Genomic DNA, 72,089 nt, shown 5'->3' with positions numbered 1-72,089 from the left:
AGAAGTTAGAAGTCAGATTTAACAGACTAAAAAGTGGAGGCTTAACCCAACTCTACCTTGGAATTAGAGAATGTTCTACAGTAATAATAACTTCAGATAAAGGATAACTTTCCACTTATTTATCTCAGTGACAAAGTTGAGTCTTAGGGATTTTTACTTGGTAATCAAGAGAAACACTAAAGTTCTTGGTGATGTAGTGAAACATAAAGACAACAAAGCAATGTAATGATAAAATAGAGCTAAATGTTAGCACCCATATTTTCCATTTTTTGAGGTTTTGATTTTTGTCTCTTAAAATTCTTAAACATAAAAGTAGGCAGGCCCAACAATGCAAAATGCATTGTATCTCAAAAAACAATGGCTATCAAATAGGCTTTTCGAAAGCATTTCTTCAGCTGAGAAAAACCATACAAAATTGGCAAGCCATGATGCTCTCCAAGTGATTCACCCATGAAAGTGTAAAGCCTATGGATTTGGGACACTATTTTGTCTTCATCAATCCCTTAAGGAGCACAGATAATCTCAATAACTTAAATTTCATCAATGGTATGATAAACCTCAAATCTGGAGGTTAAATAATTTAATTAATTTTTTTTTCTGTTTACCTTCCAAGCCTGGTTAACAATTTCACTGTTTGAAAGTGACAACGGTTTTAGTGACTGAAGCATTTAATTTTTTTTTTAGTCATGTGCATTTCCCCCCTGATTTGGAACTAACAACTCCAGAGAAAAAGATCCCCTTTTGTCTTGTGAATCTTTTTATTTCTGAGGTATCCATATAGTGTAGTCTCTCATTCATGGTGGATATGTTCCAAGACAGTCAGTGCATCCTGGCTAAATACAGATACATGCTTTCTATCCAGGTATACAACTTTACTATGTGCAGATAGGAGCTACATGGAACTATGTTTCTTTTACCAATGTACAAAAAGAAAACTTCTAAAAGAGGGAGGGAGAGAGAGAGATAGAGAAAGATAGCTACAGCAGGAGAGTAATAAGAATGCCTAATAATAATGATGTAGGAAATATAAACACATGCTGTGCAAAGAATTATTTGAAAATATATCATTCTCTCAAAGTATCTAAGAATACCAAAACACTTTAAATTACGGTTGTAAACTTGGATACTTAAATGATAAAATAGTTTCTGTGTTTTGATTCTACATATGTCACATGGGTATATGTCAGTAAATGTACCAATAAGGATAAGTCATCAACATACACATATTAGGTTATATTACAATCATAATCATATAATCACATTAAAATAAAATGCAAAAAAATCACGCCTTGTGTATAGTAAATTTAAAGTGTGGAATGTGTTTTTTGTCTTTACTGTTCTAGCTACTGTCTTGCTTCAGTTGAACGATTTGTTTTTCTCCTCTCTTTGTTCCAAAGCAGAGTCAATAAGGTGGAGTTCAGCCATTTATTGCTGGATTTTAGCCTCATACTCATTTTCTTAGGACTTGAGAGGACTGACACATAGCTGACTTCAAAGTCCTTTTATGCCACATAGTTTAGAAAGGAATAACAGCAATTCTTTTTTAAAATATCTTCCCCACCCAATCCCACAATTAAAAACAAAATTGAAAACACATGCCATAAAACCCATATTGATATATGTTTCAAATAATGTTTAATGAAAAAACAGGGGTTGAGTGCTATAGCTCAGAGGCTAAATCCTTCCCTTGCACACACTGGGATCCCATATGAATGCTGGTTTGTGTTCCAAGTGCTCTACTCCCCATCAAACTCCTTGCTTGTTGCTTGGGGAAGCAGTGGAGGATGCTCAAAAGCCTTGGGACTCTGCATCCATGTGGAAGAATGGAAGAACTCCTGGATCCTGCTTCATTTCTGGCCATCAGGCCACTTGAGGTGTGAACCTCAAGATCTTTCTGTCTCTCCTCTGTAAAATAAATCTTTAAAAAAGTAAAAAAATGGTAGACATATGTCTCGCATCTACACAGAGGCAAACAATTCTGAAAAATATTTGCATTCTGAATCTGACAACAAAGTAACAGCAGCAACTACAAAAATGTAATTCTTTTGCTCAACTGGAATTAGAGATGAAGAAATGATTCAGCAAATAAAAATGTACGCTGTATAGCGTAACAGAATTGATGATAAATCAACTAATCATATTAATAAACTAAAATAAATTAATAAAATATAGCACTGACTCATGAAATTAAAAAGTAATAAAAAATCATGGATAGAAGAATGTTAACTATACACAAAAAGTCTCATTATTACATGACAAGCACAGATTCATACCGTGTGATTGGGGAAAAAGCCATAAGCACTTTCAGTAAATATGGAACAAAACAAGGGTATCTACTCTTAGCAATCTTATTCAGTATAGTCTTAGATGTTTAAGACCAATATTACAAAAGAGGAAGAAATAAAATGTGTACAAACAGAAATGAGTGCGACAGATTATCTCTGGAGATGACAATTCCACATAGATTCAATCATTTTACTAAAAATTCCAACAAAATATGTTCAGAATTGGTAGGTGAATTCAGCCAAGTTGTAAGAAAAATAAAAAACAAACACCAAAAGTGTAGCATTTTTAAAGATTCATATATTTCGTATTAAAAAGGCAGATTTACAGAGAGAAGAAAAGACAGAGAAAAAGATCTTCAATCTGCTGATTCACTCCTCAAAAGCCCACAATAGCCAGAATTGAGCTGATCCCAGGTCAGGAGCCAGGAGCTACTTCTGTGTCTCCCACATGGGTACAGGGGCCAAAGACATTGAGCCATCCTCTGCTGCTTTCCCAGGTCATAAACAGGAAGCTTGATTGAAAGTGGAGAGGCTGGGACATGAACAGGCACCCATATGGAATCATGACACTTGAAGGAAGATTAGCTATTTGAGCCATTGTGCGAGCACCAGCAGTAGCATTTTTAAACATCTGGGTTTCAAGGGGAGCATCTTCTATTTATCCTCAGATTACTATTCAAGCAATTACAAATGTTACCATGGCAAGTGGTTCAAAACACATGTTTTCCATATGTACATATTCATCCTAATCCAGCAATGGTCACTTCAGAACATGGAGGTTCGCAAGCAACCTCCATTTGGTTGCCAAGGGTATCCTTGAGACAGTTACATATTGACTTCTGTACATTTGTCACACTGTTGCTTCCTGATCATTAAGCACTGGCTGGGTCTTAGCAATAATGTTTGTGCCACAACAAACCCTGTAATTTGACTCCCCAAGCAATTTCATAAAAGATTGAGGCACTGAGCCTTCTAAGTAGAAGGCTCTTTCTTCAGAAAGTGGAAGAGGTTCCCTCTGGTCATTCACTTCTATAGTTTCATTTTGTATTTCTTAGTTTCTCATTTGCATGTTGCTCCTTCTCCAAACATGTTTATGTTGCTCTGGTCGTGGCAAAGAATGCTTAATTTTTAAAAAGATTTATTTATTTTTATTGGAAAGTCAGATATACAGAGAAGAGGAGAGACAGAAAGAACTTCTGTCCGTTGATTCACTCCCCATGTGGCCAAGATGGTGGAAACAGAGCTGATGCGAAGCAAGGAGCTTCTTAAAAATTAGGGCTTCCAAAATTAGAATCGGTGCCCTTATGGGATCCTGGCACATAAACAGCAAGGATTTTAGCCACTAGGTTATTGCGCCTGGCCCAGAATGTTTAATTTTGAAAAGGCAGGAAGAAGCCTCATACCTGCTTGCCACACACCATGGTTACTTAATTCTTAGGCTTAACTGTGATCCAGCTTATGCTATCTACAGAGCATAGCCAACGTTGCACATTCACAGGAAAATCTCTAAGTTTAATGATTTGGTGTAAAGATTCACAGGAAAAGTCATAGTAATAACCATTTCTGTAGTTAACTTAGTAAAGATACAAAATAAAAGCAGGACAAAGAAAATGAATACAGATCCAAATATAGATGAAATCTGGCATATATTCAACACACTCGCCCTGCAATTAAATGTTATGAGAAAATGCTTTGAGAAGCAAATGTTTGGAGAAGCAAAGCTCCTGTACATTTCAGCAGAGGCACATGCTGCAGACAGCCTCTGGTAGCATACGGTGCTATGTGTACACAACGGCCACTGCATGTACAGCAGTCAGCATAGTCACAATCATTCTGATTCAGAAACTGAATATCAGAAATGTAAAGCAACCAGATTTTCAAGTTAAAGAACACTTAGAAACCACTGAGCTGCCTGAACAAAATAACTACCAGCATGACTTGTCTAAATACGAATCAAACTTTCATTCTCCATAGACAATGAACTAGACCAAGAATAGAAAATCAGCAACCTTTCAAAGAGTGATCACAATTCAGGAAGAAGTCCTCCCAAACTTCAATGAAAGTTTTAGAAACTTTTTGATAATACTTCTTTCCCATTTCTATCAGATATCTTTTTCTTTCTTGCCAATTATGGTTCCATATACAGCATAATTCCTCTACATTACTAACTTCATTTGCCTATAGATTGTAAGGCCAGGTGTCTTCCTCATGACACTGGTACATCTGAATAAAGTCCTAATTTAACTATCTAAGTCAAGTTTACATTAACCCACTTTCCCTTTCTTTGGCATGGTGTGCCCCTTGGTGGGAAATCTTTTATTACCAAAGGACAGATATCTCTCATAAAGCATATTACAGAATTTGGATTATTGTTTCACTGAGTGCATCATTTAATAAATAAAGTTATTGCTCCATTTTGATGTGTCTTTTTTATTTAGTCTTTCATTCTTCAATCTATATATTGATCACCTGTACATTCCTACATCAGCACATCTATTAATGCCTATCATCTGTGAAAAATTATATGCCCTTAATGACATGATTGTGACAATGGTACGATGATATCCTAGTATTATAAACACTCCCTAATGCCTACAACTCAAACACATTATCTTGGAAAAAATAATTCCAGACAATTAATATATTCTATTTTTAAATTTATCTTATGTATTTGAGAGAGAGAGTGAGAGAGAGAGAGAGAGATTTCGCATTTGTTGCTTCACTTCTCAAGTGGCTGCATGGCTAAAGATAGGCAAGACTTGTTGTGAGGATCTAGGCGCTCCTTCCAGCTCTTCCACATGAGTGCACAAAGCATCTTCCACTGCTTTCCTAAGAACAAGAACAAGGATTTGTATTAGAAAGGAACAGCAAGTTCTTAAGTCAGCATTCATATGGGATTCCAGTTTCTCAGGCAGCAGTTTACTGCCTATGCCGCAATGCCAGCCCCTAATTAAGACTGTTCTGATGAAGAGGTTACCAGCTTACATACAGAAGTTCCAAATCCAATGAACACATTTTTTTGTAAATGTTTATTTTTATTTGCAGTATTTATTGAGAGGGAAGAGGGAGACAGGGAAACAAGGGAAGAAAGAGACTCAGAAAATCTTCCTTATGCTGGTCAGCATCCAATTAAAGATTTTCAGGGCACTTTCCAAGGTTCATTGGATCAACTATTGTCAGTGGGAAGTGGAGCAGATGTGAAAGAATTAGAAAATTGAATCAGGGATAAGTATGTCATCCAATTTTGTTGGTTTTCTTCACCTGATGTGCATTTTAAAAAAATGTTAGAAACTGGTGAATCTAGGTGAAAAATATCAACTTCCATCTGAGTGTCTTTTGACCTGATTGGTGCTACACTATTACAAGATCTCCAATGAATGAGTGAACCCATGGATAGTACTGGATTCAGTCTAAGCTATATGTGCTCCCAAATATGCTGTGCTAGTCAGTTTGTCATTGCTATAAAATAACTCAAAGGAGCTAATTCAAGAGGTTTATTTTGCCTTTCGGTTCAATATTGGATAACTAACCCAATTTGTTAAGATATTATGGCAAAATACATTTTGGTGTGATCATAGTACAGCTGACAGTAGAGAGGGACCAAAATCTTTCTCAAGTACATCTGTATCTTTTAATTCATTGTGACTTGATTATTCCGGGGTATGTGTGGAAATTCCAGGAAACTAGGCAAATTTAATCAATTCCGAAATACCTCCCCTACAACTCCATTATTGGATTACAGCCTCAGTTTATCCCAACAGCCATGAGCATTAATTCAATATCCTTTACATAAGGCATCAGGATTTAAACATAGATGCAAAGTTAGATCAAGTAAGAATATTAATGACAATAGTAAAGTAGAATAATCATCATAATTCATCTTAGAGGCATTAGGAAATGAGCAAATATAAAAATCAGCATCCAATTAAAGATTTTCAGGGCACTTTTCAAGGTTCGTTGGATCACTATTATCCGTGGGAAACAAAACGCTCCAATGCAGGAATGTCTTTCTAGCCCAGCCAAAGAAGAGGACTGTGGAATTTTCCCACAGCCAAAGCTGCTACTAGTTATTGGGGTGAAGTATCTTCTTTTTCTTTTCTTTTAAAAGATTTTATTATTATAATTGGAAAGTCAGATATACAGAGAGGAAGAGACAGAGAGAAAGATCTTATGTTGGATTATTTACTCCCCAAGTGGCTGCCACTGCCAGAGCTGCACTGATCCGACATCAGGGTGTGGTTAGAAACTTGCATTTTCTAACATATTGGTCACTCAATACCATGCCAATTAGCTCCATAATGTTAGAAATTGTTGTGGATATTATGTTATGGTTTTTCACTGGACTGATGATATTCTGCCAGCTCTGTTTTCAGACCAGGAATGGTCTCCCCAAGAAACCATTGAATTTATCTGGACAATAAGATGCTGGACTCTATGCATGGTACATGCTTGTAATGAAGAAATTATGACTGGATTTGAACTGTAATACTGCAACAAGGTGGAGGAATCCACCATGGGGGGAGGGCATGCAGAAGGGTTGGGGGAATCCCAGAAACCATGAAACTGTGTCACAAAATGAAAAAAAAAAAAAAGAAGGAAAGACATAAAAATAACACACACAACATCGGGATAGAAATGATTAAATCATAACAAAAAATTAATCAGGAAGATAGGTGTCTGAAGATTTAAAATCTGACAAAAACAATAAGTATTTGTAAAAGGTCACATAAGTCTTTGTAATAATGTGTACAATGCTTTAGCAGAGAAAATCTTGTAAATGTTTCTCTCATCAGTAACAGGAATCCTTTTATATTTTAAATAGTAGTTGGTTTCCAGATTCCTCTCACATGTGGAATTTGAGAAATATTTCTTTAACTTCACCCCTTTCAGTATCATAGACTTTGGACAGGCAATTTGAATATTGAGTTCCTTTTACTCTTGTGAAAGCAGAAGGAGTAAATAGAGTGTGCCTGGCCTCAGCAATGAAAGCAATGTATCCCGACCTTCAGCGTGTGGCACTAAATGACGGTCAATTCATGCCAGCACTGGGCTTTGGAACCTATGCATCGGATGAGGTAATCTGTATTGTTTGTGCTTGAGGGGACAAAAGAAAGCAGATCTAGGGTAGGTGGAAAGAGGCGTGGATTTTGAAGTTATTCAGTTTCTGAGTAACACTGCATATTTTACTTGGTTTTCCAATTCACCAGGGGAGAACTTTTTCATGCCTAAGATTCTGCTTAGTCATAATTTATTTTACTTGACCAGATAACACTGTGTTATGTAACTGTTTGATCAAAGTTTAAACTTACTGTACCCTGTGCAAGACTTAGGTAAATCATTTATCAGGATGTGGGTCCTTTTGAGTGGAACAGCATGAAGGAGAAAAAAAGATACAAGAATGCCAGGTAAAAGTTAAGCTGTGATAAGTACCTAAGCAACATTAAACCTATGAAACATGTAAGGCTGATATTAAGAGAGGGTGTTAGGATCTAATATCTGACTTGATATGATTTCATTAAATAATATCAGCCTCTCAAATTCTTTAAATAAATTGAAAAAAAAAAGATTTGCTTAATTTTCTTTTTTGTTCTTTAACAAACATGGATCATTAAAGATTATTTTGTTGTTCCTCTAGATTCCTAAGAGTAAGGCATTGGAAGCAACCAAAATTGCTTTAGACGCTGGCTTCCGCCATATTGATTCTGCTTACATGTACAAAAATGAAGAGGAGGTAGGTCAGGCCATCCGTAGCAAGATTGCAGATGGTACTGTGAAGAGAGAAGACATATTCTATACTTCCAAGGTACAATAGATTTTAATTATGAAGTGTTTATTAGCAAAATGCCAAGTATATGAATGGAAATTATGTGAAATTGTAAGTAGCTTATGAGGAATGTTTCTTATGTATACACTGTTATTGCTTGCTTTACTTTCTTTTTTTTAGTATTTACTATTTGTTTTTAAATTAAGCAATTTCTGATCTTTTATCCTATTCATAGAGATAAAATAGGGATAAAATAAAAGATGAAGATAAAATAAAAGATCAGAAATTGCTTAATACACACACACACACACACACACACACACACATATGTACTGTTATATCCTGAAAACAGGGCTATGACATTTACACAAGGCAGGATTTTCACAATGGTCATGGAGTGGGGAAATTAAGATATTTTTACAAATATGATAAAACTGAATGAAGGCAGGTTTTTAACTAGTTGGATACATATTAACATGACATCAACACAATTTTAATGATGAACATAGTAACTACCCCGTGTAAGGGGAAAATGTAACGTTTGTCTGTGTGGCTTTTCACTCAGTGCAAAGATCTTCAGTTCCATCAGTTTTATCACAAATACTGACATTTCATTTTTACAGCTAAGAAATATATAGTACGTTAAAGTTGACTTATTTTTGCTATTGTGAGTTGGGCTGCTGTAAATATGGGAGCACAGCTATATTTGTCATGTGATGATTGCACTTTTATTGCATATCTCCCAAAAGTGAATAAGCTAGTCACACAGTGGACTCAGTTTTAGTTTTTCTGAGGAATCTCTATATTGTTTTACATAATATGTGCATAAATTTCACCCCAAGAGCGTATCAAATTTCATTGTCTACAATTCGTTCTGCTTTTCATTAGTGTTAATATTTGATACTAGCAATTTAAACTGGAGTGAAATATCTCACCATGATATTTATTCTCATGTTCCTGAGCACTTTTTGTCATATGATTTGGTCATTTGTTTTTGCAAAGTATCTAGTCATATCTTTTGTCAATTTCTTGTTTGTTCTTCAATTTCTGTTGGTTCTTTTGTTGGCATTATTAATCTTATTTACTTGGTGTATTATTTTTATTATCAGATGTGTGCTTTTAATAGCTAAAAAGCAATTAATGAGGTGAACAAACAACTTTCAGAATGGGAAAAATATTTGTAAAACATACATCTGATATATTATATCCAATAATGGGTGTCAAAGTTGCAGCTAGTGGTGCTTCAGTTTCACAAAGCCACCCCAACCATATGAATTCTAAGAATTATTTAAAGATATATTTATTTACTTGAAAGGAAAACTGATAGAAACAGAAAGAAGGGGGACACAGAAAGAGAGAGAGGAGGAGATAGGGGAGAGTATCCATCTCCTGGCTCATATCCCCAAAAGTGGTAAAAACCTGTGCTGATCAAAAACCAGAAGCCAGGAACTGCTTCAGGGTCTCCTACATAGATGCAAAGGACTTGGGTAATATTCTTCTGCATTTCCAGGTGCATTTTCAGGGAACTGGATTAGAAGTGGAACAGCCAAACCAGAAAGTGGTGCACATACGGGCTGAGGGTGCTGTAGGCAGCCCCTTTTCAAGAATGTGCTTAAATTTTGATGGAGATTGCTTTAAATATATGCCTTTCTTGGTATATTATGGACACGTTGACAACATTTATTCTTTAAGTATAAGAATCCTGGGGATTTCTCCAGTTGTTTCTTCTGTTTCTTTCATATGGTTTTGACATTTTCTTTGTAGTGAGCTTTCATAGACTTGGTTAAATGTACTCAAAAGTATTTAACTTTTTAAAACTCCTGTAAATAGGTTTGATGTTATATGTTCTTTCTCAGACAGATCATTTTTGGTATATTTAAGAATGCTACAGAGTTTTTATCCTGAAGCTTTCATGACATACTTATTAGTTACAATAGTCTCCTGTTAGACTCTCTCAGGTACATTTTGTATAGAACGATGAAATCTTCAAACAGGGACTATTTAACTTCTTCCTTTCCAATTTGGATCACCCAGTGTCTTTTTCATATATAATGATTTGGCTATCTTCCAGAATAATACTGAATAAAAATTGTGAGAGTAGACATTCTTGTCTTGTCTCAGATCTTAGTAGAAATGCTTTCAGATTTTAACCATTTAGTATGATACATGTGATAGTGTACAAGAAATCTCAGACCATTAGCATTCATTTTAATTTTTTGTCTTTATTTTGAGATATTTCAAATGAACTGACTTCTAGATCTTTTATTGTTTCTCCTGTTTCTTCTGTTCTCTTATTAATACTTTTCATTCCATTTTAATGTGATTTCTTTGAGTTCTTCATTTCTAATATTTCAGTCTGGTTCTCTTCTGACATCTTGGAATTTTCTCTGTATCCTCTATCAAATGTAATTCAAACAGTGATAATTATCATTACTTGATAAAATATTTATCTCAGACATAACATCACCCATGGTTCAATATATTTATGAATAGTATCCAAATAAGTGAAATAGATTATGGGAATATATCTGGACACATGAAGCACAAAAAGAATGTATTTTCCTTCAGTATTTGTCACTTTTTTTACTAGTTTAAAAGTCTCTATATTAATTTATAGAATCAAAAAGTTTAGCTATTTTATTCATCAGCGCAACTTCTACTGTTTAATCATTATAGCTTGCATCTATGTTTCATCGACCAGAACTGGTTCGACCAAGCCTGGAAGAATCACTGAAAAAACTTCAACTGGATTATGTTGACCTCTACATTATACATTTCCCAGCAGCTCTGAAGGTAGGCAGTGAGCATCTTTAGATTTATTTCATTCTAGCTGTCAGCATGATCACCATTTCCATGGAAGATCGGTACTGGTAAACATAGAAGCCTACTTTGTACAAGTTCTATAAACTACTCAAGCTTGTGTAAGTACTAGAATTTATTAGGTTGTATGGCTGGAGAGCTTAAGCTATGAGTAGTCTTACTGATCTGAAGTAACCTAAGATTTTTAAAAAATTTTTATCAGTAATTACCACTTATACTATTATATATTTACTTACTTTTTGACTGAGTTTTTTTTTATTAGAGCAATATATGCTTGTTGGGAATTATTAAATTATAGTGATTAACATTTGATAGCTTCTCTGTACCTTGCAACATTAAAATTATTAACCAACAGAATGTTGATACATTTGACCAAATGCTCACCACAGGATCCTGATGTTTTTAGGGAAAGGAGGTAAATTGAATGTTTAACCTAGGTCAAAATTGCAATCTATTATTGGTGCAGATAAAGGGAACTTAAGTATGGACACTCAAAGTGAATGAGAGGCATTTCTCTGAAGTAGAACACAATACAACATAATTCATGGTACCCAATTGAGACCTACAAAAGAGCATTTCGAAATTCACATCATATAAATGAGAAACAAAGGAAGTCTGTAGCATCATGGCTTTCTTTACTGCTTCATGTACAATATACATTGCAAATATAAGCATATTAATATTGCTGCATGTACTTTCTGGGAGTTTAATTCGCCAACACTGAATTCATGGGGATGTTTCACAATGAAGTGAGTTCTTGAATTTGGTGATATAATGAAAAATGATTGTTTCTATTCCAGCCTGGAGGAGATAGTTTTCCAATAGATGAACATGGAAAATTAATATTTGACATGGTGAATCTGTGTGACACATGGGAGGTAAGTATTGAAAATAATGGGGATACATGTATCAGGGAGAGGGTGGTGTATCATGTCACAATTCAGAACAGGATTTTCATTGTTTGATGTAGAAATTAATGCCTTTGGTGGTGTTGATATGCTGGAGTATTGATGGAGGAAGGTAATACTGGGATATAACAGAGAAAACAAATAAGATTTAGTAGCAATGAAAGCAAATCCGTTTTTTTGCGATTACATATGGTATTTTTTTCTGATTTCGTAAGCTGGACACAGGAATTACTGTTTTTTTTTTTCTTACTGTCACCATTTTCTCCATTTCTGTACTAGCTTTTCACTTTGGACCAATTACCTTTAGTTTCATTGAAACGTGACAGTGTTTGACCTTATATTATTTTAGCCAATTGTGGAAATATCTCTTTATTATCTTTCCTTTTAGGCCATGGAAAAGTGCAAAGATGCTGGATTGGCTAAGTCCATTGGGGTTTCCAATTTTAACCGCAGGCAATTGGAGATGATTCTTAATAAACCAGGCCTCAAGTACAAGCCTGTTTGCAACCAGGTAAACACTCTAATTCTCCAATCCTGCTTTTCGTTCTCTTCTTCCTATCCATTTGAACAAGAGGCTCTGCTTCTCAATCTACTGTGTAGACAGAAGAGTCTATAGGCAGACCCTTCAAATGAAGGGGTGATTGCATTCTCCATTGCGTTTGCAAGCGGTAATGTCTTGGTGAAAAACTGAGATTTTAATGCTAAAATATTGGCAAAAATATGAGCTAAAGCATGATAAATAATCAAACCTCACTTTGGCACTGGGTTTTTCCCATATTAATGAAGGATACATTGGACAATACCTGATTTACCAACTGTTGGAATAAAATAGAAGGCACGGAATATAAGAAACAATGTCACAAAAACATGGTATGGATAGTTAATAAAAACTTAGTCAAAAATGGGAGAAAACAGATGACAAAAGTTGGTGTGATTCTCAGATAACTGAATTATTTTAATTTTATTTATTTAAAAGGCAAAGTTACAGAGATAGGGAAACACGCATACACACACTCACTCACACACCACATACACATGAAGAGAGAGAGGTCTTTCATCGTTTCTGGTTCATTCCCAAATGGTGTCACTGAGCCAGGACAAAGCCAGGAGACACAAACTGCATCCAGGTCTCTCACATGGAAGCAAGGACTCTTGATCTTGACCCGTCATCCACTGCATTTCTATGCACTCATGAGCAGAGATCTGGGTCAGAAGTGAATCAGCAGGGACTCCAACCGAAATTCATGAGTTGATGACATTACAGATGGAGGCTTAGCCTACTCTACTACAGTGTCACCACCCAGATAACTAAAGGCCTGCTTCCATGTATCTTGAACAGCTGCCTAGCTGCAGGAAAAGTCAGCTGGAGACTATGATAATAATCTGGGGAAGCAGGAGGAAGTTACCCATAACTATTTTGTGCCTGGTGATATGATGTAACTTAATATCTGATAACTTCCTATCACCAACTTTCAAAAATTTAGAATATTTGAAAGACTAATGCAAATCCTCAATGCTTCTCCATCAGTACTCAAAATTGTTTACATCATTTCATGTGTTCAAACTTGGTGGACATATTCAACTGTATCTTCATACATATGTGCATTTTTTTTTCTGAAGTTCTTGTAAGTATATGATGAATATGACTATTTACCCTTTACAGTAATTGGCAAGGAATGTTTTAGGGCTGAATTTATTGTCCTGGAACTTTAAATTTAATTATTGTATCTAAAAGCATTAACAATTCTCTTCTATTGTTTAGCATTAGTCCTTTTTGTAATTTTCATAGATGCTCCCAAGTGTCTTGTATGTTAAATGTGAATAAGATATTAGTTAAAATATAGAATATTGTCCTGTTCCTCCTAATGTATTTTTTTTTCTAAAATCATCACTAATCATTTTTCCTATGCTATTTGAACAGATTTTGTCCGATGTTCTGGATTTGTCAGTCTGTTATCTCATTGATCACTGTTTTCTAATTCAACGTCATGCAAGATATCATTTATATTTGAATGCTAGACAGCATTAAAGTTAAAGGATTTTGCCAACAACATGTCCTTAGAATGCCGTGCTAACCAATTTGTTCCCTATTGTGCAGCACAGAGTGACAATGACAATGTGACTTGATCATTGCCACTAAATTATTAAAAGCAAGATCTCTTTTTGGTGCACATGTTTTTTTAATTCATTGCAATTATTCATAAATTGTTAAAATGCAATGTCCAATCAAGGATGCAATACTCCTTAACAAGCTATACTATTCTTGGATGATTTTTGTCTTTAATGGTTTTTGCTTTGTGATTTGTAAATAATTGTTTGCACTACAATCTTTTTACCTTATCTACATGATATTTTCATCTTAGTTCAACATAAATTATAATTATTACCATGAGACAGAAACAATATAGCACCACCTCTTAAAGCAGAAAGAAAGTGGTGATTGTGATAATCACTATCCACAGGACAAAAGGCTTTCTCTCTCTCTCTTTCTCTCCCCTCTTCTCCCTCCTCTCTCTCCTGCCCATTCTGCCTAACTATGTTCTCTTTATTCATAATTATGATCTCGAAGTTATTATACACACCATATGTTAAAATTGATTTTAATAGTTTTTTAAATGTTCAGTTCTGATTTCTATCTAAGTTTAATCAGGGATTTTTTTTTTTAAGTTTTCCCATTTTCCCCCAATGATTTTTGGAAAACTTTTTGCTTTCAGGCACATTTAAAATTCTAGGCCCAGAAGATGCCTTTCTTGTCTCCTTTGTGCTGTGTGTCCTCTACTTTAACAGAAAGCTATTTACCAACAAAGGTCTGGTCACAGAACTGATTTTTTGACAGAAATGCTACTTATTCACCCATCGGTGGGACAAAATATTAAATTCACTGCTTTAAACAGTCCTTATGTGGGTTGGTGTGATGATGTAGCATGTTATGTTGCTTAAGGGGACCACACCATATTGCAGAGCTAGTTCTAATATATCCCCTGGCTAAATGTGCCCCTGCCATTGCCTTTAAAATAATTAAAAGGACAGGTAAATAAAAATAAGCAATGAAGCAAACTATAAAATCTACTAGATGATGGTATTTTTGGTTTGAATTTCATATTTCCTTTAAAATTTAGCTGGTTTTACTGTTTAAAATTTCCCTTTATGTTACTATTTCAGATAAACTGATAATTTTCTATTTTATCTGTTCACAGGTAGAATGTCATCCTTATCTCAATCAGAGCAAACTGCTGGATTTCTGCAAGTCCAAGGACATTGTTGTGGTTGCTTATAGTGCCTTGGTAAATGAAAAATGTAAAGCTAACATAATATAATCTTGATGATGAAATATTTTTTATTATTGCATTCTGAATTTTACAGTTAACTGCCAATTACCCAGGGAAAGGGGCAGGACTTGAATTGTTAGCAAAACATTGGACGTTATTAGTTTTGCTCTCCTAGGGCAATGATTGAGGTACACTTGCTAGAGTCTATCTCCTATTCTTTTTTTGTGTGTTAATTAATTTATTTTTATTGGAAAGTCAGGTAAACAAAAAGGAGGAAAGACAGTGAGGAAGATCTTTTGTTTGCTGATTCACTCTCGAACTGGCCATAAAAGCTTAGAGCTGAGACATCTGAAACCAGGAGCCAGAAGCTTCTTCTGGGTCTCCCATGTGCTGCAGCGTCCCAAGGCTTTAGGGCTGTCCTTAACTGCTTCCTCAGGCCATAAACAGGGAGCTGGATGAAAGTGGAGCTGCCAGGACACTAGCCAACTCCCATATGCTCCCATATGGAATCCCAGTGCATGCAAGGCAAGAACATTCGCCTCTGGGCTACCACATGGGGCCCTTATCTCCAATTTTGTTTTGGAAATCAATAAAACTGAACAGTCAGCCATGCTCTGCTTTTCTACCTTTTCTTCCAGGGTGGACCAAAGCTCCCCAGTTCTTTTGGATGACCCAGTGATTTCTTCCTTGGCAGAAAAACACAAGCGAACTCCAGCCCAGATTGCCCTTCGCTACCAGCTGCAGCGTGGGGTGGTGGTCCTGGCCAAGAGCTTCAATGAGAAGCGGATCAAAGAAAATATTCAGGTGATGGCTGGGCTATTACTAACATAACTCCTATAATAGGTAATTCTTTGCAGTCTCAAGATAGTGCTAAGCAAGCCTATTTCTGGTTTTGCCCATCCATTCAAGATTTGTGTGAATTTCTGAATCATAAGCAGAAAACAGAGAAAGGGTTTCAATATTAAATTGGTATTATAATTAATGGCCTTATACAAGTGACATCTTCTCTTATTAGCTGAGCTGCGGATGTTAGATTATCTGACTTTTTAAAACTAATAAAGTTTTAGTAATCCTATTTTTCACTTGAGTTTTGTGTGTTGTGAAGCACATAGTCAAGTCTTTGTTAAATTGATAATGCTTATGTTTTCGAGCAAGGACAATTATTCTACCACTTATTGGAATTCTAAAACAAAAGCCTGCCACATAGATTAACAAATAATGGAAAGCCTTATTTAATCTCAGGATATAATCCAAGGGCAATAAGTAGAAAAGTGCAAACATTCACAGAATTGGAATATTAATGTTTCTGGCAAATTCTGTTGATCACTTATTAGGCTAGGCCATATAAAACAATGGAGCAATGTGGAAAAGGTGGGGCAATAGGTGTTAGATTCAAAGGACATGGAGGGGAGAGGAGTGAACTATCATGAGGAATTCTAATAGATGTGTAATATGGAGGGTGTCTATTCTAGAACTTGACTTTTAGATGAACACATCTTTAAAATCTAATATCAGATTTTGTATCAGTATTCTAATTCTTTTCGTGATGTATTTTCATGACCGGAAGTCCTACTCTTCATGGAGTTAGATCTTCTGTGTTCACTTGCGACTGATGCAGGTTATATATTTTGGAAAATATGGCCTTATTCTACTGTATCATCTACGAAGCGTTATAGTAGCTTAATCAACATGGTCACTAACTCGACTGACATTAAATAGTATGTGAAATACACATATGCATTTTTACTTTTTCTTATTTTAAATTATTTTATTTATGTAAAGTAAGTAAATTCCACAATACAGATTTAACAGCATAGGAATACTTCCCACACTGCCTCCTGCCTGTGTTCCTCACTTACCCTCCTCCTTCCAGAGTTAACCTTTACAAAAATTTTTACAATGACATACTTCCAAGTCACTTCACAATCATAGGCTTACTACTCCAGCTGGTAAAGAATTAAAAAACAAAAATACGAAGTAGAACAAAACCCACTATTTTCCAGAGAATAGACAAAGGCTGTAAACAATAATCAGATTTCAAAATGTCAATCTTGCTTGCTATAGAAGGAGGGCGTTCCTCACAGGCTTTGGTGGGCACCCCAACCCCTGCCAAAGCTCCAGACCATTCTCCAGGTCAGCAGGGTCATAGATTGCCCTCTCAGCTCAAATCCCCTAGTCACAATTGGGAAAGGCAGATAATATGGTGGCTTAAGATGGTGCTTCCTCCCCACTATTGACCTGGGAGCTGGAAGGTAGGTCTGTGTGGCTCCTGATTATTGCATTGACATTTTTCATTTTCCTTGAGAGTATTATTATTATTACTATTATTAATTTTATTCTTTTATCAAATATCTTCCTCCCTTCCTCCAATTTTTCCTCTCTTCCTTCCTTACTCCCTTCTTTGTATGAACCTCCCCTCAATATCTATAGATAAGATGAATTTGGTTCTCCAGTTTACATTGAAATTTCTTTTAACTATAATGTTCTACAGGTTCAATATATCTTATTTAGCAATGCTCCTATTTTTATTTTTATTCAACATTTATGCATGGCTTATGTATTTTATTTGATGTTGTAAAGTATTTGGAAACTTTCAGAAGTTTCCAATTTGATAAACATACAGTATAAAATAATTTTTAAAACATTTCTATTTCTCAAATAGGTTTTTGACTTTCAGTTGTCTTCAGAGGACATGAAAGCTCTAGATGGCCTGAACAGAAATCTTCGCTATACCACTGCTGATATGTAAGTGACTTTGTAAGATATCTTTTTTTTGAAAAATTTTTTTATTATTTTTTTTTATTGGAAAGGCGGATATACAGAGAGGAGAGACAGAGAGGAAGATCTCCCGTCCGATGATCCACTCCCCAAGTGAGCGCAACGGCCGATACTATGCCAGTCCGAAGCCAGGAGCCTCTTCTGAGTCTCCCACATGGGAGTAAACAGTGAAAGTCAAATATATGTTTAGAATAGTCAATAGTATTTTGGCAAAAGTTAGAAAACATTTTTCATACTAGTGACAAAGATTCTTTGCTAAGTTTAATCAGGCCTAAAATCTGGTGTTAGCAAATAGCCTCATTAAATCAGTTCAGCAGCCCCTACTCCTTTCCTTGATAGCCAATTATATTCATTACCTTCCACCATACCCTAGGAGATGGTTGATCTCCAGGCCTATATTCAGCAATAATCCTGCTTACCTCAGTTTACCAAGAAGCTCATTTACCCTTGGTGTTTCCTAGAAGAGGAGTTCTTAAAGGTAGATTTTAAACCAAAGGTGGGGTCCCAGCACAATACCCTGGTGGCTAAATTCCTCGCCTTGCATGTGCTGGCATCCCATGTGGATGCTGGTTCTTATCCCAGTGTCTCCATTTGCAATTTAATACGAAACAAAGATAAGCAAAAGTTAAGCAAAATCATTCTAGAAAAGAGAGTAACAAGGATTACATATTTCAACTACATGTGAGAATTTTAATTCATGAAAGAATAAATTAGGTATTTTAAGAAAGATTCGTTCATGCAAAATGATATGTGCTAAGAATTTTAGTAGATAGTTTGTAATGGTTAATATTTTATAAGTTTAGATCAAATGAGGAATGCAACAGAGACACTATAAAGAAGCACATTGTCAAGCAATAAATAATTCCTACAACATTTAAATATTTTAATATCACTGTATTTTCCATGGTTATTAAAATAAGACATAAGGAAATTATATAGAATGTGCTTTGACATTGTACTATACTGTGGTACCTTAAAAATGCCATTCTTTTAAAAAAAAAATTTAAAGGTTTATTTCCTTTTTGGAAAGTCAGATATATAGAGAGAGGAGAGACAGAGAAGAAGCTCTTTCATCTGATGATTCACTCCCCAAGTGGTCACAATGGCCGGAGATGAGCCAATCCAAAACAAGGATCCAGGAGCCTCTTCCAGGTCTCCCATGCAGGTGCAGGATTCCAATGCTTTGGGCCATCCTCGACTGCTTTCCCAGGCCACAAGTAGGGAGCTGGATGGGAAGCAGGCATGCTGGAATTCAAACCAGTGCCTATATGGAATCCTGACGTGTGCAAGGAGAGGATGTTAGCCACTAGGCTAATGTGCCAGGCCATGTTTTTTCCCTTTTTAAATGTAATATATTATGCTATGAATGAGATGGGCTGAGGCCAAGAAATTAAAAACTATAAAAGATATCAAGTTGCTAACAGTAACATAATATTTTATATTGTTAGACAGTATGAACATGTGTTGTTGGACAAAAACAAACAAAATAAATTTCTACTTCCATAGAAAAGTTGATATAAGACAGCATTGGGTACTGCTTTGCATTACTGAAAGATGAAGCTAGCTAGAAGAATATGCTTGAGTTACATAATTTGCACATTCTTTATGTTAATATCCTAACAATGGGATATAATTGACCAATTTGAATATGATTAATATATTTGCTGCAAAATAATGTCCAATAACATAGTTACGGTGTTGAATCTAGAAAAAAAATGGTTATTAACTTGAACCCTAATGGTACATGGAAAAATCCCTTCTTCTGCATTTAGAAATGTGGTGACTAAGATTCGATGGGGGCATTTTTCTCATTTCAGTTTTGCTGGACACCCAAATTATCCATTTTCTGATGAATATTAACATGAAGGTTCTTCTACTGACTTCTATCACAAGCTCCTGCCTGTGGGTGGTGATTCAGGAGAGCTCTTGGAGGTCTGGGCACCTCGCTTCTGGATGAGCTGTGCTGCTAACCTAGAGCTGCTAGAGCACAAGGCCTTGGCAATACCTTTTTGCTGTTTACTGAAAATAAAACAGTGCTGTACAATAAAACCTCAATACCAGATCTCTGCCTAATACTTTTGTATTTTGTTTCACTTTGATTCCTTAGTCCCTCAAGCTGATTTGCCTACAAGTTTGCAGATCTGTAGGCAGCTAGTCCAATGAGGTGGCTGGGAATGAGTGTGAAGAATTTTCTATCTTTATGGAAAATAGCTGAGAGTTTTTTAGTCCCAATTTCTCCACTGCTTCCAAGAACAAGAAACACACTTTTAGAAGGTAGCGATGATGTGATACAACAAGGATAATCAATGGTCCAGTTTGTGAATTATAGCTAAAGAAAGTAACATGTTTGGTATCCTTAGGTAGGAGTGGTTAAAGGATTCATCCAGAGGGATTAGATACCACATACGGGGGAGATTGAGGAAGAGGAGTTGAATGTGTCTCTGCTTGGGAATATTACCAATGGTCTTTTGATGATACTATACATAAAAAGTACCTTCCACATATTTTTACTAGGAGCCACATTTGAGGTTGAGAAATGTACTTTATTTGTTCTTGGAAAGAAGTAATAAAATTGCTACAACATGCAGTTCTATAGAAAACCAAAGAAAAAATTCTGATGATAACATACACTACTAAATCTGTATTCCTGAAAGATTTTCATGATATAAAATATATTTGAATTCATTCTACTTGAGGGCTTTAAGTGTCTTATAAAAAAACAGACCAAAAATATACAACAAAAAATATCCCAAAGTCATTAAATACTAATATCATGACTATTACAATGTTAAATTATACATAAAATTATCCATGTTGTCCAAATTTCCATAAGTCTTTTCAAAATGTTGTATGGAATACAGTACAATATTTTAAAATGTGTTCACATTTTGGAACAACTGTTACTAACATGTAGCTCTGTTTTGAGTAACTGTTGATAATATAATAATAGGGAGGATATAAAAAGATTTCAAAAAACATTGCTTAACCAAGAATGTCAAAGAGCTCTACAATGATGCTTAGAAAACAATAATTAAAGAAATTGAAAAAGACACACAAAAATATGGGAAATTCATCTTTCTGGGATTGGTAGAAATATTATTAACTACTCTATTATTATTAACTACTTTTGAATTAACTAACATTGAATGTACAAATTCAATGCAAATCCCATGGAAACAGAGTGAAAATCTTCACAGACAAAACAAAAGAAAAATTTTTAAATGTTTAAACAAATACCAAAGATATTTAATACCCGGAGAGATATTTAACGATGAAAACAAAGCCAGAGACATAACAGGGATTTTAAAACATCTATGAACTCTTGTAATCCAAACAGCATGATGCTAGCATAGAAACAGATAGATGAATCAAGGGAACAGAACAAAAACAGTTATCTTTGACAAAGTTTGAAAACATGCTCATTGGAGGAACAATATTTTCTTTAAAGGAAACTGCAAATAAATATTCTACTTTATGCTTCATACAAAACATAACCCCAAATGCATCACATATATGAATATAGGATTCAAACTACTCAAGAAAACCTTACAGAAAATGCTACATGTCTTTGTCATAAATGACATTTTTGTTGTTGTTGTTGTTTTTAAATCCTTAAGATCACAGATAGCAAAAGTAAAAATAGACAAAAGAGTTATATCAAACTAATAGATTTATTCAAGGCAAATGAAATAATCAGAGTTTAAGTGGTTCTCAACAAATGAATAAAATAGCTAGATACTATACATCGATTAAATATTAAAATATGTAAGTTCAGCAAATTCAGTAACTATAAAGCAAATAATCAAGAAAGTAAATATGAAAGTATTTCAAACAGACTTTTTCATAAAAATACAATGAACAAATTTAGGAAGAAATGCTCATCATGGAGATAACAAACAAACAAAAAGATGTATCTCATTCCAATTAGGTGGGTATAATAATAAAGGCATTCTTCCGAGGTGACTGAATAAGAAACATACCTGTGAATTTTGGCTAGGGAAAGCTGGTGGAACAGGAAAAGAAAAAGTGTGCTCCCAGAGCAAAATTGGAGAGAATCCTGCAGAAGAAACATTGGAGACAACAAGGGGAGATCACATAATTCTCTTAACAGAGCTGTTACACAGTGAGCAATAGAAACATCACGAGCACATCCTATGACCAGGGGCTAAAGAAGCAAGAGCTTAAAGGAGCAGGCTGCTACCACCAGGGTTGTTGGTGATATCTTCTAGAACACAATCTAGACTGCTACTAGAGCGAGAGCTTTCCAGGTGGAAGAGCACAACTCTTTCTTTCCTGCCCAGCTGGGACAGAGGGTGTGATATTCTTGAAGCTGAAGAGAGGAAGGTAGAAGGGGAAATCCCTAAGCCTAAGGAACTGTATCATGAAAAATACAAATAAAGTGGGGCAGAATTAAGTTTGGAAGACATTAGCTTCTTCACTTTGTTTTCAGTAGTTTTTATTATTATTGTTTTCAGTAGTCTTTATTATTATGAATTGTCCCTTAATTATTGATCTGCCAGTATTTCCATGTTGTCACAGTACTATTTTTTACACTACATATTTCTTGGTATTTATCAATTTTGTTTTAATTGCCTATAATGTTGGCATATATTTTTCATGTCTGTCTTTTAGAATTATTTGTATTTCCATGGATGGTGTCATTTGTCAAGACTGTAGTTTCATTTTTATCTTATTTATTTTAGTGATTGTTTTGTGAAACATTCAGAAGTACGTGAAAGTGCATTTTGTTCACCAAACAATTATTTTGAGTAAGTGAAACATTAAAAACACCAAGGTAGACACTTAGAATAAAAAGATAATTAAAAAGGGGCATCTTCCATCATGGTACTGGTTTTCCAGGTCACAGAAAGCATAATAAACCAATAAACATATAGATCTCAGAAAACAACACAAAACATTTTTCTGCAGGGCTCTCCAAAGCACGAGGCATTTTAAAATATAAATATGTTATTTATTGTACCTGAAGAGTCAGAGCTATAGATAGAGGCAGAAGCAGATAGAGAATTTTTTTTTAGTTTGTTAATCCTCTCCTCAATGGCTAGAGCTGGAATGGTCTGAATCCAGAAACCAGGAACTTTCTCCCTTCCTATGCCACAAGCAAGGAGCTGATTTGAGAAGTGTAGCAGCTGGAACACAAAAAGTTGCTTATATGGGATGCCACAGACAGCAGGTGGCAGATTAGCATGTTACATCATTGTACCAGCCCCAATTCATGACACTTAGCTTCAGTGATGAATAATCTGAGAAAAATTGTATTTATGCATCTTGGTTGCATATGTCTCAGATGAATTACATGTTTTGAGAAAGCCTGTCTGATGGGGATAATGTCATAAACATAAAAGTAGTACAAGATTTATACATTAGAAAGCCCTAAACTATCCATCTCTGAAAATTAGATTTGAGATCTTCAACATTGAGCCAATATAAACTACTCAAAATAGTTACAGACATTTTTAGTACTTGTCCCTGAAAGTTAATAAAGTTTGAAGCAATTTTATTTTGCACGCTTTTTAAAATATTTTCAAAGCAACAGATTTAGCTGATTCATTATATTCTGTATGATTGTACTATAATTTCATTATGAATTTGACAACAATATCTGGAAGTTTGGGGGTATTTAGTGTCTTCATATGCACAATTTCCCAGTTGTGTTTGAAGTATTTACGAGGGTGGGGTATAAAATATTTAATTAATTTTTAAAATCTAATAAAATATAATGAATATATGGTTGAAATTCAGAGGATGGATCAGTGAATTACTCCTTTGAGTTCCTGGCTCAGTGATGCTAGCAAGATCATTGTGTTTCTTGGAAAAACTTGAACAGTCTCAGTTTCATCCTAATGTTAAGTTTGGTGAGTAAAATCTCAGGAAAATATTCTGATGATCTGGAGGATATCTTTATCAAAATGGCATTTATTAATATTTTTCTTATTGGCGTGCACTCAATCATCTCCCCTTAAACACTCCTAGTATCTCATTCCTAATTGCTTTCAGAATAATCCTGCACACATTCATGGCCAATCCTCCTGAAAGGAAGCATCGTTCCTCAGGCTTCTGCAGTCCTTTTCTTTGAGCTGTGGGTAAGATGTCTCTGGAGCACTGTCTGTCCTTGAAACATTTGTTAACTAAATGCAACTAATTTCCTGCTCTTCAATGGCTAGACAGAAAAGTTGATAGGTAAGCACTTCCTATCCCTCTTACTAAAAATATCAATGGCATGGTTATTTATCATTTTCCACCATCAACGTCCACATTTCTAAGAAAATAATTTTTCATATTAATGAGTCAGAAGGAAACGAACTATAACATATATACATTGGTAAGTAAAGATATTGAGGAAAGCAAATAATCTATTGTTTGTCAGAAAACTGAAAACTTAACTAGGTTTTCTTCCTGTCCTGTAGAAATACACGTAAGTGAATATGACTTGCTAAGCAGTGTCACAGATTAGAAGAGAGATCTCCTATCAGCAGCAAGTGAAATCTATGCCCCACTAAGATGCATGCGGAACAGAATCTGCTAAGGATCATGAAAAAGGTCTTCATGTCAATACTGATCAGATAATAGTTTCTAGAAACACAAAAATTAAGATGAAAGATACACAATCCTGGTTCCATGTCTCCATATCTACTGTAGTAAAGAAGTGATTTCTATGCAGCTGCTAGAAAAATAAAAGTTATCCCTATAGGACCCCTGCACAGTGACTAGAGGCTAAAGTCCTCACCTTGAATGCATGGAATCCCATATGGGTGCAGGTTCTAATCCCTGCTGCCCTGCTTTGCATCAACTGTCTGCTTGTGGCCTGGGAAAGCAGTGGAGGAGGGCCTAAAGCCTTGGGACCCTGTGCCCGCATGAGAGACCTGGAAGAAGTTCCTGGCTCCTGGTTTTGGACTGGCTCAGCTCGAGCCATTGAGGTTACTGGGAAAGTGAATAATCAGACTGAAGATCTTCCTCTCTGTCTCTCCTCTTCTTTGTATATCTGACATTGCAATAAAAATAAATAAATCTTTTTTTTTTTTTAAAAGTTACTCCTAAATTTTCCTATTAGTTGTACAGTCTGCCTTGTTCAGTTTCATGAATAAATATTTATAATATGTAGTTATTAATGATTAAATAATTCAGATTTCATTTCATTGCATATCATTTACACAATTCATGAATAGCTACTGATTCCATTATAATCCACCCTTCAGCTAAAATTATGAACGAAGTAACACAAATTTAAAATTGTCAATGAAAGCAGAAACTAATCCTGCCTTGTTGAGAACTAGACTCATAGAGAGATTATCAGATGCACTTACGTTTTACTAATTAATTATTCATTTACTCACTACTCTTCACACACAACTAAGTGTGCTAGATTCAGAAACAAAAAGTGAATCCCTTTTATATGACAATGTTCCATGTTGAAGGAACTGTCCATAAAAGTTGAAGGTATATAAATTAATAATAACACAAAATACAGAGCAATAACCCTGAAACCTTTAATAGGTATTAAGAATTACTGTTGCTTGCCAATTTCATAAGTAATACAAACACATTATTCTTAACTTTTACACACAAATAACAATATTATCAGTGACAACTTTGCAGGAGTTTTATCGTTTGATCTGTTTGGATTTGTGTCTCAAACCAAGAAAGTTCAGGAGCACCAATTTTGGAAATTAATGGTGAAAAAAATGTGTATAAAAACAAAAATAGATTATTGCAGCAAAGGAAAGCATCCGTGATGGAAAGGGTTACTGAGCATTAATCCAACAGAGAAGATTACACTGGACTTTACACTAAGGAAAGTTTGCAGAGTTTTGTGTGTAACTTGGTCAGTGATGACCTTCTGCTGGCTGGGAAATAGTTATCTAGAACTGAATGCAATATCTATAACTGCACTCTGCGCTGCTTTCAGCTTTTCTACAGTGGGGCATTTTATTCCAGGCATTCCTGTGTGTTAGCCTCAAGTCTCCATATGAATATAAAGACTTGAGTTTCCCTTTGCATATTGGACTTGAATCCCTTGCGTCCTGGGTCTCTGGCTACCTACGTCAGATCTCAGCAAATGTTTCCTGTCTCTATCAGTAACAGCATACCTACCATCTTTTGTGCACAAGATATTGTTACTGTCTTAGAATTTTTCAAGTGTTCATATTAATTACTACTATCAATTAATGACCATAATTATTTACATGTCACTGTACCGTATTAATTCTATTATTAATTAATTACCACATTTATTTACATGTTACTTATACTTACTATATTTTTACAATCAGCCAAAATGTTCATGGCCAGAAGGAATATATATGCACATATATACGCACACATCTACTTTTCAGTATTTCTAACTTACACATCCTCTAAACACACTATAACCTGCAGAGCACCGAGCACCGTGTGTCCATTTTTTCCAACAAGGAGAATTGGCTCTACACTCTTCTCCCTCCCTTTTTTTTTAATCTCTTATGTTTCCAAACATTTGTCATCCTGAGAATTGAGCTTTCCATATTTCAGAAAAATTCCAGAAAGACTGTCAAGTCATACAGATTCCAAATTTAGAACAATCCAAAGATCCTAAATTTCCCTCTATGTTAAAGGGTAAAACCTATTGAAATACTAAGATAAGGGAAAGCAAGAATTATTACGATAATATATCTCTGAAGAAATCGTTATTTAGGATTTTATTACAGTATAATAATCCCTTCCACCTCCCAAGGAAAATCACAGTTTTATTATGCAAATAAGAGTGTCGTCATGCTGACAACAGCTGTCAAATTGTTTTGATAACACATATTGCTTAACTTTAGAGGCATTGCAAAATGAGTAAATATAGATATCAACATCCAATACAAATCTTTCAGTGATTTTTTCAAGGCAGATTGGTTCAACTAAAGGTAATGGGTGATAGTACAGCGTCAGATATTAGAGAATGAAACTAGAGGTGAAATTTTCAAGCTTTTTTTTAAAACTTTCTAGAGCAAGATTTCTGTAAAGTGTGCGAACTAAGGCTGTTGCCATAGCATCATGGCATAGCAGGCTAAACCTCTACTTATGGCACTGGCTTCCCACTCAAATGACAGTTCAAGTGTCAGTGCTCCACTTCCAATCCAGCTCACTATTTATGGCCCAGAAAGGCAGCAGAGAATTGAGAAAGTCATTGCGCTCCTACACCTATGTGGGAGGTCTGGAAGAAGTTTTTGGTTTCTGACTTTAATTTGGTTTGATCAATTGTGATCCTTGTGACCATTCAGCAAAAGATTTAGTGAATGAAAGATCTCTCTCTCTCTCCACACTTCTCTTCTCTCCCTGCCTCTCCTTCAATCTATATAGCTCTGCAATTCAAATAAAAAGAAAAAAAAAAACTTTAAACTTTGGGAACTACTAATACATTATAAAATGCTACGCTTTTTTTTTGTTTGTTTCCTTTGGCCCAACTTATCCATGGAGCGTATATCACCCCAAGATCTCAAGTGAATGAGTGAATCCATTGATAGTGCTGAATTGTATGTACGGTATCTTCTCTATGTGTACTAAGGTGGAATTTCGTTAATATAACTAAAATGCCTAACAAAAAGTAATGTGCAAAGTTGCCTTATTTTCTTATAGCTTTGGGGTTCATATACTGAAAACTACTGTGCCCATATTTTAAAGATTTATTTTTAAAATTTTTTTTTATTGGAAAGGCAGATATACAGAGAGGAGAGACAGAGAGGAAGTTCTTCTGTCCAATGATTCACTCCCCAAGTGAGCACAACGGCCGATGCTATGCCGATCCGAAGCCAGGAGCCTCTTCCGGGTCTCCCACGCGGGTGCAGGGTCCCAAAGCTTTGGGCCGTGCTCGACTGCTTTCCGGGGCCACAGGCAGGGAGCTGGAAGGGAAGCGGGGCTGCTGGGATAGAACCGGCGCCCATATGAGATCCCGGGCGTGCAAGGCGAGGACCTTAACCACTGCGCCACCACGCCAGGCTCTGTGCCCATATTTTAGTGTCTGATGGCAGATCCCATATGGGGTCATGGCAGATACAAGGTGAGGATTTAGCTACTGAGTCATCACATCGGCCCCAAAACAAATAAATCTTGTTTTAAAATGTACAAATATAGGTTGTCCTAAAAGCACAATTAAAATGTAGCTTATTGAGTCATACAATTGTCATCTCCACATAATTGTATTAAATAAATATGCTCCTAAATAGTATATATTTGGTGATTTTGGGATTTCAGTGAGTCAACTGCAATCTTTTTTTAGAAACCCAGAGTAATCTCTTTAATATGTTATGGATAAGCAGAATTGACATGAGAGAACTCAGCTTAATTGCTGATTTAATGAGGGCCTTTGCCTCTCTCAAGGAACATAAAGAGTAATGATGAGCAGAATTTGGAGATTCATATGATTGAGAAGCAGTTCACACAAGCACAACAATTTGATGATAATCACCATTTTCCCATGTCTTGAATTAATATTGCATATGTGGAGACCGGCCTCAGTTTCCCAGTTTTTCAAAGTTAATAATGAATCTTGAAGTTCAGTGATTGGTTGGAAGGTTTTGCAGGATGAGGCATGTAGTATAGCCTATGACACACTAAAACTATGAAGAATAATTAATAAATGTTAATAATAATTAATACTTAATCAATTGATATACATGCCCCATAGAAGCTCCCATACCCAGAACTCAACAAATCACACCCTTGGGAACTTTGCCTGGTAAATGGGAGTCTGTTTATCAACAAAACCTACTTGTATCTCGCCCTGATTTTTTTCTTTCAACAAGAACTCAAAGAACTGATTCCAAACTACTATAAATAAGTTGATTTACAGAGACACAAATATAGTCAGTATTAGCAATGGTCTACCTTGGCACCACAGACATTTCTTTGGATCAGGAATTGAACTAGAGGAAATAAACCTAGTTTTTAGTCTACAGGGAAGCTCCTGTTTGACTATACATTTGATTATACACTTCCACCTACAACCAAGCCTGTATTCCTCATTAGGCAATCTTGGTTAGCATGTGAACCTTCTTGTTGCAGAGTATGTATAATTAGGCTACAAATCAGTTCATATTCCACTTAGGTATACTAAAAAGGAAAAATAAAAACACCTTCTGTTGAGGATTTTATTGCTTTATCATTTTCCTTGGCAGTCAACTAAAAGTCCAAAACCCAAAAGGGATTTAATTGCCAAGTACAACACTGCCTAGTGGTTTCCATCAGAGAATATGAAGACACGATAGGGTGAAAAAGTCAATAAAGAGATTAAGGAAAAACCTTTGTCATCATCGCCCAGTTGTACTTTGTCTGAGAATGCTTATCTTCTGCTTTTATATAATGTATATGACATTTACATCAATAAAATTTCTGTTATCATAGTTTAAAGTTTAGCATAATTTCATATCTTGACAATACTTTTCATAGAATCCAAAAGGTCAAGCTGGTTATTACCTTTACAGTAGAAAGATAGAGCCCAACAGGTATTCTTTTGATTTTGAGACCTCTGGGGTCCACCTGACAATCTCAAAATCAGAAGAATTAAACTTATCCAATATGTCAAGAGGTCTTAAAATATTTCAAATATGTACATATTCAAAAACATCCTTTACTCTTAAAACTCAGCTATTTCCAAACAATGAGAACTTAACCTAGAACTTGCCTTACTAAGGCACAAAATGTATGTTTTCTTGGTGAGTCAGCAACAATAAATAAAAATCTCAAGAGAATTAGCACCTACAATTATTTCATAACTTTCGATGATTTAACAAATTCAGAATCAGGACCAGCCCAGAGTTACTGAGGCTGGCAACAAAACCAGCAGTCACCAACTAGCAGAGACTATCGAAAGTATATGTTTCAGTTTTTTTTTTTTTAATTTCAGATTCAGGAATCTACCATTTTCAGATGCTTACTAGCATATTTCTATATATGCATTTCAAAATACATTGTTGCAAACAAATTTCAAAATTAAACATCAACTAGTTCAGATATATGCTTACATGGTGATATATGAGTATTTCAAATACTTTGTGGCTATAATAGAGGGCTAGATTCCAATTCCATGTCAATATTCATCAGATATTAACATTAAATTATTAGAAAATGCTATGAAACACTTTAAGAATTATAGACAATTATATCACACATAAATCTTACAAAATTTATTCCTCTCAAATCATCTGTGACTTTCTTATGAATTCTTCAACATACTTAAACCCTTAAGTATTTTGTTATTTTCCTTTCTGGTTTAGGATAATATAGCCATTTTCCTGTACAACAAAATATTCAATGCTCTCCTTTGCACGGCCGGGTCTCCCAAGGGTTAACTCCACAGCACAGCTTGGGGTACGTGGCGACGCGGGCGTTGCCAACAGTCCTTTAATCTAAGATTCCTCTTTCTTTGGAACCTTCCTCACTGATAACACATTAACATATTTGTATTCACTTTCCACCTGCCAATTTTTCTGACTTATTTTTTGAAATAATCCTTTAAAATTCTCTAAATATGACATTTGCTAAATAAACGGACATACCAAATTTCAAACTTAACTGATTTTATAGTCTTGAATCTTTCGTTATATGCAATTTATAAAAACATAATTCTTTTTTTAAAGGTTTATTTATTTATTGGAAAGTCAGATATAGAGAGGAGAAGAGACAGAGAGGAAGATCTTCCGTCCGATGATTCACTCCCAAGTGAGCGCAAAGGCCAATGCTTTGCCGATCCGAAGCCAGGATCCAGGAACTTCTTCCGGGTCTCCCACACGGGTGCAGGGTACCAAAGCCTTGGGCCGTCCTCCACTGCTTTCCCAGGCCACAAGCAAGGAGGTGGGTGGGATGTGGAGCTGCTGGGATTAGAACCGGCACCCATATGGGATCCCGGAGCATTCAAGGCGAGGATTTTAGCTGCTAGGCCACGCCGCCGGGCCCAAAAAACATAATTCTTAACAAACACAAATAATCTCTTTAATAGAAGTTGAAAGGTTAGAAATTCTTACCTTTACATTTAGAAACATTTACTTCCTTTGTCTTGCTCAATTTGTACTTAGCAACATAGATGACCTAGAAAACATACATGAGACATGAGACAAAACCCCTGCTGGAGACAGTTGGATTGCCAAGGATCATTTGATTCTATAGAAGTGCAGGGATGAGTTTTGGTCTGGTTGTGAGGACTCTGGTACTCTTGATAGCCATGGATGCTGGTCCCTTTTGCTTCTGAGGGGTGCAGTGCCTTCTTATGTTTCCCTCAATAATATGATGTCAGAGCCTAGAGCAGGCGAGGCAGAAGCTGCAGCTTGTTGTGACAGCAGCTTTGGAAGTGTGTCTGCGCTCCCTCCGCTGGAATGTAGATGTTCTGTGCAGCTTCCCCGGGCTTTGCTACCTCTTTGGAAGTTTGGCTTTTGTGGAGATAACTAATGGGTAGATAATCACTAGAACTTCCCACTCAGATAATACCTTGCTGTGACAGGCTCAGCTTTAAGTGCTGATGCTTCATTAAGGGCCAGTCTTGGAAATTTGTGCAATGATTAAACTTCTGTATGTATGTATTTGTGTGTACTACGAGACAGCTAATTGTTTAGAAACTGTGTTATTGGAATGGAATTCTCACAACAAAAATAAAACAAAGTCATAGATATCACATGTATTGTAGTCTAACAAAGTCATTTCTTCATTTGATCAACATTTTGCAACTTGTTTATGACACGTGAAAGAGTCTAAAGTGAACACTTTTCTAGATGTGCTTGTTTCTTTTTTTGTCTGTAACAACAAAAAAAATCTGATAAGAAGCAGTAAATTGTTTCCAAGTAACTGATTAAATGTGGAATACTGCTTTAAATTCACTCCTCCCAGCTGCTATAAAATAAGGGACAGGCAGCTGGGGCGCTGACTTCCGGCTGTTTCTGTGAACACAGCGCAAAGAAGCAGACTGCTCTTGGCCAGCAGAGTGAAAGCAATGGATTCCAAGTTTCAGCGTGTGGCACTAAGTGATGGTCGCTTCATTCCCGCACTGGGACTTGGCACCTATGCACCTGATGCGGTAATTAACTTCCTTTGTGCTTGATGGAACAAAAGAAGACAGACCCAGGATAGGAGTTTTGTGACTTAGATCTTGAAGTGCACAAGTTCCTGTGTGGTTGCCAATTTCATTTCATTCCTCAATTCCCTAGGCTAGAGTTATTTCATGCTGAAAGTTGAACTTGGAAACACTTTGTGCTGCCTGATAGTCAGATCCCCCGTGGGTGTGTCCGGAAACTTGTTTTGCTTCGTGTTTCAGTCTATTCACTTTGGTAAAGAGAGTCCATTGTAAGCTTACATATCTGGTATTCGAATGTAAGTGAAGCAATTTCTCTTCTTTTTTCTCAATTCAAGAAATATTTGCAACTCCCAATAAATAATGACACAGCAATCAGCAATAATCTGCTCAAGGGTTAGCACAGTACTGCACAGTAATTACTGCACTTGGGTAAAGTAGACTTCTCCTTCTGCTATAGTCTCACCTATGAGACGTTTGGCTGAATGAAAACACACTATTGTGTTAGGAACTAGTGTGAACTTGTTAGTAGCAAGATTTTAATTGTTGATTCATGGTAACGAATGCAAAACTCAGTGCAATATGGCATACAAACGTATTAAACAAAACTGAGCACCATAAAGCAGTTTCAGAACTGTTGTCCATTGATTACATAATTGTATGACTTTGGACTCAAATTTGAACTTTAGTTTATTCTTCTGTAAGACTGAAGGAAATGAATGAAGAGTATTGTGAAGACAAGTGTGAATAGCTACTTTTCAAAGTGAGATGACCGGAAGAAGAGGGAAGGATTAAGGGCACCAGGTGAAATCTTGGCCTTTGTTGTTGTTGTTGTTGTTGTTGTTGTTGTTGTTTTGCTTCATTGCCCTCAAAGCTATGACAATTGAGGTCCGGTGACAGGGGAGGACAGCAGGATCTAGTTTCTGCTTCATTGTTATTAGGTTGAATAATGTCAAACCATCCAATCAATGGAAAATAATTTGTTTCAATAAGCTGTTTGTCTGTAACAAATATTTTCATATCCTTATCTAATTTTGGAAAGCTAATGATTTGTTAATTTGTGCTGTTTATCCCTTGAGTAAAAGAAATGGCCTGTTTTTAGGGGATGTTGATGAATGGGATAAGCCTTACATGCCACAGTCAATTTCTCATGTGAAAATATATATCCTTTGAGTACACTTTTTAATTATTTAGAAGAGTTTGACGTTTTTAAACATTTATTTTACTTTTATTCGAAAGGAAGATATACAGAGAGGGGGAGAAACAGAGAGGAAGATCTTCCCTCTATTGCTTCACTCCCCAAGTGGCACTGAGTGACTGCAAAGGCTGGAGCTGCACCAATTTGAAGCCAGGAACCAAGAGCCTCTTCTGTGTCTCCTACGTGGGTGCTGGGTCCCAACTCTTTGGGCCATCCTGGTCTGCTTTCCAAGGCTGCAAGTAGGAAGCTGGACAGGAAGCAGTGTTGCTGGAATTGCAACCTGTTCCCATACAGAATCCTGACATATGCAAGGAGATTTTAGCCATGTCTGGCCCTGCATTTTGCGTGTGTGTGTGTGTGTGTGTGAGAAACAGTTACAGGAAGATAGGCAAGGACTGATGGAGCACTTTTATGTATTGGTATATTGCCCAAATGGCTACAGCAGCTAGAACTGGGTCACATTAAACCCAGGGCCTCTTCCTTCATTTGGGTCTTCCATGTGTTTGTAGGAATTCAAGAGCTTGGTTCATCTCATGCTGTTGGTTTAGGCACATTGTCAGAGAACTGGATCAGTAGTGGAGCCCAGCTATGCTACCAGGGAGCTGGATCAGAAGGAGTGAAGCTGGAATTCAAACTGATGTCCATATGGGATGCTAGTGTCCTAGGTGACAGCTTTACCTGCTGCAGCACGATTTGGTCTATTGGGTATACAGGTGTACGGTTATTGCATTGGTGAGAGGGAGGAGGGCTGACAGAAAGCCTCTAAAGAAAAGAATGAATGTAACAGTTACTGTTTATTTAACTGTCTGTTTTCGATCTTGCCCTGATTAGCCTCACATACTCCCCATCTTCTAGCTTATTCAGATGTGGTAGTAACAACGTGGCCTGTGGAAAGAGTAGTACATATACTTACCTGTTTTCCTTGAGGAACTGAAACATGTGCAGGTTAAAAGAGGATACAAACCAAGCAATCTCAATGAAAAAGCTGAGGAAAGGAGACTCTAAATCAAATTCCTTCTTTAGGGATATGTGTTAAAAAAAATATTCAAGTTCAATTTCTATGGTATAGAATGCATTCTCTTTATTTCACTGAGTGAAAACAGACAGAAGCTTACACAGCATTTTAAGAATATTTTATTTATTTTCTCACTGTTATCTTTTCTTTGTGAAGTTATTACATAAATTGCAACCACCATATGAATATTTTGCTGCATCCTTGTATTCCTCCATCACGTCAATATACCTGGCATAGTTCCTGAGGAACTTTAACACAAGTGATTTGCCCAGGGAGAGGAAATTCCTGAGCTAAACTATCTCCAATTGTTCTAATTAGGGAAGATACAGACAAACTGGTATGCTTGCATTTCCCAAAGAATACAGACTTATTCTAAGGCATGAGAAAAAATGATCATCGTGAAAGCCACTGATGATGTCTAAACTAATTCTAGTCACATTGACCTCCAAATATCATTTGTGACTGCTTTTCTAGGTTCCTAAGAGTGAGGCTGGCGATGCCACGAAAATAGCTATAGATATTGGATTCAGGCATGTTGATACTGCTTGTGCTTACCAAAATGAAAAGGAAGTCGGTCAGGCCATCCGAAGCAAGATTGCAGATGGCACTGTGAAGAGAGAAGACATATTCTTAACTTCAAAGGTACTGCATATTTGATGTGTAAGTGTGCTAAATAATGTAATTTATGGGTATGAGAATTACATGACTTCGTTGTTGAGAAGTTGATCTTACTTCCACACTCAAAAGATGCATTACCATGAAGCCCTTGCATTCTGTTACTACTAGTCTGTTTTCAATAAGATCATATTAAATTAAAATATATTAAAAAATAAAAGATATATGATATGATTTCATTAAAAGAGTGTTGAGACTTTTTTATTGCCTAGTATTTGATCTTTCCTTAGGAGAGTTCTACATTCTGAAGAAGTTAGAAAGTGGGTTCCCTAGCTGTGGGATGGGGTGTTCCTCATTAGCCTACTTATCCATTAGTTCACTCATTATATAGAGTACATCATCTCTGTTGCTTCCTAGTTGGGTTTTTTTCCCATTTAATACACCCACTCATGTAAATTAGATGTTAATATCCCCTGCAATATTAAATTGGAGCTTATGTCCTTCTTTAGCTTTATAAGCATTTTTAAATGAAAATGGATGCCCCAATGCTGCCTCTGTGTACTTCGGCCATAGTCATATTTTCTTGTTGAACAGATCCCTTGATCAGTCCATATTGACTTTCTCTGTCTCTGAGCGGTTGTCCTCTTACACTTTAGTTTGTCTGAGATAGATTTATCTTTTCCTGCTGTACTTACTTTCCTTCTGCATGGAATAACTTTTCCCATTCAGTCATTTTTATTGTCTTCATTTCTTAACTGGTACAGTTGTTTCTTGTACTCAGAATATAATTGAGTCTTGTTTTCTCATCCTTTCAGCCATATTATTCCTCCCCCTCCCCCCCCAGGGGAACTCAGCCTATTGACATTCAAGCTTATTGATAATTTCCTGGTCCTATCTTTTTTTATTTTTCCATAATATTTTGGGTTTTATGTTTGATTTTGTTTTGTTTTGCTTTTGATATTCTTTGCTTTTTCATTAGTAGATTTTCTATTTCACATTGTTTTATGATGTTGACTGTCTTACTCTGCTTCTGTTTCCTTAAGACTCATTTGTAGTGCTGGTTAGTCAGTAATAAATTCTTTAAATTTCAAAGACAATTTCTTGGAAGGTGTTTATTTTGCCTTCATTAATGAATGAACTTTTCCCTGGATAACATATTGTGAGTCAGCAGTTTTTTTTTTTTTTTTTTTAACTTAGACTGCATGCTCTCACTTGACCTGGCCATTAGCGCCTTGTTAAAATCTATCAGTCTCATGGGATTTCCTTTAAAAGTGATCTCATGTTTTTCTCTTACAATTTTAAAAATTTTTCAAGGAAAATATGTGTTTTCCTTTCAATGTTTGAGAATAATATGATGTGTTGATGATGTTTTCTGATTATTCCTGTTTGGGATTTTATGAGCTACATGTTTTAGATGTCCAAGACTTTCTAGAAATAAAGGAAGCTTTCTGATAATATGTAATTGATGAGGTTTATTTAGACATTCTTTTCCTCTATTATTTAAAGAATTTTGAAGATTCAGATAATGGCATTCCATAGATTAATGATATTTTTTTCACTTAAAATTTCTTTATTATCTCATACAATTTGAAAAAATTTCCTCATTAATATCATATATACTTTCTTTTGCTTTCCAAATTTGTTATTAAGGTTTTTTCATTGTGCTTTTTGCTTATTGAGTTTTTCATGTAAATTTGTTTGCTTCTTTCCAACATCATTAACTCTTTGACTTGCAAAATTTCACCAAACATGCTGAAAGAAATGACCATTACTATTAATTGGTGGCATACTTATTTCTGTTGTAATATCCACCATGGGTGTTAGGTGTACTATTATTATCTTCTGTTAGCACACAGGAAACCAAAGAAGAAGCAATAAGTGCTCTCTGTGTTCATTAATGTCTAATCATTAAAGGAAGGGTCAATATTAGATGAAGGAAACCAAGATATTTGGTTAATGTGTTCATTCAGCACAATTTCCTTTGTTTACCCTGAAGCTTTGGTGCACTTTCTTTCGACCAGAGCTGGTCCGGAAAGGTTTGGAAGAGTCACTGAAAAGACTTCAACTGGACTATATTGATCTGTACCTTATGCATTACCCAATAGGAATGAAGGTAGGCAGCTATCAAGATTAAATTTGTTCCACTTATCTGTTAATGTGACTATCATGTTAATGAAAGAAGAAAATGATACTGACATACTTGCAGAAGTTTAATGTATATAAGGTGAAGAAACACTCTCAAACTGGCTTAAGCAATATCATCTATTGTGTTATATAAATGGGGAGACCAAGCATGGATGATTTTCCATAGCCCTACCACAGTTTTATTACTTCTTTTCTGAGTCTTCTCACTTCTAAACTAATGTGTACTAACATTTGATAGTTGATCTGCATATTACAGTACTACAATTATTGTAAATAGAACACTGATTCTTCTTCTGTAGTACAATTGCATGTTGTTTTATGTGCATATTATAGCCTCCGTGAACATTGTAAATCATTGTTGCCTGAGATCAAGGTTATGTAAATTGATTTTAAAATTTTGTTTATTATTTATTTTTACAGTGAAAGAGATATAGATTTTCTCTAAAGATCAGAGTACACAAAGTAAGAGCAGTAAATGAAACACCGTTAGGAATTTGAAAATTGTATTTAGTACCACACACAAAATACATAATGCAAAGAAAGGAATCTGTCTGTAATCACGTTATTCACAACTTCATAAACACACAATGCAAATATGTGTCTGTGGAATGTTGCTTCTTATATTTCATTGAAGTTTACTGTTCTCACGTTAAATGCATCTGCGTGTATTGCTATGGTGTGCATATGTGAAATTGATTGTATAGTTAAAAATGACTGCTTTCTATTCTAGCCTGGGGAGGAAATATTCCCTGCTGATGAAAAAGGAAAAATAATAGTTGAGTCTGTGGATATCTGTGCCACTTGGGAGGTAAGTATTTGGAAGAATTAGTAAAAAGAAAGCAGAAAGAGTTGACATCAGGTGACTTAAACTTAAAAGAATAGATCATACATACTATTAAGAATTAGTGTGCTATAATGAGAAATAAGGTAAAACTAAGATACCACAGAGAAAAATGGAGATGAAATTGAAAAAAAGTTTCCTCTAGATGAAACAGGAATTTGTTTTACTTTTTAAAAGATTGTTTTATTTACTTTAAAGTCAGAGTTACAGATTAAAAGAGACAAAGAGAAAGAGAGGGAGAAAGTTTTTTCATCCACTGGTTCATTCCGCTACAGCTATAGCTGCTGTGGACAGGGCCTGCCCAAAGCCAGGAGCCAGGAGCCAGGAGCCAGGAGCCAGGATGCTTCACTGGGTCTTTCATGTGGATGCAGGGACCAAGAAGTTGAGTGATCTCCTACTGCCCTCACAGCCACATCAGGAGGGGATTGAAGGTGCAGCAACCAGAGTCAACCTGTGTCCATGTAGAATACCAGAACCAAGGCAGAAGCTCAACTGACGCTACCACAGTGTTCACCTTAGGGATTTTTCTTAATGTGATCATCCCCCTATCCCAAGTTTTTACTTAGTTTTCTCTTTCATCAGCCCATTAGCTTCATTATAATCTTTTGATGGCGCTTTTTAAAAAAACATATCACCTTGCCTTTGTATTACTCTAGCCAATTATGGAAATATTGTTTCACAATCTTTCCTCTCAGGTTTTGGAAAAGTGCAAGGATGCAGGACTAGTCAAGTCTATTGGTGTATCTAACTTCAACCGCAGGCAGTTGGAGAAGATTCTGAATAAGCCAGGTCTTAAGTACAAGCCTGTGTGCAACCAGGTGAGGACTCGCCATCTCCTATCCTGTTGCCCTTTATTCCCTTGTTTCTGTACCCGCGGCAGGAGTCCATTTACCCTCCACTCCTAACCCACATATACTTTGGAAGAGAGATTCTATAGGCAAATCTGCAGTTTGTTTAGGAGCAAGTACTGCCATGCATTGTCTCTGTGCTTGGTAATGTCTTACCAAGCAGTGAGAAGATTTTAGTGCCGATATATGTGTAATAATAAGGGATGCAAAGATGATCAAGGAAGGTTACAGTCAACATCAAGCTCTCTCTCTCTCTCTTACTCTCATTCTCTCTTTCACCCTATTTATTTCTCAATCTCTCTTTCTCTATATATGCCTTTCAAATTATATACACAAATAAGTCTTTAAAGCAAAGTTAAGAATTCTTATATGACAACATGTTTGTTTCGATTTTGCATTTTATTTCTAATCTTTGCTTTTGTTTTAAACTTTTTATTAACATCAGGAGAACAAATTCCATGCATTTCACTTTTTATAGTTCCTCTTTATTTTAATATTAGTGTTGCAGATGCTCTGAGACCTTTCTATCCGTTTTCTCTACAGGTAGAATGTCACCCCTATCTCAACCAGAGAAAACTGCTGGATTTCTGCAAGTCCAAAGACGTTGTTCTGGTGGCTTATTGTGCTCTGGGATCAAGTCGAGATCCAAAATGGTAAACCAAACCAACCAACCAACAAACAAACCCAGAAATCTTATGTGAAAGAGCACTATTAATTTAACACTATTGACATACAACAGTTAGATTTATACTCGCTTGGCTCAAGGAGAGGGAATAATATGTGCTTGTAGCAATGACTCAGATGATACTGGAGCAGCTGCTCAGGGCCCCACTATTCAGAAGCACTACTCCAGAGTGTGTCCCCGGTTTATTTGTCAAACCTCTAAAAAATTGAATACTCATTAGTTAAGTCTTTCTACCTTCCATTTAAGGGTGGACCAGAGCTCCCCAGTTCTCTTGGAAGATCCAGTGATTTGTTCCTTGGCCAAAAAACACAAGCGAAGTCCAGCGCTGATTGCCCTTCGCTACCAGTTGCAACGTGGAGTTGTGGTCCTGGCCAAGAGCTTCATTGAGAGAGAGCTCAAGGAGAATATTCAGGTGATGAACACGTGGGAGGGGAGGAATGTAAGATCCTAAAATAGTGCCCTTCACATCTGTTCTTTCAAGATGTGAAGTCATCTTTGGACCTAATATTCATTCAGTCATTCAAGGTTTCTTTCTGTTTATTTTTGAGAAATAATGCATAGAAATAAATATGAATTAATAGAACACAAAGAATCAATATGCAGCATTGACTTGTCTATTTACTGTTTAGATATATGTAAAACACTTCTTCATTTTTGAAATTAGGGCATTTTATTATGGAGCTTTTTGTGTATATTTTTACAAACTTAAAATTCATGTAGTATAATACTTCTAAGATTTTTTCACTTTGTTTTTTTTTTAATGTAGTATAGTATGTATTCATTTTTGGTCCATTTGAATAGATTGATTGTGTTTCTGTTTCGAAGTAAGACTCCATTATTTTACCATTAGCTATTACAGTTGTTGAAAAAAAAACACCCTTCACACGTGTAAATGAGGTAGTTTTCTTCTAAGTTGTGTGCGTTTCCTCAGCCCTTCTCTATATAGTTTCTCATCCCCGACTCTGGTACCTCAGCCTTACCTCACTATATAGCACACTCCAAAAGCAATGATTGGAAACAGGCAAAACTTTCTCAAATAATTACTGAAAATAATTACTTCTGGCAAATTCTATGACCATAATACAGACTAGGCCACACTGAAGTCATAGGGTAATAGATAATGGATCCAAAAAGTCATAGGGCCTAAATGAGTGAAGTATTGGGGAATATTTTTTCTAATTCATCTACTACATTTACATATACTGGTCTTTACTTTTTTATTGAGATTCAGTTGTTAAAATATGTTCTTGCATCTGGCATCTGGTGGAGCAAGTTAAGTTATTGCTTGCAACACCAGTATTGAACATAGAAGCAGATTTGAATTCCTTGGAGAAGCCGTTTTACTTCTTATCCAGCTCCCTTCTAAAACGCCAAAAAGAGAAATAGAGGATGGCCTAACTAGTTGGTCCGCTCTCATCCACATGTGCACTGTGATAGAACCGTCTGGCTCATAACCTCAGCTTCACCAAGCCCTGGCCATTGTGGCTGTTTGTGGAATGAACTAGCAGATGGAAGACTGATTCATTCTCTCTCTCTCTCTGGCCTTGTATTTCAAATTAACAAAAATTAGAAACTTGAAAAAAACTATTCTCACAGATCCTTTCTGTGTTTTTTTTTTCTCTTCACAATGTATTTTCATGATCAAAAATTCCTACATTTGCTGAATGCTTGCATGTTAGTGACTGACACATGTCATATTTCTCTATATGGAGAAAATTATATTATTTCGCATTACATGTGAAATGATTATCTTCTTTATTCCTAAATTAGGTTATTAATACAAATGATGTGTCTGGCAATACTGTGTTAAATCCTTATAAGAATACATTGACATGCATATGTGCTTTAATATTAAGTAAAAGGATTTGAGCCACTCTTGAGATGCCCATTATCCGTACTCAAATGCCTGGATTTGAGCTCCAGTCAACCTTTTGATCCAGTTGGTGTTTGTACACTCTGTGGGAAGCAACAAATCATTCCCCAAGTTCTTGGTTTCATGCAACCCTTGTGAGTGATCCAGATTGACCCCGGGCCCCTAGATTCTGCATTTCTCAGCATCAATTCTTACAGATATTTGGCAAGTGAACTGGTAAATAAGGATTCTCTGTCTTTCACTTATTCTGCAATAGCATCTGTGTAATATTTTTACACAACAAAGATTACTCACCCTCAAATGCCATGTGTTCATACATTCCTCTCTTCAATGGATTGTTTTCTTTTCTACAATGTCTTCATGTCATTGGAAAATAAACTTGTTTCCAGTAAGATAACACATTTACTAACTCCTCATATTCAAAAAAATCTTGGTTGCTCTTTACTAAATCATCTTTTATATAAAATTTATAATCACTTTTCGATTTTCATATAGAATACTATATTTAATACTATATTTAAGCAGTTGCTTGATATTTTGTGGATACTCTCCATTAATTTCAAGAAAAATTTTAAAACACTTGTTTTCTTTTTCAAACTGGCAATGTTTTCTTTTCTTTCTCTACATAATTGTGGGGTATAAACTTTACTGAATTATGTCACATTTCTAAGTTTGCCTTTAGTTTCTTCTAGGTCTTGTAAATAAATAATTCTATCCTCTTTAAATAGTTTCAGCTATTTTTCACATCTGATATTGAGATCTCCTTTTGTATTGTTGTGAGACTCTAATATACTATATTGAGTAGTGCTCTTTTATTTATTATTCATCTAGTGGTTATTTTTTAAGATTCTTAGATATTTATTTCATAGGCAGAGCTACAGAAAAAGAGTGAGTAACAGAGAGAGAGAGAGAGAGAGAGAGAGAGAGAGAGAGAGAAAGAAAGATGGCTAGTTTAATTCTTCAATCCCTAAATGATTGAAATGGATGGCAGTGAAACAGGCCAAAGCCAGTAGCCTAAAAAAACATCTGGAACAGCCACACAGGTGGAGAGGCCCAAGCACTTAGGCCATCCTGTCCTAATTTTCAAGGAACATTTCCAGGGGCCTGGACCAGAATTATAACAGCTGGGTTTCTAACTGTTGTCCATATGGGATGACTGATGAGATTACAGGTGATAGATTCATCCTCTGTGCCAAAATGCCTACTTCACACTCAGTGTTTATTTTTCATTATCAATATAAAGAGAACACATTTCATCTGTTTCATTATACAATTGTAAGAGCATAATGATACTTCCCTCCTTGATTCCAGCCTTCTCTCCCTCTTTCCTCCTTTTTTATTAGTTTTTCTTTGAACTTTGTACAATAATTTTCTTGGATTGTATTTTATAAGCATGAACTTTTATATTCAGTTTTTTTTAAAAGTCTATGTTTTAGCTACCACAAACCAGAGAAGCATGTAATATTTGTGTTGTTACGGTCTGGCTAATTTCACTAAGCATAATGTTATCCTGTTAGTTCCACTTTGATGGAAAACACAAGATTTCTTTCTTAGTTATGGCTGCATAGTATCATATTGAGTATTAAAACATGCAGTGATCAGTTGATGGATATCTGGGTAGATTTCATATCTGACTATTGTGAATTGAGCTACAATAACAGTAAGGTACTGCTGATTTCATTTTCTTTGGACAGACCCCAGAATTGGGATGGTTGGGTCAGTGGTTGACATATTTTCAGATAGCTGAGGAGTCTCTATACTGTCCTCCATAATGATCATTCAAGTTAACATTCTCACAAACATTAAAAATATGTTGATGGATGTTTGGCTTGATGCCTCAAATTATTTGAGATTTTCCCAGATTGATAAATATTCACCATAAAAGTAATAACATATTATACTTCTCAAACAGGTATTTGACTTTCAGTTGTCTTCAGAAGACATGAATGCTCTAGAAGGCTTGGACAAAAATCTTCGATACGCTCCTGCTGATTTGTAAGTGTTTTTGGTAAACACATTACATTCGTTTATTTTCTGAGGTGAAATATGGGATATCTACTAACCCATATTTTCCTATTGTCTGTGTAAACGAAGTATGGAAACCAATGGTGATGCCTAATTCAGCATTTGTAAAATGATATTATCTTACTCTTCCAGCAAAGTTTCTCACTCATTCTTTTGAATTACTCAGTTCTTACCAGTTATGTTATTTCCAACTGCCATGTTGTTTTAGGCAATCCCTTTCTTTCATCTGCATGTCTCCCTCAGTCTTAAGCCATTAAGAAAATTAACCTTGCAAGATTTTACATTAAGATTTATTACTAAACAATATCACTATCTTTAATACCAAAATTCACTGGTATGAATTATTGCTTTGTTTGTGGTAGACTTTGTGCAAAATAATTTCAAATAGCTTCTACTGTAAAATGTACCAATGGGCTTCTACCTATGTTAGTAGATTTATTTGCCATCACTCTCTTCCCCAACTTAAATATTTAAGAATGAAGGAATTAAATGAAGTTTCAACTATATTTTTAGAACAAATCAGTATTAATTCTAGAAGTTACAAAAGTTTATTCACAGAAACAATTTCCTGAGGAAAGAAAACAGATGAATGTGCACTACGTCAACAAAATAGAACTATTTTATAGATAAATTTTAATGGTGACATCATAAGTTAACACCCGCTGTTACTCAGGTATCTTTGGTGATGCCAAGAGTTCCAAAATGTTGATTACTGTCAACGATCTTTAAGTGTTAATATTATTTTAAAGAAAACTTCATGAATAGATCAAGATAACTATTATTTAAGACAAGACTGCTTCACAAAATAGCACTTTACATTCAGAAAAATCTTTGTAACATTTCTGTTTTCTTTAACATAAATATATAACTAATGAAAAGTGTAGACAGCAATACATATGCAAAACTTTTAAAATTCATCTTGGGAAGCGATACGGAGAAATGTTCTCTATATGAACTTGTCCCTTAGATCCTTGAAAATTCATGTTTTAATAGTTTGAAACTCTGCCTTTATTTTCAGCGTTTGTTTATTACAGACTCTTCCTAAATTTTTCTTCAGAGTAGTTGGCCAGAAAAAGTCAATGGAAATATAAGATTATGATATCAGTGCAAAGGTTGAAGCTGTAAGCATAGGCTTCCCACTAAAGGAGAATGCAGTAAAAAAATCCCATAGTAGAAGAGAATTTATAGTCAATAAAACCTTTGCTCTCTTTTTGTCTTATAAGGCTACAGAAGCTCAGCAAAATGTACTACAAATGTGGTTTTCAAGCATTAAAACTTTATTCTACCCATGGGGTTTCTAAATTGTGATGCAAATAAATTTGATAATGTATAAAAGAGATTAGTGTAATACAAAATTGTGTGTATTCAAAATTGATAGAAGAGTAATAAATGCTAATGTTTGATTATAATAGAGTAAAATGAGGACTGCCATAGACAGTGCAAATATAAAGTGGTAAATGGTGATCAATTCCCACTAGCTTCAAAACATATTGATTGTTATCACTTGTTATCTTCCCTAGTTAGGAAAATATAAAAATACATCACTTATACAGGAAATGTTTAGAGTGGACTCTTATAAATGAGATTAAGTTTACAACACAGCATGCTATGCCAAGTATGATGGGCAATGTAGTGCATAGATAATTGTAGACGTCATAAAATTATCTCCAATTCCTACTAGTAACTTATGCACCCTATTTTGTTTTACCATTGACAAGTACATGGATATGTTCTTGTTCAAAAGCAGTCAAAATACATCTGTTATCCTTGAGAATATGATATGAGACACTATCAGGTGTTGGTTTGCATAATGACAAACGCAGTTAAGTGAAAGGAATAATTTTTGAATTCTTACTCTGCAAGTTCTGTAGGTTTAGGTAAAGAAATATAATTTGAAAAACAATGAGTATAATTAAATACATTTAACATAAATTCTTGGTCATAAATATGTCAGATTTTAAAGCCAGAAAGTAAACAAACTTACTACATTTTTTTCTAATGGATGCTCAATAAAATCACAGCTTTAGTTTTCTAGAAATGTGATAATTTAATTTACATTGCACACTATTTTTTTTTTAGCTCTATGGGACATCCAGATTACCCATTTGATGATGAATATTAAAACCGAGGCTGTTTTCACGGTTTCTACTACAAGTTCCTGCAAGTGGACCACAGTACAGGGAACATCTCATATGCTGCTGACAGGGCACCAATCTTTTGCTTAATTGATCTACCCTGTTTAGAGTTGGAGCTCTCACATTGTCCTGTATCCGAGGACATGGAATTTAAAAACTTATTAAAGATTTTTACCTACCACTGATTATACTGGTTGTCTACTTTGTTTCATGCTCACCTCTTTGTCACTTGAACTGATTTTCCTAAACATTTGGAGAGATGACAACAGATACTGAATTTGTGGTGTACAATTATAGGCAGTCCACAGATGCTTCTGGGATACAGAATAGGAAGACTCGTCAGCATGTAGACCAGTTAGCAAAGATGTTTCAGTGGTCTTTGCTTCTCCACTGCTTCTGGGAAGAAGAAAACTCATTATGTAAAGCACAATACTGCAAGGACAATCAATAGTCTAAGAGCTCAATTCCAGCAGCTTCTGGATCAGAGTTGCAGATACTAGGGTTTGTATCTTTTGTGGTCATTAAGTCACAGTTGGTAAAGAGTCTAGGGCATTTAACCAGAAAGAATGATTAGGTCAAGGAGACCAAGGGGCAGGGGTTCTGGCAGGAACCGACAGTACTCTGGTCAGGTCAAGGAAGCACCACCCAAAGGTGCATCCCAAAATAGGATGTGGGGTGGGCCAAGCTGCAACTGGAAGGAGGTGTACCAGACAGGACCGAATAAACCTTAACTCACAAGGAAGTACTGAAATCAGGTTGGAGCACAGGTCATACTGAGCTAGACTCTTATACCAACTGGTCTGCATGAGCCAGGGATATTAGGCCACAGCATCAAAGGCAAAGGCTTAGACAGGTGAGGGGCTAAGCCAACTGGGTCAGAGCAACAACTGACATGCACAAAATCTAATGCTAGGAATAAGCCTGGTTGGAGAGCTATGGGATACACACATGTTGGGTTGGAGTTCCCACTAGTGAGTGTGGGGGCTGGACTGGGGGATGAATTCTAGTCTGAATATGACGGCAGTCTCCCTTGGCACAAGTGTGAACTGGGGTGGGCTGGGAACACCCAACTGGGCTAGACTCCAGCAACATCTGGTGCTCTGGAAAACCAGGGTAGATGTAGGACGGACTAGGCTAGATCTCTACCCCTAATGAGTCATGTGTGAGCAGTGTCCGGGTATTGACAAGCCATGGCTGGGCTGAAACATCCAACAGATAGAACCGGAATGAGTTGAAGGTCAATCAGGAGAGGCCACTGTTACTGCCAGGACAGGAGGTGGACTAAGTAGGACTGGCCCATAGACCCACCGGTATGCATAAGATCTGGCATTAGGGAGAGAATCTGATGGAAGAGCTTGGGAAAATCCTCTATCGGGACACAGTCCCTGCAGGTTAGCACAAGAACCATGATAGGGAGCAACCCAGACCAGGCCAGAGAAAGATTCCCACTGGCATACATTTGGCATAGGTCGGGGGCAAACCAGGCTGAATCAGTTCACATCTCTCGCAGGTGAATCCAAGCACCAGAACAGTGTGGGTCGGGCCAGGTATGGTCGCAACACATACCAGTGCACATTATGGATGGGATTGGATGACTGCTGGACTGGACAAGGCTGTAACCCTCACCAGCATCAGCTGGAATTGGGGATGGGCCGGGCCGGACCAGGCTACAATACCCACTAGCAAATACCAAGGTGAGGTGGGCCATACCAGACTTGGCCGCAGTGCCTAACTAGCACACGTGAGAATCAGGGAAGGAGGGGGTAAAGCTGGGTAAGAGGAATGTGGAGGACTCTTCCTGCTCGACAGCCACTCCCACTAGAGAGTGTGAGTGGGATGGGAGCAGACCAGACCAGGCAAGGCTACAATACCTGTGGGCCTCATGTGAACACGATCAGGGAAAAGCCAGGCTGGGATGACTGTTCCTACTGGTGCAAGCATAAATTAGAGTGGATGAGGGTTGGTTGGGCTTAGCTGCAACATCACCTTGCAGAGGCTGGCACTGGGGGCTAATTCTGTCAAGTTAAATTCCAGAACCACCTGAAGAGTTCATAATCTGGGAGTGGTCTAGAAGGGAAATAATGGGCACCTCCCTCTTGGGTTACCGCTCCCACTGAAGAGCATGAAAACTAGGACTAGAGCAGGGGTGGATAGACAGAACAGCACCTGTCAGTATGTGTGTGGGCTGGATGGCAGGGCTGGTTGGGTTGAACTAGGCTTCAATACTCATTGACATGTATGAGAGCTAAATGGGATGTGGGACAAACTGAACACATTTGTGGTATATACTGGCAAGCATGGGGACCAGGATAGGGGGCAGGCCTGGTGGAGGTTATGGGGAGTCACCCCGACTAGGCCACAGCTCCCACTTGTTTGCGTGAAGGCTGAATATGAAGTGCATAGGATCCGGCTCGACTACAACATCCATTGGTTCGCATGGAAGACAGGGCTGGGAACAGAACTGACCCAGCAATTGCAACCACCAACATGCACATAAGTTGACTGGGGCAACAGACTGTGCTGGACCCTGTACTGGCTAGCACACACAAGAATCAGGTCTGGGATCACCTCAGAAGAAGTTTCTTTGGGCATCCTTCCAACTGAACTGCTTATCTCAGAACCCCAATCATGAAGAAACTATGTCACCCAGTGGATTCTGAAGAGATTTCATTGTGCTTGGAATGGCAAAATTGGCAGCAATTCACAACTCTTGAACTATCAAAACTGCATGAGGAAGACCCTCAGAGCATGCTCCACATTGGGGACCTGGGATGGGTGAGACTCTGGGTGGGTCTTCTCCCTTTATCGCTCCCCTTACTCCAGAAACAGAAAAAAATAAAATAGTATTAATGTGGAAACAATGGGCGTACCCACTTTCCTGTAGCCCTTGACACTTTGTGCCCTAATCAACCATGTAAAGATTATCAAAATTTAAAAATGTATGTAAATTATAAAAAAATCTTTAAAAATGGATAAAAATGCAAGACATTGGGAAATACATGAAGGAAAGTATATGAAAAACATCCAAAACATTGACATAGGCATTCTTTACGGTGAAAGCTCCAATGTGCAGACAACAAAAATTAATATTCTCCAAGAGTATGATTGATTATCATACATTAAAAATATCATATTCTGATATTTTCTGACTTCTGAGTTCTGAGTTCTCACACTGCATGATGTAACTTCAACTATCAAATTACTTATAGATAAGGGAACTGACTTATCAAAGTTCACCTGAAACAGATTTTTCTGCCTCATTGCTGTCTCTGATTGCCACAAAGTTATTTGCAGTTTGGGACCTTTGCTCACATTTTTTCCCTAGCTAATCCTGTAATCCAACAGCAGATTACTGTAGACAGAGAATTTTGGATGTTCACTACAGGAGAAATTTTCATGGGTTACTTTGGCTTTAATTAGGAATGGAGTAAGCACTAAAAATTAACATATCATTGGACCTCTAGCTTCCTATCTTTTAAATTTTTTTTGTCATATTTCCCAACTGTAAGCACACATATTGACTGCCACAGTCATGCAACAGAGCAGCTACAGTATGTTTTACATTTGGCATAATTCTTGGTGTAGCTCCTGTCTTGTTTCAATAGTACCCACACCAAAGTATAAAGAACTTTATGACAGCCACCAACTTGGATGTTGCAAGAACCATTTCATTGCTAGTATGGTGGTTGTATTGTATTTTATGACGTCAATGATTTCCTGGAATTGATAGTGAGCTGGCCTGGCCTCATTGATCTCAATGACACAGAACTAAATTAATGCAAGTGAGGTCATAATCAGGCAAGCTAGGATGCCAATGCACACATCTATAACACACTTTCTGAGTACTGAAACTTTAGAAATGTATCTGACTATTTTCTTCTAGAATTGATTCTTCTTGTCTTCATGAATATTAAAATAACCTATTATTTTTGGTGAAATAAAATCCCTTAAGATTAATAGACGTGACTTTAGAGGAGCAAGGGGGAGCAAGGGGGAATCTCTATTCATCATCTAAGTTGTGAGGCCTAATGTCACATGTTCAAAATTTGCCAATGAAGAAAAACAAATACCAGATATAAATACATAGTATTACAGTGAAGTTTTCTTAATTGGTGTGTTTTGTGTCTCATCTGGAGTAACATGTTGCTTTCGTGTTTCTTTCAGAAGATGATGATCAATATTTTGTAACCAAGAGACATATCTTAGAAAAAGATAGTTTTCAATAGGACAGAGTTTCCATAGATTACATTCTTACAAAGAGACAAAAGTGTTACATTACTGACTTTTTTATGTCCTCCAAGAGAAATAATAACATTTTAAAGTAAAGTCTTTGAAAACTACTTTCAAATTATTATTATGAAATTACCATAATCAGACTAACTTTAATTATTTGTTCATCATTCTTATTTATTATAAAATTAGTTTATCAAGATAATAACTGCATTTTTCATCCTGTAAAATATAATGTGCTTATCTAGGGCTACACTGTAACAAAGCTTAATCATGAGGATTATATATCTTCATGAAACCTGCAATTTCTTCATTATAAGACACTAAAAATATACAAATTTTAAATATCAAAAAGTTACTTTCAGAAAACAGAGGGAATTAACCCAATTTAATATGTTATTTATCTTTTATATGAATTTGAGGCCTATCTACAGCTGCTTTCAGATATTTTGTGTTTATATTTAAATGTCTAATTATATTTTTTAGGTATTTTAAAAGATCAGATATAATTAGTTGTAATTTACCTGTAATTTAATTTGAAAAATTAATACAGAGTTGATATTCAGGGAGCATTAATCAACCAATTGTTTCTTCAAGTTCCTGGACAAATAGATCCCAGCAAGATCACTCCGATTCCCTGCTTATACAAGTACACACTGTGTTTTACTTTAATCTAACTCATGGATAAATATAAGCAAAGTTTCCCTCTGATCAGCATGGTATAAAATATAAAATGACCATTTGTCATTATTTACAAAGTGAATATCATTTCACATACCTCCTCGTAGGCCTCCCTGAATTTGCCACCTGACCTTTCATCCAAACTGGTTCCCTGAGCATATTCTTGGTCAGCTCGCTTGTAAAGATACTCCATTGCTTATTTTCTTGCAGTCCTCACATCTGTGCTGTTGGTTGGGAAACCCCGGGCTGTTGCTCGTTTTTGAAATACGTGCTTCTTTCAGACTAAACGCAGTGACTTCCCTGGTCTCCATGGACAGAGAGAACTACCGTCTGGCAAACATATCCTTTGAAATACTTATCTAAAATCTGAGAGCTTCAGGGATTTCCTCCCCTGAAATGTCAATGAAATGGTTGTTATCATTTCTCCCACCAATCTCCATCCTTCTGAGCAAATCTGCTTTTCTCCAAAAGAATTAGAAAAACACATCATACAAGTAGTAAGTTCTGTGTTAAGAAAGGGTCTTCATGGAAACCAAAAGCCCATTTCTTTTTTTCACAAACCTGCAAATTTAGTACCTGCTTTCTGCTCTGTGGAAATAGTGCAATTGGCGTGACTTACTAAGAAGCAATGTGAGTTAACCAGAAGAGAGATGTCCAGTCAACAACATCTGAGAAAATTCCTCCATTACTACCTGCTCACTACCAAGGTCTCTTTCTTAATAATCATGAGAAAATGGATGAATTGTTAATCAGAAAAAGCAAAGGTAGAAAGAAAACGCAAAACCGAGGTAAATGGCTCCATATCAAAAGTAGTAAATAATTCATTTTGGAAATACATTTGACTTTAAATTGACTTTAAATACACTGACTTTAAATTGTTAAGGAATATTGTTTCTATATCAATTTATTTAAGATGTGCTTTTTTAAATCATGAAAGGATGCTTTTTTTTATCAAATACTTTCTCTGTGTCTAATGAGGTGATCAAATTATTTTTATCCTTCAGTTATTGATATGAAGCATCATTTTTTTTTTTTTTTTAAAGATTTATTTTTATTATTTTTTATTGGAAAGGCGGATATACAGAGAGGAGAGACAGAGAGGAAGATCTTCCATCCGATGATTCACTCCCCAAGTGAGCCGCAACGGCCGATACTATGCCGATCCGAAGCCAGGAGCCTCTTCCGGGTCTCCCACGCGGGTGCAGGTTCCCAAAGCTTTGGGCCGTCCTCAACTGCTTTCCCAGGCCACAGGCAGGGAGCTGGAAGGGAAGCGGGGCTGCCGGGATTAGAACCGGCGCCCATATGGGATCCCGGGCGTGCAAGGCGAGGACTTAACCACTTGCGCCACCGCGCCGGGCCCGAAGCATCATTTTTATCACTTGGCTTATGCTGAACCATCCTTCTTTTCCTGCAGTAAAACCCACTTAGCTATGTTGGATGGTTTTTGTGATGTGTTGCTGGATTTCCTTGGCTGCAATATGCACATTAATGCTTAACGGAAGGGTTAACTATGGGAAATAACTTAGGCCTGAAAACTGTTTTGTACTACTCTCAGAAAAAAAAGTCTCCAGGTGGGAATCACCATGAAGTGTGGGGGTTGGGGTTAGAAAGTTCCAGCCAGCAGTTACAAAGGAAACATTAGTTCTCCACACTACCTGATAACGGAGTGGCAGGGCACCTCTGCTTACTGTCAGAGATGAAAGAAAATGTTGGAGCAGACTGATGTGCTTTGAGTACTTTCTTCAGCCCACATGGAAATCGTATCCAGATGACTGAGTTACTATTGTGTCATGTTGTGCCCTTTGAATCCACTGTGGGATCTATCCCCACAGTCAGGGCTGAGCAGGTACATGTGAACACAGCAACAACCTAGGATTTGTCAAATGTTTGGGCGTGGGGAACATATATCAGAAGTGTATGGTCCTGAATTATCATAGCGCCTACCTATTTTAAAGTGTTGTAAGATCCACATAAATCATCTGTTCTCCACCATCTGTCTACCCAAAATGGAGAGAGTTTTATGGGTTCCGACTCTGTGGCCACTACTGCCCTGTCAGACTTCATTGGACCCATGAAGCTCAGTTGACCTTGCTAGAATGCAGAAATGACATTTTAGACTGACATTAAAGTCTGTAAGTGTTGTAGAATTATTTTGTAGTTAGCCATGTTACTATTGATGCTGGACCATTAAAATGGCCTTCATATTCCAGAGCAGGTGAGGAAGTAGATGCATCAGCTTGTGGTAGAGACATTGGTGTCTCTGCTGGATTTTGGAGGTTCAATGTTCTCTCTCAACTTCATCACCCACTTCCTTAGCTTTTGGGAAAGTGGATTGTTATATGAATACCTGTTTAAAATGCTGGCACCTGTGGTACAATCATTGAAACCACCAAATTAATATAATTCTCAGAATTTTAACTTTTGTTATTTCATTGAAGGTTAATCTTTTAAAAATATATCAGAAATCAATGTTTTAATTGAAAAGTCAGATATACAGAGGAAGAGAGACAGAGAAGATCTTCCATCCCTTGATTCACTCCCCAAGTGGTCACAATGACTGGAGCTGAGCCAATCTGCAGCCAGAAATCCAGAACCTCTTCTGAGTCTCCTAAATGGGAGCAGGGTTCCAAGGCTTTGGGCCGTCCTCAATTGCCCTCCCAGGCCAGAAGCAGGGAGCTGGATGGGAAGCGGGGCTGCTGGGATTAGAACCAGCACCCATATGGGATCCTAGCATGTGCAAGGCAAGGACTTTAGAAGCTAGGCTACTGCACTGGGCTCCCAGAAATCATTTCTTTAATTCTCTGTATCTATGTTTATATATGCAGCACAGTTGTTTCAAACAATGTTTGGCTAGATGGGTTTTCATCACAAAAATAAAACAAGAAAATGGATAGTTTATGGGGTTTTTAAAGTCAACAGTTGTTGGTTAAATGTTTTCAGTGTTTTTAAAATTTATGAGTATTTCTAAATAAAGAAATTTACAAATGTAATGATTTAATTTTATCTTTAATAAAAGTATCTTTCATATAACATAATGAGCTGTTTCAAAATGTTTGATTAAATGTGGAATACTGCTTTAACTTCATTCCTCCTGTGTCTTAGACTTTAGACAGACAGTTGAGCTATGGACTTCCTGTTATCACTGTGAAGGCAGAAGCAAGCAGAGTGCTCTCAGCCAGCAGAACTAAAGCAATGGATTTCAAGCATCAGCGTGTGGCATTAAACGACGGTCACTCCATTCCTGTACTGGGATTTGGCACTTATGCACCTGACGAGGTAATTACATTGCTTTTTGCTTGAGGGGACAAGAGAAAATAGAGCCGGAATTTGAGGAATGTGATCTAGCCTTCCAAGTCAGCAGGTTTCTGTGTGACTGTCAGTTTCACTGTGTTGTCTCAACCCTGTGTGTGCCAGAGTAATCTCATGCAGGAAATTGAACTTGGTGACCCTTTATTCAGCCTGACAGTCAGATTCCCCGCTGACAGCCTCCTGCTGATGATCTCAGACCTTTGTTTTGCTTCCTCCATCAGTATGCTGACTTTACTAATGAGAAAAATAGTCCACCCTCAACAGGACAGTTATGCTTTCTGTTTCAGTCTGCAGATTGTGGTAGCAAAGAAAAAAAAAATCTCAGCGTGACTACTTCCTAGCATGCTTGCTTGATATTTGATTGCACTTGGAGTGAGGGTTTTTTTTTTCCCCAGAATTGTTTTCCTCCTCCCAAAACACGGAATGCTGCAGGAGAATGTTTGTAATTGTAACGAAAATGCATGCGGTATGAAATTTATCAGTAATGTTTTGGCAATGAGTTAACACAAACATCGCAGAGCAATTACTGGAGCTTGGCAGTGTAGATTTTCCCTTATCCTACTCTCACACTGAGAAATGGATGAATGGAATCACAACATTTTAGGCAGAAACAGAAAGAGCGATTCTAAGCGGTTTATTCCCATTAACCAATAAAGGACTCAGACAAGTGTATGGTGCAACCTGGACACCAAGGAAGGATTCTGCACACTGACATTGTCCTCTAATGAAGTAACTGTGGGACATGGGTCAGCTTACCTAAAATTTGAGCTTCTATTCCATCCTTGCATGTGACTTAAGAAATTAATGAAGAATATTTTCAGAACACTTGCCAAGTTAATTTTCAGCCTGAGGTACCATGTAGGAGAGGGAATGATCAAGGATATCCCTAGTGCTTCAGCTCTTGTAAATGTCTGAGGGCCCTCTCACCTGGAAACGGTAGAGCTGTCCTTGAGGAAAGGATAGCAGAACCCAGTTACGCTTCATTGTTCTAACACTGAGTGATGTGACTCTCAACTTACAAATCAATGAAAAAACATTTGTTTCATTTATCTTTTGACCTTTAATAAACGTTTACAAATTTTTGTCCAGTTTTGGGAAATTTATAATTTTAAATTTTGCTCAATTTATAAAGTATCTGAAAATAGTAACCTGTTTTTAAGGGATAACAATGAAAATAATAATTCTGTAGAGGTAATTTATTATTTGAAGATATGCATCCATTGTATATACACTTTTGAATATTTATTAATTTTAAATGTAGAGTTTCAAAAACATTAGCAGTGACAGAAATGGAGACAGCTTTTCCATCCCTTGGTTCATTCTCCAGATACTTGATGCAAAGAGGTGATTCAGGTCAATGCCAGCAACCAGGAGCCTCATCTGGGTTGTCTACATGGGTGCTTAACACAGCACATTAACAGCATAATAATTCCAAAGTATAGCATGTGGGGTGTATCAAAATCTGTACGCAATGCTGGCATCACAGGTGGTGTTGTGCCGGTTTTTGAAATCCCCAGATAATCATCAAGTCTGAAGTCGGTGCTAAGGCAAAAAGGTGGTTTATTCAGGTTAGCCTAGGTCTCCCAGCCACCTCCCCCAGCCCAGCATGGCTGGGAGGGGGAGGGGCAGCCGCAGCCGAGGCTGCAAGGATCCACAAGGAGGACCAAAGAAGCGCGAGCCAGAAGAGCGAGGGAAGGGGCCCGAGAGCCCAAGCCCCCCAGTTCTTATGCATTTTAGGCTATTAATTATACAGTCATGATTTAGCAGGCTTCTATTGGTGGGTTTGAAACAAGCAACTTTCAAAAAGTACAAATTGATAAGCTATTGGGCTGTGAATCTTATCACACACCAGGTACCTCCTTCCTGAGGAGTGGTCTGCCTACGTGACCTGCCAGGTGTCCTGCTGGGTGTCACGTAGACTATCAGGCCTGAGGTTCACACAGCCCCCAGCCAAGCCATTAAGGCAGAATCACAAAAGGCAGAAAACGCCTAGGTTCTTCAGTGGCACTACACAGCTCTTTGTTTTTAAATTTCATTACATTTTATGACACAATTTCATAGGCTCTGGGATTCCCCTAACCCCTGCCCATACTCTCCCCCCATGGTGGATTCCTCCACCTTGTTGCAGTATTACAATTCAAATCCAGTCATGATTCCTTCATTGCAAGCATGTACCATGCATAGAGTCCAGTATCTTATTCTCCAGATAAATTCAGCAGTTTCTTGGGGAGACCATCTCTGGTCTGAAAGCAGAGCTGGCGGAATATCACCCGTCTGATGAAAAGCCACAACATAACAACCACAATAATTTACAACACTATGGAGTTAATTGGCATGGTATTGAGTAACTAATATGTTAGAAAATGCAAGTTCTTAACCACATCCTGTGACTACTTCATTGACATTTCAATTTTAGTTTACATATGACTAGCTGCTATACACCTTAAAGTGACTATAGGGTACTATTCAGCTGTCTCTCACACAGCTCTTGACATAAACTTACTGTTGGCATTTATTTTTGTGTGCATGTGATTTGGGATGGGGCATACAGAACAGCTCTGTAGGAAAACATGAACATAATTTTCTTCAGTGCATTCAACTGGTTGCCTATTTTCAATCTTTATCTCATTAGTATTAGGGAACCCACATTGTTTCTCATTCTCTAACGTATTGAGTTGGTGGCTGCAGCTACAATGCTTGTGCAGACTGTAGAGTGTATGCATTCCTGCTGTTTTGTCTGTTTTTGTGGTATGGTTATTATATGTATGGGCTAACACAGATCTGTTTACTTGAAATTTACTTGAAATTCAAAGCAAACTGATTTCTTTAAAGTTTTCAGGCCAGTGTGGTGTCATAACCATGTAATCCTTAACCCTGCAGTTCCAGCATCTTATAAAGGCACCTTTATGCCCCAGTTGTTCCACTTCTGATTCAGCTCCCCACTTATGGCCTAGGAAAGTAGCAGAAGATGGCAAAGGCCCTTGGGGCATTGCACCTATTTTATAGACCAAGAAAAAAATCCTGCCTCCTAACTCTGATCAGCTTAGTTCTGCCATTGCAGACAACTGGTGAGTGAAGCAGTGAATGGAAGATAATTATTTGTTTCTTTTGCTTTCTGCAAATCTTCCTTTGCAATAAAAATAAATCAATGTTAAAAAATAAAGTTTTTAAATACTGTAAATATACTTCTTACAGAATTGAACAACTTTTTATTACTGTGGATGAGGATGAATAGTTTACATTACATTTTTTCCATATTTCTTTCCATTTAATTTTCACCTGTGTTAATTGTTCTTTATAAATACTCTGTATTAATATAATCATGGTACTAAGATAGTGCAGCATCCCTGTATTCTTACATTAAATAATAAAGCCAGCTTAGTTCAGAAACTTTGACACTAGTGTTTAAAACAACAGTCCCAGGCCCCACACTGTAGCCCGATGGCTAAAGTTCTGGTTTTACATATGCCAGAATCCCACATGGGCACCAGTTTGTGTCTTGGCTGCTCTGCTTCCCATTTAGCTCCCTGCTTGTGGCCTGGGAAAGTGGTGGAGGATGACCAAAATCCTTGGGACCGTGGACTCACATGGGATACACAGAAGAAGCTCACGGCTCCTGGATTCAGTTTGGCTCAGTTCCAGCCATTGTGGCTGCTTGGGGAGTGAACCAAAGGATTGAATATCTTCTTGTCTGTCTATCCTCTCTGTATGTCTTACTTTCTAAGTAAGATAAATAGATAGATAGAAAAATAAATAAATAAATAAATAAAATGTTTTTAATAATTGCCCCATGTGAAGAATTTCTTAACCAACCTACCTCTTGGTATTAATTAGGAAAGATTCAGGCAAATTGAAATTCATTCATTTCCCCGAAATGCAAACTTATTCAAGGACAAAGGAAATGAATGATTGCTGTGAAAGTCACTAATGATGCCTGAACCTACTTTAGTCACGTGGTTCTGCAAATAGTCTTGTGTCTTCTTTTCTAGGTTCCTAAGAGTGAGGCTTGTAAGGCCACCAAAATAGCCATAGATGTTGGGTTCCGCCATATAGATGCGTCTCATGTGTACCAAAATGAAAAGGAAGTAGGTCAGGCCATTCGAAGCAAGATTGCAGATGGCACTGTGAAGAGAGAAGACATATTCTACACCTCCAAGGTATTTCGTAGTTGATGCGTAAGAATACTCAATAATGAAATGGGATCTATAAGTATGATAAATATACGTGATATGCGTGTTTTCATTTTTTTTAAGTATGCAGGGACCTTTAATGTATCTTCTGACTTGTTTTATCACTCAATATTCTTTCATGAGCATGTTGACCAGTGTCATTTAGTCGTATAATTTCTTGAAGATCTTACTGTTACTTTTCAACTTTATTCCTTGTGGTCTTTAAAGACGCATGATAGACATGCAGGATAAATTCAAGTTAAATATCCACCTTGGAAGGTTCAGATTCCACCTACATTAAATGATAATTTCTCCAGGTAAGTGATGGTGAATTGGCAATTTTTCTCCTTCTTTCTTAGAACCTGGACTCCATCTGCACATTTTATTCTGGTACTAACATTTCCATTTCCATTGAAAAATCTCTGTCGGTATCATTGGATTTCCTTTAGTAATGACAGTGCTTTCCTCTTGAGAATGTAACAACACTGTTTTCCTTTTCAAAATTAAAGTGCAATGTGCAGAGTGTCTCAACTGATGGTACCTAGTTGGGGTTCCATGAACTTCATGCATACTGATATCCATAATTTTCTCTGATTAGGAAAAGTTTTCTACTGTTATTTCATTGACTGGGTTTTCTTACTCTTTATTCCCCCCCCCTTTAGGAATTCCAAAGCCTTAAATAATGATATGCAAGAAATTATGGACAATAATATTTTTTTATTTTGTTAATCTGAGATATTTGAAAACAAGTCTTTAAGATCATATATTATTCTTTATTCTACTTCTATGATTTGTTTTTAGGGTTTTAAAAGTATTTACACTTGATTTAATCACCATGGATTAGTGTGTTTACCATTAATAACTAAATCAGTGGCAACAGGTTCTGATGATATGCAGGACACAGGAATAACAAAGAAAGTATCATTTTCTTCCACATTTATAACTTTTAATTTAAAAAGTCTAAAAAATACATTAAGAAAACAGTGAAATTTCAATAATATAGCTATCCAGTACAACTTCTACTCTTTAAATCCTGCAGCTTTGGTGCACTTTTCTTCGACCAGAGCTAGTACGAACAGGCTTGGAACAGTCACTGAAAGCTCTTCAACTGGACTACGTAGATCTGTACATTATTCATTTCCCTGCAGCTATGAAGGCAAGTAGTTAACATCATCAAATTTATTTCATGTTAGCTGTCAGTGTGACTATCATATTTATGAATGAGTAAATGATACTGATACATTTGTAGAAGTTTCACATATGTGAGTTACAGAAACTTCTTAAACTGGTTTCAACAATACGGTTTATTGAAATATGTAAATAGGAAGCCCATGTCATGAGCAATGTACACATTTTAAGTAACTTTAGGATATATGTTTTTATCAGTATTTTTCCATAGTAGTATTACAGATTTAATTAGCTTTCATCTGAACGTTTTCCTTGATAGCACTTATGGCTCTGAAGCTGTTATCAAGTTATATCCATTAACATTTCATAGCTGATGCATCTTCTAGTGTTACACTATAACCTTGATCCATGTTCTATGGTGCAAGTACTTGCTCTTTGATACACATATTAACAGGGACATGAGGTACACTGCTTGTGTATTTTTTAGTGTGTGTGAAGATTACAATCCATTATTGGTAGAGATGAAAGTTATGTAAGTATTACTTTTTACAGTGAAAGAAAGTACAGAACACAGAAAATCTAAGAAACACCATTAGGATCCTGACAATAGGATTAATTAATACATACATAACAGTTAGAAGAACAATAACATGTAACATAATGCCAGTCTTTACCATTTGATATGCAAAACATGTTGCAAGTACATGTCTGTGGAATGATGCTCCACATATTTCACTGAGTCTCAGTATTCCCACCTTAAATGCATCTGGGTGTATTGCTGTTGTGTGGATACCTGAATTTGCTGATCTAATGAAACACGACTGCTACTATTCTAGCCTGGGGAGGAGCTGTTCCCGACAGATGAAAATGGAAAACCAGTACATGACAGAGTGGACCTCTGTGCCACATGGGAGGTGAGTACTCTCAGGAATGAATAAAAAATAAACAATAAAGGGAGACTGTAGGATGTAGGTTAATATAAAGAACAGGTTAGTCATACCTGGATGTATAAATGCACACAATTATTAATGGTTAATGTGTTGAATTGGGTGGAGGAGAAAGACAAAACTAGAATTCCATAAACAGAAATGCAGAAGAATTAAGAACAAAAGAGATGGGCTTATTTTTTCCATTCACACACAGTAATTTCTCCATTTTCTTTTGGAGGGCAATAAGATGTGTATCCTTAGTGTCATTGTATTTTCCCATTTTGAAACATTTTTTCTTGTTTTCACAGAATATTTTTTTAGATATGTCATCATATCTTTATATTATCCTCATTATCTCTGGAAATACTTATTCCAATCTTTCCTCTTAGGCCTTGGAAAAGTGCAAGGACGCAGGACTGGTCAAGTCCATCGGGGTTTCCAACTTCAACCGCAGGCAGTTGGAGATGATTCTGAACAAGCCAGGCCTCAAGTACAAGCCCGTGTGCAACCAGGTGAGAATTATCAGATTTCTCTCATGCTTTTCATTCTTTTCTTCTTGTACCACAGTCAGAAATCCATTTGTTCTCCACTCCCCTTCAGTACATGCTCTAGAACGCAAAATCTGCAGGCAGAGTGTCTGCCTGTTTGGAGGGCAAGAAGGGCCTTCCTTTGTCTCTATGTTTTGTAATGTCTTAGTGAAAAGGTAAGGCATTGTGAGGGCTGAAAAACTAAAGATGGTCAAGAAAGACAAAAGTCAATATTCAAACATGAATAAAATGGTGAATTTATATGAGATTAATGAGTAAGTAGATTAAGAGGACCATGGATTGCTGAAGAACATTTGGAAAGCACCGTACATCTGAAAAAGGGCCATGAAAACATATCATCTGCAGTATATAAAGATAGTGTAACTATAGGGGAAGATAGGTGTGAAGGGTTTGTTTGGCATTTGAATGTTTGCATATTTCCTATTGGTATCTGTTCCTTCTGTAACCAGAGACAGGGAAAGATAAATGGAATGTGTGAATGTACCGTGGGGAAGTTACTAATTTCTGGTCATATTGTTGTGGTCCACATCTACACTCAGGAAGTTTTTGGCACAATTTAATTTTATCTTATTTTTGAACCCATTTTAGTTTGTATCTTCTCTCCTTCCTGCTATTAGATCCACTGTAAGCACTATGCTGTGCTTGGTTTCATGTTGTAATTTAGTATCCAACAACCCACAGCCAACTAGTCAAGATCTTTGACTGAAAAGTATGGCCTGTCATGTAGTAGTATAGGCAACTGATTTCAAAATAAAAATATTATAAAATTAATATGCTTTTTAATATTGTGTATATTCCAATTTTTATTTGAAAAACTTTCACATATTTAGAAATTTAGATAATATGACTATTCCATATTTCACTTGTATAATCAAAACTCGTGATATTTTAATGTCAAGTTAATATGCATGAAAGTTTATCTTATGCATATATGCAACAGATAGCTGAATCTTGATACTATGTAGTAAACATATAGCTAATTCCTGCAAAATTCATTATCATCTATTGTAAAAGAAGACACTATTATTTAATTATAGCTTTCATAATTGGATCTAAAGTAATTAACAATTTTTCCTCCTATTATTTAGCATCAGTCCTCATTAATACCCCCAAATATCTTCTCTTTGAATAACAAAACAGTAGTAAATGACATGCCGAATTTTGACATGCTTCTCTTAGTATCCTCTTTTGAACATAGGAAATGTTTTTTCCCAGCCAGATTTGGAAACATTTTTCAGTTGAACTAACTTTTTAGATTACTGACATATAATAATAGATCAGTTGTTTCTCTACTTCATAATGATTTAAATGAGATGTTAAGGAACTGAGTGCATTAAGCTGAGTGCAAAAGGGAGCTATTCAAAAGCCAGGAACACCTGGACTTGTGTGTAACCTTGGAACACCAAGTGGCAGACCAAAATCCACAGTGCTATCTCTCTTTTGTGCCTCCCTCTGGTTAAAAATAACAGAATAGAAAGTCCCTGGTCTCAATACTAGCACTTCTTATGCTTTCCTTGAGTTGCAATTAGCAGACCAAAGTATTCTAAGATGCTTTGTTAATGTCTTCTGCCTTACTTTTTTTTTTTAGTTTTACTAATATAAGAATAATTATTCCAAGAATCGCTAGCTTCACGTAAGAATTAATGAAAGCCTTTGTGTGACATCTGCATTCTTTTGGGTATAAAAGTCTCTGTATTCACAAATAAAGTGCATCATCCTGAAAGTGTGGGTGATGGCTGTATTGTAGAATAATAAAATCATTTATCCATTAAGCTTCTTCTTATTGTCTGTTTGATTCTATGTTTCAATGCTTTGTTATTTATAGATGTACATTTTTGTTGTGAAGAAATAATTTTCCCTTTTTATATATTCTATATAATTATGGTCTTATGGTTGTTTATTCACTCTGAAGTATAGAATAAGTTTTAATATTATCCCTTCCATCATTGTAATCTACTCAAAGGGGATCATGATATTCCTACTCTACTGCTTTTTTCTTCGATCGGAGTTTTTCTAATGAATGATAAAAACTTTTTGCTTTCTAGCATGCTTAAAGTTCAGGGTTAAAAGTGTGATTTACTTATCTTGATGTGGCATTTTTGATCTCTGTTTAACATTGAAAAAGTTGTTTAGCCATCAAGGTCTGGTCACAAAGTTGCTTCAACTTGGAAATGCTATATGTTCACATTTCCACTCTTAAAGTGGTTGCTTCTGAAAAAACAAACAAACAAACCTTACATCATTGTGGTTCAGCCTCTGGCAGACAATACCTGTGAAGCCTGCATCCTAAATTGAAGCACCAGTTCAAGTTACAGTTGCTGACTCATGTACTTGGCTCTGCCATCCACGTGGCAGACCAAGGTGGAGAATTTATATTAGCTTTGATGTGTCAAACCCAAAGCCATTATGGCCATTTGGGGAAGTGAATTGGAGGTACAAGATTCCCTTTCTCATGCTCCATTGCAAGAAAAATAAACATAATATAAAAATCTTGAAATAGAAAGTACTTATGATAATATTTTCATCATTAATCCCATCCTTTATTTCTAGATTCAGCTACTCTTTTTCTTTTTAAGATTGACATCCCATATAGTCTGATACATTTTAATTTCTTCTTTCTGCAGGTGGAATGTCATCCTTATCTCAACCAGAGCAAACTGCTGGATTTCTGCAAGTCCAAGGACATTGTTCTGGTGGCCTATGGAGCTCTGGGGTCAAGTCGAGATCCAAAATGGTAAAAGAAAAATGGAAAGGTTACCTAAAATACCTCTGCTAATGAGATACTATTCGTTGGACAGGGGTTAGTTTATGGTGTTAAATCTCAAGTGGCTCAGGGAAAGGGGATGATCTGCCTTCGTAGAAGATGATGGCAGTAGTGCAGATAATGTAGTGCAGCTGTCCCAGGGGCTACATTTGAGAAGCATTGGTCAAGAGTTGCTCCCTGCTTTGATTTTTTGGAAGCCTCTGAGGAACTGAATGCTTAGACTCAGGAGCTCAGCCTTTCTACCTTCCATTCAAGGGTGGACCAGAGCTTCCCTGTTCTCTTGGAAGATCCAGTGATTTGTTCCTTGCCTAAAGAGTACAAACAAAGTCCAGCTCTGATTGTTCTTCGCTACCAGTTGCAACGTGGAGTTGTGGTCCTGGCCAAGAGTTTCATTGAGAAGGAGATCAAAGAGAACATTCAGGTGAGGAACATGTGGGGATGCTGGGTTCAAAGATGGAGACAGTATAGGTCACTTTTTTTTCTCCTTTAGCTGTCAAGACATCTTAACTTTAAGTCTTTACCCAGGCATTCAAGTTTCTGTATAGTTCTCAGTCATATTTGTTGGATTGAATTGGTTGAAGAAAAAGCATAAAGTTTGTTTTCAGTGTTAAATTGGGAATTTAAAACATTATGAAAGTGATATCTTCAGTTCCTGAAATTAGGCCATTGGATTATGTGATTTTCTTTTATGAATTATGGCTTTTTTTCTTGAAAACTCCAAGTTCATAAATCTTTTTAGCTTTCTATGATGTAACTATTCTTCCTTTCTTCCATACACTTTCTTCTTTCCCTCCTCCTTCCTTCTTATTTTTTTTTTTCAATTTTTAAGAGAACATTTTTTTAATTTATTTTGCAACTACAATGTTCAACAAGTAAAAAGAAAGACACGGTTCCACTGAAATATGGACAAAGGATATAACAAACTCAAATCATAGGATATCAATTTCCCTTTATATTCCAACTTTTTTTCAATACTCTGTATTTTAGGTGCTACAAATCAATAAAAATATTTGTCTTTGGGGTTTTGGCTCATTTCACTAAGCATAATAGTCTCTTGTTGTTTCCACTTTTTGAAAAATGTATAATTTCTTTTTTTATGATTTTATAGCATCATGTATATAAAAATACATTTCTTTATGTAGTTTTTAGTTGGTTGGCATCTGGGTTGATTTCATATCAGAGCTATTTTGAATTCAGATACTATAACATGGGATATAGATAACACTTTTGTATGCCAATTCCATTTCCCTTGGTTAAAAACCCAAGGATGGGATGTTTGTGTTAGCAGTGGGTCTGTTGTTAGATTTCTGAGGAATCTGCCTAAGTGTAGCTTGAATTCCCACCAAACCTAGTGCTTAGGGTTTGTTGATTTGCTTGACATCTCAATATTTGGTAAATTTTAGTATTCTAAAATTGGCAGATAGTCTGTATGAAACTAATAAAATACTGTTCTCTAATAGGTATTTGGATTTCAGTTGTCTTCAGAGGATATGAATGTTTTAGATGGCCTGAACAGAAATTTTCGGTGCTACCGTAATGATTTGTAAGTGGTTCTATTTACTTTTCTGAGCAGAATGTAGGATACGTATTAGCTTCCATTCTTCTGTCTATGGACATGCACTTTAAGTATCATCCGTGTAGCCTGGTTTAATGTTTGTAAAATGATATTACTTCCTCTTTTCACAAGTCTATCAGTTCTTATCAGGTAAAATGCATTTCCCATAATCCCAATGTCTTAGCTAGCAATTCTGTTTCTTCACATTAGCATGTTTGTTTACATCACAAATTGTTAAGATCATTTGCCTTATAAGATTTTATAAACTTATACATAAACAAATAATTTCAGTAACTGTGATTTCAATGCCTACTTTTTAAGAAATGATTTCTTTGCTTATGGGAACTTGTCTTTAAAAAAGAGTCCTGAATTAAGAAAAATACCTTATAACACCATATTTGTGCTAGTAGGCCTGTTCAAAACAACTTTTTTCTCAAATAAGTTTTTCAGAATTATAATTAAAATTAAAAGTATCACCTATATGTCTGAAACAACCCAGGACTAATTTCAGAGAATGCGATATTTTAAACAGATGAATGAATAGTACCAAATTGAAGCAAAAATTTATTTGGTTATCAATTTCAATATCTCACAACGGTAAAGAAATCAAAGAATACAAAATCCACTGTCACTCAGGTGGCTTTGAGTATGAACAAATGAACAAGAGCTCAGTGGACTGGAAGTTTTGAAAATACCCATTTGAAAGAATATATGTGAGGGACCAGGGAGATGTTCCAGCGGCTAAATCCTTGCCTTGTATGCCTGGGATCCCATATGACTGCCTGCTTGTGTCGTGGTTGCTCCACTTCCCCTCCAGTTCCATGCTTTTGGCCTGGGAAAGCTGTAGAATATAGCTCAAACCCTGGCGACTCTGCATCTTTGTGACTGACTTTGGCTCCTGGCTTTGGGTCCGCTCAGCTCTGGCCTTGTGGCCACTTGAGGAATGAACCAGCAGATGAAAAATCTTGCTGACTCTTTTCCTCTCTGTAAATTTATCTTCCCAATATTTTTATATATATATTTTTTTTTTCCTGAAAATTAGATGTGGAAGAGACCAGATATCCTTATTTGAGATATCCTTATTGAGTGCTTTATTTCATAGTGTATGTCTTGTAAGAGTTATCATGGTGAAATAATTGGTCTTTTATGCATAAATATACACCAGTAATACATATACAAATCAATATATTTGCAAAACTATTAGAAGAATTACAAAACTGTTAACCTTTGGACATCGATACACAGAAATACACATCACTCCAAATGGCACTGTGCTTTAGATCCTTGCAACATAATATTTTAATATTTTGAAATCTCTATCTTTCTTTCCAATATGTTACTTAGGATTCATATACTACATTTACTTTGAAAAAAGTTGACCTTAGAATGCCAGACACTAATCATTATTTGAAAAACCTACACCCTCTAGAATCATTTTTATGTTGTATATGAATATGTCTTTGTTTAAGAATAAGCATAATATGCTATGTTGCGCTTGAATATCAGATGTTAGCACTGAATATTACTTAGTGTTATAGAAATGTGCAGTTAAATGGGATGTGATTGAATTTCTTATTCTGCATGTTCTGTATACTCAGTTGCAGTTTTAGTTATAATTATAAAGCTAAGTAAAATTAAATATATTTACAATTAACTCATGCTCATATAAAAATCAGATTTTAAAATCAGGAAAAAAGTCTTTTTTATTTTCTAGTGGTAAATCCATGGAAATTGTTTCACTGCTGTTCTTGAAATGTGGTCACTGAGTTAAGATTGTGTGTTATTTTCTTTTTAGTCTTGCTGACCACCCAGATTTCCCATTTTCTGATGAATATTAACATGGAGACTGTGTTCATGGCTTCTGCCCAAGCTCCTGCGAGTGAATGGTGATGCAGGAGACATCTCAGATGCTGGTGACTGGACTCTCTCTTCTTGGTATGAGCTGCTTAACAACTCACCCTCAACTGCTGCCACATATCCAGAGAATAACCCATGCCTGTCAACTCTGTCAATATATAGAATAAATAATCTGTTATTAAAGATTTTGGCCTGACACTATTTGTAACAGGTGTCTGCTCTGCTTCGCTCCGGCTCCTTAATTCCTCAAGTTGATTTGCTTAGGTGTTTTGAGACCTGCAAGGAAGGCAAATAATTAGCTGAGGATATTTTTCGGAGTAAGGTGGGAAGGATTTGCAGCCTGAACAGCGTTTACTGGGCTTTCTTCAGACATTGTTTCTTTAGTGCTTTCAGGAACAAGCCAAATCTGTGTAAATCTCAGCAGGCAAGGCAATGCTGCAGAATGAACAACAGTCCAATGATTCTCTTTCAGCATCTCATGAATTAGAGATACTGACCCTTTGGTATTTGGTACCCCTGGGCGGCTTACAGTCAACAACGGATGCAGTGTCCTGGAGATTCAGCAAGGAAGACTGGTTAGGAGTCAAATATGAGGGAGATTTTTAAAGGGTTAGTTAAGCACACCTCTGTTTAAAATATTGGCAACAACTTTTTGATCATAATATATCCAGAAAAGGTCATCTTAAAATATCTTATCAAAAAAGAGAAAGCTGAGGCTCACATTCATGTTATATGGCTACTGGTTAGCAGTATGGTTGATTATCATGGGGTAGGAAGGGTTATTAAAGGTAACTGTTAAGTTACACTGTGAAGCAAATTCAACTATCAAAGTGACTTAGAGATAAGGGAGAAAAAACTTTCCCAAGTTCACCCGAGGTAAGTTGTTCTTCCTCATTGCCATTGGAATAGCCACACAGTAATTCATAATTTGGGACCTTTGCTTATCTTGATTCACCCCTAATCTTATGATAGGCAGTTGGTTGTAGTCTGTGAGGGGAATGGGGGTCATTGTGTACAATGAGAGAAATCTTTGCGTGATAAATTTATTCTCTATGGAAATTGGAAAACCACTAAGAAATGCAATGTTGGGTCTGCAAGTTTGAGCTGCTTGTAAAGCCATCTCCTTGGTCAAATTTCTTGCCAATTCTGGGCCCACACATCGATTTGCAGTCATGTGATAGAATATGTTAGATATGTTTGATGACTTGCACAATTCTTCCGTAGCTCTTCACTTATGGCTCACTGTTATCTGTACCAAAGTATAAAGTCCTTAGTAATTGTTGTCAGAATTGGGCCCAATGTTCATCAGTCACTGGGCTGGAGGTTGCATCCTGTTAGTGGACTCAGAGATTATCTGGAATCAATGTGAGCATGGCCAGCCCATTGGGGTCAATGGTATGGGAAATAACCCAATAGAATTGAAAATCATGATCGTACAAACTAGTTTTCCAAGGCTGACCTCTGAATCACCGAGTGTGGAAAATTTCACAGCGTGTCTCTTGACTTTTCTTGACTGGAATATACTTTTTTCTTGCCTTGTCAATTGATTAAGCAAAAATTGTCTTTGTTTATTGGTTTTATTTTGTTACACTTTGATTCCTAATCCGCTCTGAGTACATCTTTGAATAACATATAAGCTATGGGCTTTCTTTCATACTTCTGCATGCAAAGATTTAGATTGCCATTGCCTGATGAAAATATTCTGTCTTTTCTCCTGAGGTCATCTTAGCTTGTTGTAGCTGAGTGGATTCATTTTGGGGGTTTCCATTCTGTTCCATTGGTTTATGTGTCTATTTCTGTGCCAATACCAGGCTGTTTAGATAAAAATCGCTATGCAGTTTTATTTGTGTAGTGAAGTCTCATCTGCTTCTACATGAATTTTATCATTCTTTTTGTGTCTTGAAGCTTGGTATTGTAATCCCTTGGGCTTTTTTCTAAGATTGCTTTACCTTGGGACCTGGCATGGTAGCTTAATGACTAAAGTCCTCACCTTGCACACTCCAAGATACTTTATGGATGCCAGTTCCTGTCCCGGCAGTCCTGCTTCCCATCTCTTTCCCTGCCTGTGACCTAGGAAAAGCAGTGGAAGATGACCCAAAGCCTTGGGACGCTGCACTAGTGTGGGAGACTCAGAAGAAGCTCCTGGCATCTGGCTTCAGATCGTCTCAGCTCCAGCTGTGGTGGCTGAATTTGGAGAGTGAATCAGCAGATGGAAGATATTCTCTGTCTTTCCTCCTCTCTGTATATCTGAATTTCCAGTAAAAAATATTTAAAAAAAAAAGATTGCTTTACCTTTATAGTGGGGTTTCTTTTATTCCTAAATGAATTTTATCATTATTTTCCTAGGTTTGTGAAGCATGTCCTTACTAATTTTGACTAGGAGATAATTGAATCTGTAAATTGTGTTGGGTATTATCGCTGTTTTGGTGATGTGAATTCCTCCAATCCACCAACAGGGAAGCCTGTTCTATGACTCTGGGTCTATTATTTCTTTCTCTCCTGTTACATAGTTTCCATTGTAGGCAGCTTTCACATCCTTGGCTAAGCCTTTTCCAGCATAATTAAACATTTTTTAGTCATGAATCCTACTGATATTATAATTCTTTAATGATCATGACACTTTTGTGAATACAATGGCTAGTAATCTTTTGAAAGCTTTTTATTCTAGCAATTTTATCAAACTCTTACATGAATTCCAACAGTTTCATCATGTAATTATTTAGTTTCTTTCTATGTGGGATCATGCCCTCTGCAAAAAAGTTATTATTTTTATTTTTTAAATCATTTTTTAACATACTCATGGAAACATCCAGTGATATACACATCAGCATGTTCCCTTTTACTATTTTTTAAAGAGATTAATTTATTTTTATTTGAAGGGCAGATTCATAGAGAAGGAGACAGAGATCTTTCATCCACTGGTTTATTTCCCAAATGGCTGCAATGGTCGGAGCTGAGTCCACTGAAGCCAGAAATCAAGAGATTCTTTTAGGTCTCCCATGTGTGTCATGGGTCGGAGGATTCCGGGCAACCACTGCTAAATTTCCTAGTTCATAAGCAGGGAGTTGGACTGAAAATGGGCATCTTGAACTATAGCTGGTACCGACATGGAATGCTGACACTGCATGTGCAGGAGGAACCTGTTAAGCCACCATGTTCCTCATGTTGTGTTACAATAATGAGAGTTTTGGAAGCAAAAATCTGGAGTGTGATCAAGTATCTGCCATTAGGAGATGAAATAAATCATAGACTATACAGACAATGGAACAGTATGTGGTCTTCAGAGCTTAAAAGCAAAAGGCAGCTTTCAAAAATGATTCATCTATTTTTATTGGAAAGGCAATTATACAGAGAAAAGAATATACAGAGAGAAAGATCTTCCATCTGTTGGTTCCCCATCCAAGTAGCCACAATGGCCAGAGCTAAACTAATCCAAAGCCACGAGCTGCTTATTGGTCTCTCATGTGGGTGTAGAGTTCCAACACTGTGGACAATTTTGGACTGATTTCCTAGGCCAGAAACAGGGAGCTGGATGGGAAGCAGCACAGCTATTGCACAAACTGGCACCCATGTGAGATTCCGCCCAGTGCCTGTAAGACAAGGATTCAGCACTAGGCTATGGTGCCAGGCTCACAAACGAAACTTTTTCACAGGGATAATTTGTGTCTCTCTTTTCCAATTTGTATCCTTTCAATTATTTATTTTTTTTAAAATGGCTGTAACTAAAACTTCCTGAAGCTATTGACTAACCATGCTCAGACCAAAACCCTTTCTAATTGGGGATATTAGTGGATATTTATGTAACATTTCCCATTCAATATGACATTGGTGTTGGGTTTGTCACTTACATCATTGTTTTTGCTGAGGAAAGTTTTATCCATACTCAGTTTCTGAAGGATTTGATTATGAAAACATGTTGTATTTTGTCAAAATCTTCCTCTGCATTTGTTGAGATTATTATATAGTTTTTAGTATTTAAAGTACTAATGAGATGTATGACATTGATTGGTTTTCATGTATTGAACTATACCTGTGTACTAGGAATAAATCCTACTTGATATGAATAAATTATTTTTCTAATGTATTGTTGGTTTTAATTAGCTAGTATTTTCTTTAGGATTTTTGTTTCCGTGTTTATCAAGGATATTGTTCTATAATTATCTCTCTGTATGTATCTTTTCCTGGTTTTGGAATTAAGATGACAATAGCCTCATAGAGGGAGTTTAGGACAATTTCTTCCCTTTCATTGTTCTGAATATTTTGAGAATTGGAGTTAATTCCTAAAATGTTTGGTAGAGTACAACAGTAAATGTATGCAGTCCTGTGCTTTTCATTTTTGCAAGGGTCTTTATTCTTGATTCAGTCTCTATCTTGATTATTGGTATATTTAGGATTTTTATTTTGCATCTTCATGACTAAAGTTTGTAGGTTGCATGAGTTCAGACAAGTATTCCTTTCTTGTAGATTTTTTAATTTCTTGGCATAACATTGATTGCAGTGCTTACTGACAATTTTTGTTTCTATGATATCCATTATAACAATTACCATTTTATCTCTTATTTTTTGAAGGCTAATTTGAAGTCTAGTTGTATCAGTGGGGTATCAATATTATCCATTTTTTTTTCAAAAACATTGTTAGATTGTCCCATTGATGCCTTTCTTTAGGTATGCACTAATTGTTACAAAGTTTTCTTAGTACTGCTAAGGCGACATCCCACATTTTTGGCATGGTTTGTTATCATCTTTAATCATTCCTGGGAATTTTTACTTCTGCTTTGATTTTTCATAAGACCCAGTAGTTATTCAGAAACGTATTATTCAGTCTATATGTTCATATATTTTCAAGAATCTCCAAAGTGTTAATTTTCAGCTTCATTCAACTATGATCAGGTGTGTGATATGATGTTCTTATTTTTGAATCTATTGAGACTTGCTTTATTCCCTAAAATGCAGTCTATTTAGGTAAAGTTCCACGCACTGCCAATAAGATTATATATCCTATAATTATGGGATGTAATGTTGTGTAGATTTCAAGTAGGTTCATTTGGCCCATATCATAGATTAGCTCTGTTGTTTCTTTGTTTTTTTGGGGAGGTCTAGTTTATCTTTCCATCGGAAAAAGTGGATTGTTGAAATCCTCTAGTATTAGTTACTGAGGATGTATATCTCACTTCACATCCATTAAGGTGTGTTTTAAAAAGCAGTGTTTCCTGGAAATGAGTCGATGTGCATTTGCTACAGTCATATCTTCCTGTTGAATGATCTTCAGTCAATATGTCATTCCCTTGTTTTTCTCTGCTAAAGTTCTGTGTGTGTGTTAAAATCCGTTTTTCCTGACACTGGGATGTTATCTCTGCTTGTTTTTACTCTCTATTAGCATGGTATGCCTTTTCTCATTTTTTCACTTTGAGTCAGCATACATCTTTCGTGGTAAGTTTTGTTTCAGATAGGCAAAAAGCAGATGGATCTTGTGCGTTTAATCCATTTAGTCAATCAACATTTTTTAATGGGGGATTTTAGGCCAATTACACTCAAGATTATTATCAATAATAAAACTTATTCCTGCCATTTTCCCATAATATTATGGTTTATTGCTTTGGGCTTCCTTTGTACTTCTGTTAGATTTTCTGCTTTGACATATTTCAGCATGCTATCATTTTCTTTCAGGCTGTAACAC

General features: G+C 36.4%; 4 protein-coding genes across 8 annotated transcripts in view; all 4 read left to right on the top strand.

Moving 5' to 3' along the window:
- LOC121148056 (prostaglandin-E(2) 9-reductase-like) overlaps nt 1-1,572 on the top strand; it is a 13,649-nt gene extending 12,077 nt beyond the window's left edge. For both annotated transcript variants that reach the window (XM_040968043.1, XM_040968044.1), the window contains one exon: nt 1-1,572. This exon is cut by the window's left edge and continues 627 nt beyond it. The gene's annotated coding sequence lies outside the window, so the exon portion shown is untranslated.
- LOC121148045 (prostaglandin-E(2) 9-reductase-like) overlaps nt 1-19,884 on the top strand; it is a 296,739-nt gene extending 276,855 nt beyond the window's left edge. The window contains exons 1-9 of one of the 4 annotated variants that reach the window (XM_040968025.1): nt 7,245-7,360; nt 7,921-8,088; nt 10,726-10,842; nt 11,670-11,747; nt 12,166-12,288; nt 14,975-15,053; nt 15,654-15,850; nt 17,709-17,791; nt 19,642-19,884. In XM_040968025.1, coding sequence (XP_040823959.1) covers nt 7,268-7,360; nt 7,921-8,088; nt 10,726-10,842; nt 11,670-11,747; nt 12,166-12,288; nt 14,975-15,053; nt 15,654-15,850; nt 17,709-17,791; nt 19,642-19,684 — 981 coding nt within the window. In that variant the 5' untranslated portion in view covers nt 7,245-7,267 and the 3' untranslated portion in view covers nt 19,685-19,884. Of the gene's footprint in view, nt 1-7,244; nt 7,361-7,920; nt 8,089-10,725; nt 10,843-11,669; nt 11,748-12,165; nt 12,289-14,974; nt 15,075-15,653; nt 15,851-17,708; nt 17,792-19,641 lie in introns of those variants that run through there. The other 3 variants (XM_040968021.1, XM_040968029.1, XM_040968023.1) reach the window with 3 other exon arrangements.
- Nucleotides 19,885-31,695: 11,811 nt separating this feature from the next.
- On the top strand, nt 31,696-45,432 carry LOC121148051 (prostaglandin-E(2) 9-reductase-like). The gene is made up of 9 exons (XM_040968035.1): nt 31,696-31,868; nt 34,550-34,717; nt 36,687-36,803; nt 37,566-37,643; nt 38,372-38,494; nt 39,068-39,177; nt 39,456-39,621; nt 42,995-43,077; nt 45,187-45,432. Exons 1-9 carry the CDS (start codon nt 31,785-31,787, stop codon nt 45,227-45,229), a joined length of 972 nt encoding a protein of 323 aa, XP_040823969.1. The 5' UTR covers nt 31,696-31,784; the 3' UTR covers nt 45,230-45,432.
- Nucleotides 45,433-53,310: 7,878 nt separating this feature from the next.
- Nucleotides 53,311-66,509, top strand: LOC121148050 (prostaglandin-E(2) 9-reductase-like). Its single transcript, XM_040968034.1, has 9 exons — nt 53,311-53,429; nt 57,452-57,619; nt 58,671-58,787; nt 59,596-59,673; nt 60,078-60,200; nt 62,861-62,970; nt 63,256-63,421; nt 64,461-64,543; nt 66,351-66,509. Exons 1-9 carry the CDS (start codon nt 53,346-53,348, stop codon nt 66,391-66,393), a joined length of 972 nt encoding a protein of 323 aa, XP_040823968.1. The 5' UTR covers nt 53,311-53,345; the 3' UTR covers nt 66,394-66,509.
- Nucleotides 66,510-72,089: the final 5,580 nt, after the last annotated feature.

This window comes from Ochotona curzoniae, unplaced genomic scaffold (genome assembly GCF_017591425.1).
Source record: "Ochotona curzoniae isolate NIBS_2020 unplaced genomic scaffold, NIBS_Ocur_1.0 scaffold_4683, whole genome shotgun sequence".
NCBI classification, from domain to species: domain Eukaryota; kingdom Metazoa; phylum Chordata; class Mammalia; order Lagomorpha; family Ochotonidae; genus Ochotona; species Ochotona curzoniae.
Note: the sequence above shows the minus strand (reverse complement) of the source record. Positions and strands in the feature narration are given on the sequence as shown.

Excerpts from the sequence above, each read along its gene's own strand:
- LOC121148051 (XM_040968035.1), top strand. The coding sequence starts at position 31,785 with ATGGATTCCAAGTTTCAGCGTGTGGCACTAAGTGATGGTCGCTTCATT. Across the intron at positions 34,718-36,686 it reads ACATATTCTTAACTTCAAAG|CTTTGGTGCACTTTCTTTCG; the intron begins GTACTGCATATT and ends TTTACCCTGAAG. Across the intron at positions 38,495-39,067 it reads ACAAGCCTGTGTGCAACCAG|GTAGAATGTCACCCCTATCT; the intron begins GTGAGGACTCGC and ends TTTTCTCTACAG.
- LOC121148050 (XM_040968034.1), top strand. The coding sequence starts at position 53,346 with ATGGATTTCAAGCATCAGCGTGTGGCATTAAACGACGGTCACTCCATT. Across the intron at positions 60,201-62,860 it reads ACAAGCCCGTGTGCAACCAG|GTGGAATGTCATCCTTATCT; the intron begins GTGAGAATTATC and ends TTCTTTCTGCAG. Across the intron at positions 62,971-63,255 it reads TCAAGTCGAGATCCAAAATG|GGTGGACCAGAGCTTCCCTG; the intron begins GTAAAAGAAAAA and ends CTTCCATTCAAG.